This window comes from Penicillium canescens, assembly GCF_028828765.1.
Source record: "Penicillium canescens strain IBT 15451 chromosome Unknown utg000010l_segment0_segment0, whole genome shotgun sequence".
In the NCBI taxonomy this organism is placed as follows: domain Eukaryota; kingdom Fungi; phylum Ascomycota; class Eurotiomycetes; order Eurotiales; family Aspergillaceae; genus Penicillium; species Penicillium canescens.
In genome coordinates this window covers 1,214,160-1,284,198 of record NW_026703972.1, presented here as the reverse complement: position 1 = coordinate 1,284,198, position 70,039 = coordinate 1,214,160, and the positions used below count along the sequence as shown (strand labels likewise).

At 49.2% G+C, this 70,039-nt stretch overlaps 10 protein-coding genes across 10 annotated transcripts in view; 7 read left to right on the top strand and 3 right to left on the bottom strand.

Annotated features, from left to right (window-relative positions):
• N7446_012282 (ATP-binding protein) overlaps positions 1-2,508 on the top strand; it is a gene marked incomplete at both ends in the record, with an annotated part of 2,735 nt that extends 227 nt beyond the window's left edge. The window contains 8 exons of the mRNA XM_058521024.1: positions 1-228; positions 318-421; positions 474-592; positions 643-1,474; positions 1,524-1,710; positions 1,763-1,835; positions 1,884-2,303; positions 2,359-2,508. The exon at positions 1-228 is cut by the window's left edge and continues 227 nt beyond it. Coding sequence (XP_058366390.1) covers positions 1-228; positions 318-421; positions 474-592; positions 643-1,474; positions 1,524-1,710; positions 1,763-1,835; positions 1,884-2,303; positions 2,359-2,508 — 2,113 coding nt within the window. The remainder of the gene's footprint in view (positions 229-317; positions 422-473; positions 593-642; positions 1,475-1,523; positions 1,711-1,762; positions 1,836-1,883; positions 2,304-2,358) is intronic.
• Positions 2,509-3,573: 1,065 nt separating this feature from the next.
• On the bottom strand, positions 3,574-4,441 carry N7446_012281 (uncharacterized protein; the record flags this gene model as incomplete). Its single annotated transcript, XM_058521023.1, has 2 exons — positions 3,574-4,176; positions 4,253-4,441. 2 exons carry the CDS (start codon positions 4,439-4,441, stop codon positions 3,574-3,576), a joined length of 792 nt encoding a protein of 263 aa, XP_058366389.1.
• Positions 4,442-5,328: 887 nt separating this feature from the next.
• N7446_012280 (uncharacterized protein) lies at positions 5,329-7,413 on the top strand (the record flags this gene model as incomplete). Its single annotated transcript, XM_058521022.1, is given in 4 exon segments — positions 5,329-5,607; positions 5,653-6,637; positions 6,693-7,380; positions 7,394-7,413. 4 exon segments carry the CDS (start codon positions 5,390-5,392, stop codon positions 7,411-7,413), a joined length of 1,911 nt encoding a protein of 636 aa, XP_058366388.1. The 5' UTR covers positions 5,329-5,389.
• A 2,955-nt stretch (positions 7,414-10,368) lies between these two features.
• On the top strand, positions 10,369-11,810 carry N7446_012279 (uncharacterized protein; the record flags this gene model as incomplete). The annotated part of the gene is made up of 2 exons (XM_058521021.1): positions 10,369-10,930; positions 10,987-11,810. The coding sequence occupies 2 exons, from the start codon at positions 10,369-10,371 to the stop codon at positions 11,808-11,810; spliced, it is 1,386 nt and encodes a 461-aa protein (XP_058366387.1).
• Positions 11,811-12,856: 1,046 nt separating this feature from the next.
• Positions 12,857-13,754, top strand: N7446_012278 (uncharacterized protein). The gene is made up of 3 exons (XM_058521020.1): positions 12,857-13,277; positions 13,340-13,468; positions 13,525-13,754. The coding sequence occupies exons 1-3, from the start codon at positions 12,983-12,985 to the stop codon at positions 13,596-13,598; spliced, it is 498 nt and encodes a 165-aa protein (XP_058366386.1). The 5' UTR covers positions 12,857-12,982; the 3' UTR covers positions 13,599-13,754.
• Positions 13,755-14,057: 303 nt separating this feature from the next.
• N7446_012277 (type II toxin-antitoxin system death-on-curing family toxin) lies at positions 14,058-14,516 on the bottom strand (the record flags this gene model as incomplete). The annotated part of the gene is made up of 1 exon (XM_058521019.1): positions 14,058-14,516. The coding sequence occupies one exon, from the start codon at positions 14,514-14,516 to the stop codon at positions 14,058-14,060; it is 459 nt and encodes a 152-aa protein (XP_058366385.1).
• Positions 14,517-40,133: 25,617 nt separating this feature from the next.
• On the top strand, positions 40,134-41,273 carry N7446_012276 (uncharacterized protein; the record flags this gene model as incomplete). The annotated part of the gene is made up of 5 exons (XM_058521018.1): positions 40,134-40,377; positions 40,442-40,754; positions 40,806-40,885; positions 40,943-41,094; positions 41,145-41,273. 5 exons carry the CDS (start codon positions 40,134-40,136, stop codon positions 41,271-41,273), a joined length of 918 nt encoding a protein of 305 aa, XP_058366384.1.
• Positions 41,274-41,312: 39 nt separating this feature from the next.
• On the bottom strand, positions 41,313-43,043 carry N7446_012275 (uncharacterized protein; the record flags this gene model as incomplete). Its single annotated transcript, XM_058521017.1, has 8 exons — positions 41,313-41,357; positions 41,419-41,493; positions 41,545-41,646; positions 41,711-41,899; positions 41,962-42,122; positions 42,181-42,239; positions 42,294-42,672; positions 42,728-43,043. The coding sequence occupies 8 exons, from the start codon at positions 43,041-43,043 to the stop codon at positions 41,313-41,315; spliced, it is 1,326 nt and encodes a 441-aa protein (XP_058366383.1).
• Positions 43,044-44,958: 1,915 nt separating this feature from the next.
• On the top strand, positions 44,959-47,007 carry N7446_012274 (cytochrome P450; the record flags this gene model as incomplete). Its single annotated transcript, XM_058521016.1, has 8 exons — positions 44,959-45,223; positions 45,277-45,340; positions 45,393-45,657; positions 45,712-45,859; positions 45,919-46,010; positions 46,093-46,533; positions 46,607-46,767; positions 46,842-47,007. 8 exons carry the CDS (start codon positions 44,959-44,961, stop codon positions 47,005-47,007), a joined length of 1,602 nt encoding a protein of 533 aa, XP_058366382.1.
• An 8,016-nt stretch (positions 47,008-55,023) lies between these two features.
• Positions 55,024-55,863, top strand: N7446_012273 (uncharacterized protein; the record flags this gene model as incomplete). Its single annotated transcript, XM_058521015.1, has 1 exon — positions 55,024-55,863. One exon carries the CDS (start codon positions 55,024-55,026, stop codon positions 55,861-55,863), a length of 840 nt encoding a protein of 279 aa, XP_058366381.1.
• Between the last annotated feature and the right edge of the window lie 14,176 nt (positions 55,864-70,039).

Genomic DNA, 70,039 nt, shown 5'->3' with positions numbered 1-70,039 from the left:
CCAGTCCCAACTCGGGCTCGACAATGTTCGACAGGCGCTGGACTGTGTTTCAGCTGAGCTTTCCGTTGTAAGTAAGATTGCTCAGTCTTCTTCTGCAAGCGATGAACGGGAGAGCGTTTCTGGGCCAGATGGGTTTGATCTCGAACATCCCATCTGTACAACACCAAAGGACTTCCAATCATTTGAGAAGTGGGTGTCTAAACCCCGATTTAAAACAGTCAAGGAAACGTATGTCGCCAGCTAAGCCCTCTGACCTAATCAACCCCTTCCTTTTGTCTCTTTTCCCTTTTAAGAAGAGAAATCTGACGCGGGTATAGCTGGGACAAAGAAGCATGTAAATACAAGATTGCCGAACCGATTGAGACCAGCGGTGGTCTGGAAGACTACGCTGAATATGCATTCGTTGTCCGTGAGCGTGTGGGTACGTAATATTTTTACCTAAACGATCGAAACAATACTAATGGTAGTATTAGAGCGGAGTTCCGAGGAGGTGACGCCATACATAGACGTCAAATCGAAAGGCCTACGCGACATCTTGCGCATGGTCCTGCACGGCATCAAGGCCATCAGCCTGATGGAGGACAAGCCATCGGTAATTGAGACAGAGTATTTATCTCCGAGAAGATCGCTGACATTGGTTAGATCGAGCAAAATATCCTTTTCCATTTCCTCCCAGAGCTCGGCAAGTATGCCGAAAATATGGACAACTCGGACTGTGAATTCCCACGTCAGCACCTCCGCTTGCTCATCGACCACCTCAAGCAAGCATATTCAGCCACCTCGCAGCGTCTCGAATCAATGCTGCAGTACGGTCATATTACATATGACCTTCTTTGGGCGCTTTTCAAGCCTGGTTGCCATGTTTATACCACATGCATTGGCACAAAAGAGCCGCGATGTGTCAGATTCGACGCGGGGGAAGAGATGACACAAAATGACGAGACGTGGTGGAATCTCGAGTGCCGATTCTTTGATTATGACGGAGTCAAGTTCGGCGAGACCGGAATGTTTCTGCGTCTGGCAAAGTTCCGGGGGTCAAAGCCGATCGAGAGCCTTGAGGCCTTCCCTCTCCGCTACCATCCAAGGCACGGGCAAGTCCGGAAAGATTTGGTCGAAAGAGGCGAAAAGTTTCGCGATTTGGCCGGCTCACACATTCGGCACTGTAGAGGCAACGCGTTCTTTATGAACAAGGGGAAGGCTATCAAAGTCAACGTCAACAGTCGAGTGGGAGTGGACGCCGCATTTTTTCATGAAATGCAGCCAAACTACTCCCGACCTTCACTCCGCGACCTAGCGGTCAAGGAAAAGGATGGAATTGCAGTTATTAACATAGGTGCGATGCTCAAGGAGGATCGCGAGCGGGAGAAGGAGAGAATGCAAGGAGACGGAGTGGATGCACAAAAACTGAGCGAGACCGATTTCTTGGTCGCCTGCCCAACAGTATGCTGTTTCAGCTTCAAGGAGAAGATTTTCTGTATGTAAGTCTACTGACAATGTTTGGCGTCCGACTAATGTGATTTCAGTGGAGTGCGCAGTCAGTGCTCTTGAAGACGTGGATTGGTCACCTGAGTCGTTCGACTGCTTGAAGATCCCTTTAGAGACCAAGACCATCCTCTTGTCATTGGCAAAAACCCGCCTAGGGATGATACCGATGGTACCGTTCGACGACGTAGTTGACGGAAAGGGCCAAGGATTCAACATTCTTCTGAAGTATGTCGGCGAAGCGTCTATACTATCAAGACTTCCAACTAACTCGTGCTAGTGGCCCACCGGGAGTCGGAAAGACTTTCACGGTTGAGGCAACCTCGGAGTATTTCAAGCTCCCCCTCTATTCGGTATGAACTATCCAGCTCGGCTGATTTTGGCGTCACTGATTTTTTCAGATATCCGCAGGCGAACTTGTTGTAGACCACGGAGATACCAACGCGCTCGAGCAGCAACTTGAAACAGTATTTAAGATCGCGAAACATTTTGATGCCGTCCTTCTCTTGGATGAGGCAGACGCTTTCATGGAGCAGCGTACCTCATACCACGATACCCACAATCGCCTTGTGACCATTTTCCTCCGAAAGCTGGAATATTATCAAGGAATTCTTTTCTTGACGTCCAATCGGGGTATCCAGTTTGATGACGCAATTCTAAGCCGGATCCATTTGACCATCGAGTATGAAAATTTGACGAGAGAGTTTCGCAGAGATCTTTGGTCAATCTTTTTGTCCAAGGCATGTACGATGCAAGGACCTGCCCTCGTTGAGGAGTACGAGCTCCGACGATTGGAGACTTTAACTCTAAATGGACGAGAGGTGGGGTTCCAGAGAGCTGCTGTGCACTTCTCCCTTGTTGACTAACATGATCTAGATCAAGAACATCGCAGCAATCGCACATGCTCTCGCTGAGGCTGACGTCAATCAGGTGACCTACAAATACTTGGAGTTAGCAGCCGATTCTAATAAGAAGTTTTCAAGGGAGTTTGGCAAAAAGAGACCTGTTGATGGAATGTATGTCTAGTACCTACCTGGGAAAGATCCGTGGATTATCTCGTTCCTCAAGGTTGTCGAGCAGTCGATCTCTCATTGCAATATGTTCGATTAGTACTGTACACGACAGTCCAATATATCGTTACTGAAGCTTCATAGTGGAATCAACGTTTTAATATGATTCATCACCTCACACAAAAGTCAAGTACGAGAGCCAGAATTGGACGATCAGTTTGTCATTGTCAACGCATATAGAAGCGGGGTTACTCTTGAGGCAATGTAGGTGAAGTGAAAAAGCGGGCATCAAGGATCGATAATAGGTCGAAGTTCTGGTTTATTCACGAGGATGCGGACTAGAAGTGCTTCATGCTTCATTATCATGCATACTTGAATTGCTAATCCAAAAAACTAAGCACATTGCTTCGCGTTACACAAAGACGTTTTGGATCTCCCATCTCTGGTTGACATAGTTGTCGTTGTACCGCTCGTGATCGCTGCAAAGTCGGTCGACATTTCAATATATACCAGTGAAAGTCGATGATCAATGCCCGGCCAAGTTCTTTATTCCAAAGAAAATTGTCACGCCGAAAATCTTCGTGAGTGATTCCTTTGTTGATTTGCGAATCTCCTGGTGGAGCCAAGGCGTCAAGTCCATCAATGCTATACTTCCCCCACCCTCCCACACGGCCAGCCCATCATGAGCATATGACGAATCTCTCCAGCTCCATAAAGAAAATATATTTCGGCCAAGTCGATCGTGCCCAGGAAAACAGGCACAGCAGACCCTTGGGTTTTCCGTTTGCAGCAGTTGTCTCTTTGCTCGTGGTCTTTGGAGCTGGTCAAAATTCGATTTCCTAGAGGGGTAAAAGTCGATGACTGTTGCCCGTTCGAGCTTTTCATTCCAAAGGACCTTCATATCTCGAAAGACTTTGTAAATGATTCCCAAGGGCCCTTGATTTCCTGATTCGATCTGTGAATTTCCAAGCGAAACCAAGGCGCCAGCTCCATCGACACTGTACTTTCTTCCCTATGGACATCACGAACAAATGATGTAATCTGAAGGTGCAGATGTAAATGACCATGAGCCTAGGGGCCGTCATGTGCATACAGCAGTTGAGCTGGATAGGAGCCTTTGTCTGCTTTTCTCTTCCCCAACGCGATGACCATGCCGCGTGTTGCCAGAGGTTGGTTCAAGTGCCCGAGGGCGCTTCAACCATTTCATGTCCTCCAAGTCAATGACAATCAAACGACCGCCCATGTCATCCCACAACATATTACGCCACTCACTGTCGCCATGGACCACCCCGTGTGAGCGGAGCACAGCCAGGGCCTTCTCGCACTCCTTGTGGAAGAAACTCGAGTTGTCATCGTTGACGTGCTGAAGCCTGCTTCCTGACCAGCTTAGGATCATCATCTGCTCCATTAGTTCGCCGTGGTACCAACATGAGACTCGTGGCGTAAATGCCCCAAGACAGACGGGGATGTGCTTTCCCTGCAGGCTCCTGAGATAACCATAATTGTCTGCCTCTGCTTGAATGAGATGCTGCTTGTCCGCCGTGGTAGCCTTGATTATCACAGTGTATCCGTGTAATAGAAGAGTGGCTTTGATGAGGTAACTGGTCCGACCACAGACGTGGAGTTGTTCAAACCCATGGTTTCGGTTTCGGGCAAGTTGACGGTGAAGCCGGCGTGCGAATTCCTGCGGTCACATCGAGTGTCTCTGGCTACCGTGGAGTTTCCAGTTGGGGCATTCTTTATCCAGAGTCTCGGTTCACCATGCCGCGGGTGCAGGCAATTGTGCAGAAGATTGTGTAGCCTGTCCGTCTTTCCGAGAGGTCTGTTTGTTGTCTCGACCGGCTCGTGTGCTTTTTCGCTTTCCTTAGTCGATTGACGGTTGTTACCTCGGTCGCGGCTCGACCGGCTGCGCGCCGCTGCTGCGATGGATGGCGAATTCGGTTCTTCATCACTGCCGCTGCCTTCGGTCGACGAATGCTTCCGAGTACGCTATCGTCTGCCTTGGGAGAACCAACCGTCACGGGGATGTTTACCGGCTTACTTATCTGGTGCCTCAGGCATAAACACCCTTGGCGGGCAGTTTGTGCTGGTTTTCAGTCACTGATTCCAAAATGCTCTGTATACGTTAACAAAGTCGTTTCGGGCTACCTAGACTGGCCTCATCAGTGGAACACCAGCTGAAATATACCCGCATACCTTATCCCTATTCACGGTGTATACGTCCTGGTATTTCCACAACGCCAAGTTCGCGCGGTCTAAAGCGTATTTTGAACGGAGATATGTCTTATCTGGAAGGCAAGCCCATCTTCAGCTTTCTCACGATCTGTCAACCTCAAAGATAATCGAGCATGTTTCAACGTTTTCCCGGTTCATTGATGACCTCATTTCACCGTTGACTACCGTTCACGCATGCTTGATTGAAACCACAGGAAGGTTTCTAAGGTCCAACGGGTTGCATACCTCATCTTTGGACATGCTGACTTCGGCATTGTGTCTGAACTCAACTCAACAGTTGGCACGCTAATATAAATGCGGAGCCACGGTGGCCCTTCATGGTTCACATGCCGGGTATTCAACGTTGAATGTCGAGTTTGCCGGATATGACCTAGCTAGTCAACCGTAAAGATCTTCAACATCACCGTTTGGTCATTCGTAAAGGTCTGGTAAGTCATGGATGCAAACCAGTTTATTGTCACATTTTTGATATATCAAGTTTAAACTTTCCCTCATGAAATTATTAATGAGGATGTCACTGTCTTTGCTCACCGCAATCAACGATTTCAGGGAGGATGTCTTAGAGGAAAGCTCGGGCGCCGTATAAATAACAGGCGTACGACCCAGAGACACAAAAAGCCAATAATTCATTCTGCTGCAGTGCTCCAAATGCGTACCTAACGATGAGTAATCACACCGATGAGGATCCCATGGATCAAGATAGTTGTACAAGCACGAGCGACGAAGCGAATCTGCAGCTGGATCGTGAATTACAACAAAGCAAAGGAGCCACTCACACAGCGACTGAGCCGTCACGGCAAACTATCCCAGTTGGGATTTCACCTGCCTATGTGAAAGGCTGGGACTCTGCAGATGCATTTCGCGAGCTGTACCAAAATTGGTATGTGACATTCTCTTCTATTGGATAAACACTGAGACAGAATAGGAAAGATGCTATTCTAGGAAGATTTCAGCTAAACCGATTGGATTTCAAGCCATTCTATGAAGACAAGAAAGACTATTTCTCCATCACAGTCCCGACTACCTCGAATGACAACGGCGATCGGCGAGCTCTGGGGTACATAAAATATGAGAAAAAGACCGGCCGAGTCACCTTGACCAATTCCTGCATGCAACTTCCCGTGGAGTCTCTCGTGATGGGGTTCACATCCAAGGACGAGCAAGACCAGCTGGCAGGCTCCCACGGTGACGGGCTCAAGCTGGCTGCGTTAATAATGAGTCGAGACGGATATAAAATGACCGTGGCTGCAAGCCACTGTAGGTGGAGTTTTGGTCTGCATGGGACGTCCCAGTCTCTCCGTTGTGTCATCACTCCTTCCAGAAAGATGAGTCCAGCCATTCAACGAGACCAAGCTGATGATATGGCAAAGTTGCGGTTCCAGGATGAAAGAGACATCACGGTAATGATTGGGGCTGGACGTGCCAATCAAAATCGACCGGTATCGTCTGAAACATTCTTCTGGTGGCTGCGAGTCACTCTCGATATTCGCGGGCTCTCCTATCCCCCCTCGATTGTAGAAACGCCCCGAGGAGACTTGCTTCTTGATTCGCAGTTCCACGGAAAGCTTTTCCTTCATGGGATCCTGCTACCAATGACTACTTCAGGGGTCAAGCGCTACAAGTTTGGTTACAACTTTGCTCTGGGTAAGTTCAGCCGTGATCGACAAGGAATGGTCGCCAAGTGTGAGGTGGCAGATCAGGTGCGGCAAATATGGCAGTGTGCCCTGCACATGCACGAGCATACTTTACTTCCAATTTATGTCAATCTCCTTCAGAACTTCCCCCAGGCGGGCGATATTGAACAAGCCGATAGACTTTTGGAACCGTCTACCACGGCCCGTATCTGGGAATACTTGCTTCATGTGACGAGAAGAAAGCGATTCTTTTATAGCGAGACATCAAGCGTCCAAGTCAGTTCACGGTGAGATGTTCAAGCTGGATATGCAATATACTAACCTCGAACAGAGTGTAGGCATGATACGAGAAACTACCGGGAAGAGGCCAACGAGAGTTCCAGAGGCCCTCTGGAACCTGCTGCGCTCAGGTACACCGATCCGGACCGTCAAGGAGGAGCAGATAGAGCTTTTCAAGGATGCTGAGATTTGTGCTACGCCCGAATCTGCCTTTGCAAAAACAACAGACTGGGCTTTGAAGGCTTGTCTGGCACTTTTGAAGGCGACCAAACATATCAAAGTAGTCTATGTCAAAGGACTGACAGGGAAGCTTGATGTGTTATACGACGCCGGACACGGTACGCTGAAAATTCTTCATCGATGGTTGGACTTTGATGCGACGCACCAGGAAGCATCGTGTCGGAAATGGTTTCCTGCTGCCATAACCGAAAAGAATGCGCCGTTTTTCTGCAGTCATGTCGTAGAGGAGCTCTTGTACCTGTCCATTTCTTCGATCTTCAAAGCATCCTCGACGCTGCGGATGACTGAGATGAAATACATGCGTCAGATCAGACGCCTGCTTCGAGTTCTGCCGCATAGCATCAAACTCAGACCCCAATCCGGAGGCCTTCTGGTCACCTGGGAAGACAATGAGGCAGAGTCGTTTCGAAAACTTGGTGGAGGTGGGCCAGAGTACCGAGTCGTCCTCCATGCAGAAGAGTGTTTCATCGCCAGATCGGAGCTTCTCCACTCGGACGCAGGTAAGTTCCCCAGTTTACCATCCCTGCGCGTAAAGGAAATCGAAAGCTGAAGTGCCAGACAGTACCGAGTGGGATGGAATCCGCGGCATGTGGGTGTCGTCAGCAATTTGTTGTCCAGGCGCGCCGATGGTGTGTCTTTGCCGCTTTGGATCATTCCACAAGGTATTATGCGATGATCTCTCTCAATGAACGGCTGGCGATCTATGGCCTTCCATCTGAGCTGGTGTCACCTCGTGACGCAAGCATGGGTGGGCCCGACCACATAGCATGCAATCTGGATCGATCTCCTTTCGTTGGTCGCCAACACGAAGACAGGAATTTGGATTTGCAGACCAACCTAGTCCCACTTCGAGTTGATCCAGCTCCATATCAGGGAACAAGCAAACGGCAAAGAGTCTCTAAGTTTCAAAGGGATGAATGAATCCGTACTCGAAATTAATTGGAACACAACTCTGGGATACTAGCAGATGCTTCATTGAGCTTGGGGCCAAAGTATGAGGTCCAAGAGCTCGCACATAAGACGCAACGGCGGGACACGTCGAGGTCGGGAATAACAGGCAAAGGCTTCTATCCAGTTCGACCGCTGTCTACACATGACGGCCCTCACTTTCCAGGCCCAATGCGTTAGTTGACTGGTTGCGCTGAACTGCTGTTCCAGCTAAGCCCTACATAATATAATAGAGTCGAGAAAACACGTTTCATATTCTACATTAATATGCGAGTTCACTAACAATTGGTTGATTTGTTGGTTGGGATTATCCTCCCCTATACCCAATCATTGGAGAGGTATGAACGCTACCGTGGCTGTATATCACCGTGTGCATATAAGGTAGTGTTATCAACATAGGATGAGATATTATGTCGAAATTGTCTGCTATTATTTCGATGTGAGTCCATATCCATCCCAACGTACCCCTGGTTCCACAGGCCAATGCCAGCCCAATGTATTAATCTGTTCGGCATGAACTTTTTCTATCCCTCAATATAGGAAGCACGTACTGCGGCTACGGATATTGCGGAGATGAAAACAAGAACCAACAATCGTGCCATTTCACGCCAGGGTTTCAAATGATTGTCCCGAAGGCTTGTAGTATGTGGGCTTTGAGGGTAATATTCTGGCTGTGCGGCGGTTTGAATGGGGTTTTCCGATTCCAAAAAGGGAATTTCTCCGGTGCTCGCGTTCCCGTCGCAAACTGAATATTTCTCTGTCTATATCCTTAATGATTCTGCGAGATCGGTCCATCGAAGCGACCAAAATGGCTCCTTCGCGCATCCACCGCGCCAAGCGAGCTTCCTCGGCCTCTCGCCGTCGATATTTGGTCTCAATCCCGTCGCAAAATCCGCACTTTGTACTCTTTGTTTCAGACTTGTTGACTAGTTTAATGCCGCATGTCTCACCGGTACGATACTCATAGGTGCACTGGTGAGCAAAGCTAGTCCAGCTCCAGTCTCCGCATGAGTATCGTTTTTGATTGTAGAAACACATGTCTAACAGATTTGCTAAGGCCTCTTCGGTCGTAAGGTTCGGTCAAAAGGCACTTGCTCTTCGATGTTCGGAACGATATTCTCCAACCTCAGAAATGGGTATGCAAATTGTTTTATCTGATCAATTCTCAGCTAACGCACTTCATGAAGTAGGATTGAATCGGAAGGGTAAGGTCCTTGGAGTGGGATAGACTACCTGGGTTTCCAATTTTATATCGCTCATAACAACGCAAGTCAATTCTAGGAACGCTGATGGTCCAAAAGGAGACGCCAGCAATCAATTTTGTTTTGACGATCCCTTCTCTGCTCAATCCATTTAACCTGCCCCTATGCAGTACACAAATGCGCAAGATCACGCCCTTAGACAACCACTAGGGCCTATTTAACATTGCAGCAAGTGATGTAGGTCTCGAAAAATCATATACATCTCTAGGGTGCCAAGATAATTCCAGTCAGTCTCTGGGCACGCGGGCCCTTGATGGTTTAGCGTATCGGGGATATCGGAATTTGTCCCGGCTACGCACTAACGACCAGGTATCTTTCTCATGGTACAACCAACCAATGGAAAGCCCCAAAAATTCGCCTTTACTTCCTGCCGGTATGGCGCATCGAGTAGTGCGGATGGTACGAGCTTCTCAATGGCTTTGGCTAGTTTCCACAAATCCTGAAATTGTTGTACGAATATGGCCGTGCTGCGGCAGATTCGACCATGTCGATCACCGTCAGCGCCTAAAGATTGGCCGGGCCTCTCTAACTTTGGCCCCCACGTTGGAGCCATGGATCGTCGATCATACTACGGAAATTTGAAAGTAAAGAGCTCCCTGCCCGTTGCCTTGAGCAGCTCCCTATCCTCGTAGAAAGTATTCCCAAAATGGCTCACATTCTTGGTTTCCCACCTAGATACTTTTGAGTAGTCAAGCTACTCGGCCATACCCATGGCATGCTTCCATCTGCGCGGTGTTGCCTTTAACGTCCCCAACTCAATGAAGGCAAATGGGGCCGAAAAAAAGCCACTGAATCTCAGGGGTAAACATCAAGGGGGTTCCACCGTACACGGATCAAGGCCCGGCCAATCTGGATCAACGTCAATACCCATGCCCTATCGCCATTCGCACTTCTGTTATTCTTGACTCCTTCGGGTCTCTGAGGCAAAGAAGATTGCCGATACTTCCGATGCGGATAGCCGCGTCACATTTCCCGAGCCGGAAGTCTCGTATCAAACTAGCTTCAATGTGCTTGCATTAGTGGAAGAGCTAACCAAGCCTCTTGCGCGCTAATCAAATCCATCACTAACGGCGCTCCCTACAACCAACAAACACCACATATCATTGGCTTTGCTCCCTCGCAAGCGAACGGTCGTTCCAACCCGGTCTAGGACAAATCAAGATGACAATGAAGATTTGCCCTCATCCTCCACGAGGTCAATCTGGACATCTGTTCAACAATATTTATCGGGCGTCTTGAACCTTTTGATGCCAAACGTAGGATTCTGACCGTCGAAACATGGAAGAAAGCCCCGACGCCCCGGAACCTCCTCTATCGGTTCAAGACCAGCGTGGTTCCGAATTGGACTTGTTTGTCCGTCATAACCCTGGTCAATTGCAAAAAATTCCTGATTTACGCGCCAAAATCGAGTCAATTCTTACGTCCGTGGACTCATACTCTACCGCTATCGATGAAGGAAAGGTTATCGAGAGGCACCTGAACTTACCTCTACTCGGCAGCAGATTGGAAGACATCGTTAGCGGCTCCTTCAGCAGCCCTTGCCCGCGTATCGTTGAGACAAATGGTCCAATGAATGACTACGGAGTTACTCCGGGCTGGGTAGATCTCATTCGGGACGCAAGACCTGGCCAGTTCGAACCCCATGGCAATGAGATGTTTCATTACCGTACGCAAGGACTGACAATAGAAATGAACAAACATGACCGGGAAGCAGTTTGCTCTCCTGTTTTTCGGAAGATATTCTGCTCGGGGCTCCTCCCTGAGGATCTGAAAGCAGAGCAGGAGACTATTACTGCCCTGCTAGGCGACATGTCTGAGCTGGGTAAAGATATGATACAAGGTGAGATGCCACAGCTATCGTGAAAAATTATGTACCAAGCGGCTAAATCCCATTAGCATTTGCGAAGATCCAACACGTCGTGAAACAACTCAAAGATTATAGCAGCAATCTCTCGGCTTCGACCGGAATCGCACCGTCCTCCCCTGAGCCTGTTAGCCAGGGGCCGATCATGTCTTCACGGCTTTCATCTCTCGGATCTTCAGTTGGGAATTCGGGGGGTGAAGAGAATTGCACCTTGCCAATTGATGGACCACAAACTCCCCCACCTGATACCCGACTAGTGCAAACTCAGCAAGTCACGCCGCACCGGGCCCCTGCTGCATCTGAAAGAGTAACCATTTGCACAAAGACTGAGGGGGAAGGCGTGCTTCATTCACAGCCTCGCCACCGCTGGATCGGGGCAGAAAAAACAGCATATGCGGACTTTATGCGTGGCCGATGTCATATGTCCTGGCCAAGGATAGCAGACGATTACTGGAAGACCACCGGGAATCGGGTTAGTGTCAATTCTCTAAGGCAGCAGGCTAAGCGAATGGGGATCCAAGTAGAGTGTGGAAAGCCGGAAAGGCCTTCGAAGTCGAGCCGGTCGAGCCGATCGAGCCCCTTGGTGCTGAAGGTCAACTTCCCTCCGCACTCAGGGAAGTCGGCCAAGAATGATCAACAACCAAATTCCATCGGAATTATGCAAGATGGAGACCATGGGGTGGGCGACAGACTAGAAGCCTCCAAAACGCATGGGCATAACACTGAGCCCAAATACTCCACGCCGAATTCACCTTACTCACCGCAAGATATACCCATGTCCAACGATAAGCGCAACCTTCAAACTCAAGGCTCCGGCCAGGATTCTGCCGGCCAGCTGAACTGGATGTTAAACTGACTTTGCAAATCCGTATTTTCCGCATGGTGTCTACTTGGCTATCTTTGTGTAAAATAAGTTGAATTTTTCGGGCCAACATTGGAGCACTTTCCGTCCTTTTGACAATATAGCTCCAGATGGTCCAATAGGTTGCTATTTGCTTCATAAGTTTTTATAAACTTTAACTCCAGATAAAACCCCTGTCTGAAGGGAAATCCAAGGTCCCGCGATTCCGACTTGTTGGAAATCGAAAGTATACATGAACACGCGTAACCGCTTTGGTTCCTACTGGCGGCTGTGGTCTTTCACTCGGGGTCTAGCTGTCTTAGGTTAGCTGCATTTCTGCCTACCAGAATATCCTGTGAGAATTGCTTCCAATTTTGAGCACAATGACCAACCGCTTGGCTGATAGGTAATGCTGTAGTAACTATATGGAAGTATAAATAGTGTTTCGCGTCTAAGTGCGGTTGGCATACAACAAACGCAACGGAATTTGTGAGAAGTAAACCCCAGATATATATAATAATTGGTATGATTTGAAAATTCAAACATGAACATAGCGAACATGGCAATCTACGACCCAAACAAGCCATTCGCGCTCGCAGCCTTCTCTTAATATGTCATAAGATCAATACCTGCATTCTCACACGTGAAAGCGCGTCTCTTGCACGGTTGAAGCCCGCGTTGCGATGGGCGCAAAGTGATATTTCCCAAAAGGGGGTTCAACTTAGGACCCACTCAACAGCACCCACTGGCCGAAGCGCTAGCGTTCACCTCTGTCGCGGTAGCGGACTATGCTGTCTATGCTATCACCATATTAACGTTGTCTGCCTCCATGAATGAAGTCCATCGATCAATCCATCCATTCCTGTAATAGTCGGGGGAAACAGCACGCAATGGACACTTAAGTTCACCGCCCTTCTGGGTGGTCGGCTGTTGCCTCTGGTTACTTATCAATTCTCCTATTGGCCTGACTGGGATCCCGAACGCAACTGATCCGCTGATATATTTTTCCGCCCCGAATCAAGAGTTCCTTCGAAGATGGGTATTTAAGATTACTGGTCCCACTCGTATCTGTCACAGATCTCTTATATGCTTGTGTATTCTACATTCTATACAACCCATGATACGTCTTAAACGCGAAGGTATTCCTTGCCACTTCACTGATTTGTGTTTTTGATTAGTCCAATCCCATGTTTCGCAGTGCCCTTCGGCCCCTCTCTTTTCTGCACTGCACTAGAAGGGCTTTTACCGCGCGATATTTTCATCGGGTCACGACAGATTTCGTTACCCATGATGCGAGAGGAAACCTGGTTAGCAGCAAGGTGCCTATTATTATTGGCAACCCTGGAGAAGCTTATGTTTTGATTGAGCAAGTGGTTGGTAGTGCACTCCGTGCTGCCAGTCCCTATATATCAGCCTCTGCAGCTAGTGCTGAGGAAAGGTGTAAACTTACGTTTTTCCATGACTCGCAATACTTTGGGTTTGGTAAGTTATCAGTGTGCGAGAGTTTTCTACCGCCAATGCTAACACTTTGTTTTCATTGCTAGGATCGTCGAGTTATCCCCGGCTCTATGTCCCAAACCAAATTCCCCGCCAAACAGAGTCAGATTCAAGCCCCGCAACTTTGTTCCTGGGTGGAAAGATGCACGAGATAGCTCTAGATGGAACACCTGATGGTACAATCCAGCCACAAATCTTTCACGCCTTACGCATACTGATCCATAATGCCTAGCAAATTTTGCGGAGAATGCAAGCGCGACTGGACGGAACCTGGACAGCGTACTCTACCAGCTGAGGGATATGTGATGCCAACCTTGTTTCCTTGCAGCCATGTCGGGAATCGTTCGATACAAGACCGTGGAGACGGCTTGGCAGTTTACGACTAGAACACGGGAGAATATTTATTAGCAAAGGAGAAATCCCGATGTTGTCGAGACTACGGGATGCTTTGGTAGATACTCGAAATTCACTATTCAATGTAATAATTTCTAAATTGTTTGCAAAGTATGCATGAGTCAATTGATGCACAATTTGATTTATTCAGTTATCAATGCTAAACTAACAGATTTGAATCTTGAGGGTCTCCTTCCCTTCCCCAAAACAGGGGCGAATGGAATGCAAAGACACCGAAACAATGCGCAAGACGACACTAAATTGTGACTATGAGTCCCACCTGGAGCTCGCGAACAAAAGAATTGGATGCTGTGATCAGAACACCACCCACACGCCATTCAAACGTCCATGATGTTGACGGACAGTATCAGACTAGTACACGAGAGCCGAGCTTCTATACTCCATGACTTCTGCAGTAACAGGACCAAGAGGCGCTGCCACAGACTTGTAATAAATTCCCAATTGTTGAGCGGTCCACTGCTTGGTAACGACGGCGACGTGAGCATTTGCTAGCGCCTTGTTGTGTAGATCCTCCGCGAATGGTACCTTCTGAAGATAGAAGCCGTTGATTTTCAAGAACATATCGGCGGCCAGTAAGGCGGTGCGTTTGTTCCCGTCTTGAAAGGCATGGTTTAACATTATTTTCTCAGCAAGGTTCGCAGCAAGCTGGAAAACATCTTCCTCCTTTGCGTAGTGTTTCATGTTCATCGGCGAATGGATTGCAGACTCTAGCATGTTTGGTTGGGCTGGAACAGCATTGGGGACGACGAATCTCGCATGAAGTCGCTGAACTTGGGAGACTGTTAGAAATCGAAGCGTCTTTGTAGCCATTTGAAAGAAAACAGATATGGCAAGAAAAGGAGTTGTATGATGAAATCCAATTTGTAATTTTCAATAAGCAACCCTCTGTTGAACTCTCAGGAAGATCAAAAGGAAAAGTACAGTAAGGGAGCAATATATTCGACTGGCTCCTGACTTCAAGGAAAGTAAGAACGAGTATTTATAATACTTTCAGTTGCTCTGCTACACAAGGCTGTTGGGTTTGCAGCAACAGGCAACTCGTCCAGGCGCCTCCCGGGCGCTAACATTGCACTCCGTATTGGTTCGCTAACACTGCTCGATGTAGCGAGGTCCCTGCATTAGAATGTCGTAGTCCAGTGGAGAGCCGTACTGGGGCGAAAGCTGATCTCAGGAATCCGTGTGCACGGCCACGCTTGCGGATGCGCACGAGCGCAAATGGGAGAAATAACGCAGTGATCGATAACGTGGCTTGCAGATGTTGAAACTAAAGCTGGGAAGGACCAGCGGCTACACACAAGCCACACAAACACCTCATTTGGCGTGGAGGCCCATGTATCTAGCGAAGTCACAAGTATCGCAAATAACAATTTAACGCTTAGAGAGCTTATTGGTCTTAATCTGAAACATCTATCGCACTCATGCACGCTTTTTGATCCACTTTAAGGGGACGGCCATTTGGCCCTAGAAGTTCTTTTGCTCCTAGAGCCATTGGTGCGGTTTCTGGGAGCAAAGAAGCTGCTTCTAGGAGCCACATAGCCCCCAGGAAACCCGACATAGCTTCTGGGGTCTAGTACCGTCACTTCGAGGAATAAAAGCCACGTTCCTGTTGACAACTTGTTGATTCCTGGAGGCGTAGGTGTGCCTTCTGGGAGTGGTCCAATGACGCAAATTTGTGAGCAGGGTTGGTGAAGGGTGTTTTGTGAGAGCTTTCCGCGGTCTCGGAAGGCAGGTTATTGACTCCAGGACCCTAAAGTAAGCTCCCAGGGGCTCCACAGCTCCCAGATCTGGTCAATGTATTCCCAGAGCCAGTTTCGTTTGCAGTCAGGAACGTAGTGAAGATCCCAGGGCTAGATCTCATTTTCCTAGAAATAGAAATAGCCCCAGGATCTCAAGAGTATTTCCTAGGGTAAAAATGGCTCCGAGAAATGCTTCTGAGATTCCCAGGGTTCACATACTGATTCCCAGAGTAAGTTAACAAGCACACGAGTTTGTCAGTCTCACGCCAGCACGCTAGTTGCGATTTTCTGCCAATAATCTCCGCCTTTTGTGACACGGCTCCCCTGAGATGAATCGGTGTGTTCTCTGGTCACGCCGTTAGGTATGATGAAAGAAGAAACTGAATCTACTAGCACATTTAGCGCTATGTTATTGTCAAATTAAGTGAAGCAGCCAGTATCTTTTGGCTAAGGTCAAGTGGTGCCCAGCACTTGCAAAAATGAACTGTCGCCTTGTACTCTGGATTTTTACAATCAGGATCTCATTTCTTGCTAAGCTTGTTCCAAAAATCTATATCAATGCTACAACCACAGTTGCTGATCACGATGCCGAGTGTCGGTCACGTGCACTCACGTGTGATTCACTCGCTTTTCGCATTTTCCGTCAAACTCGGCTGTAACCTGTGATCACCTACGCTGAGTGGAATTGAGTCGTGCCGATCGGCGAAGCGGTGCAGCGGTGGAAGGTTGTCGCGGTAGATGAGTTCCTGCTAGTCTGGCTGAGCGACGGGGCCCACCAGTGGGAGATGGATCGCTTGCCGTGTGGACGGAATATGTCTCGGCATCCGACGAGGGGATTCGTAAGGGGCGAATGATGGCATCTAGGGCTCCTTCGTTTCGGCTGCGGTCATCAGTATCTTGGTCGTCTCAGAAATAAGGTCATCCACACTTACCACACACAGCATGACGTGCCAAACCCTGTATCTCGCTTTTCCAACCATTCTTCGGCGCATGACAGATGACAGAGCGATGTGCACTGACCGCAGTGCAAGATCACGCTCTCGTCCGCATGGTCTTCATCCTCTGTCTGGCAGAACACACAGTAGATGCTGTCGACGTGGATGCTGTCTACCGCTTGGCTCGGCCTGAGACTCTGCAGCGTCAAGTCTTGGACACCCGCCCGGGTATTAGTTGCCGATGAGAGGATGGCTGGTCGGGTCGGCGAAACGCGCCATGGAACATTGTTCGTCCGCAGCGTTGCAGAAGTCACAAATGGATAGAATGGCCGCACTGGCTCGGGGTTGGTTGAAAGCCGCACCGGCGGGTTTTGTCTGAGCCTGTGAGGAGGTGACGGGCCAGTGTTGTCTGATGCATGGCGTCGCCTGGAGGCTGACGATATCTGACGCTGGCCTGGATGTACAACAACTGATGGAGAGGCCATTCTGGAGCCATGTGGTACTCGCGCCTGGTTGCGGACGGCGGCTTCATACCACTGCTGGCCAACTTGGTCGGCCTGCCGTTGCCGGTGCCATCTCGCGCAGAGGAAGTCTCTGGCGACATCACAGAGCTTCGACTGCAACGATGACAGGTCAAATGGCTCTCTGGCGAGAGAGGTCAACTTTTGATGGCCGATCTTGGTGTCTTCAACTTTGATCGAGTTTTTGCACGGCTCGCCTTTTTTCGTCGTCCCGCAACAAGAGCCAGGACCGCCATTGGGGCTGACCTCTATCTCACAAACAAGAAACGGATTCCAAGGCAGCATGATAGTTATTGAGGTGGTCGTCAAAGGCAGAAAATGCTTCGGATTGTGGTGGTGTTGGGCAATCACTGCGGCGTTCCTTCGCCAGCTTTATATGCCATCGCGTGGCTCCTTACCTACATGGCTGCGTGGCTGGCATGGAACACTTCCTTGAAACAGTCGGTACGTGGAAGAATGCATTCACACGCAGTATGCGCCGTATACAGCCGGTCAGTGGCCTGCATGAAGGGATATCATTCCTGACCACTGCTGCAATCAGCTGCACTGTTGACTATCCATCGCGGTGACCACGCATTAGCGAACAGACTGACTACTGCGGTGAGCAGCAAAGTCGACAAATGCTACGTTAGGTTCTGGGTTGCTTATGAATTTCGAAGTGCGTGATAGGTTGTGATTTGTTCTTATGGCGCTAGATGCAAGATGCGGGTACGTAGAGATAGATTCGGTTCCCAGGCCATCGACACACTACCAGGAACAGTTTTGGGGTTCCCAGGAGCTAGACTCCAGAGATCCTCCAACTCCGTCTTAACATTGTTGTCAAGGCTTTGATGCTGCCGTGTGATTGCTACGCACCTTTCAGCCAAGTGACAGACTAGACTCCTAGCTGACCACGGAATTTAGCTGAGGTGAGTATATAAAGGCCTCCTATATCCTACTTTCACAACTCTCACCTCATCCCCATCTACATTTCGTTAGCTCAATCCGCTGTCCCATCATGGTCTGTTCAATTCGTTTTTACGGAGTTTACCGATGAGCTAATACATTACAGCCAAACATCAGAGACCTGCCCAACGAGCTTTTGCTGTGGATTGTGTCGTTTTTGGACGGTAGTGCATTATTTGCCCTCGCAAAATCATGCAAAGACCTTGATTTTAGACTGCAGCCCAGCATCTGGAAATACAATATCAAATTTCAGAACAGCAATCTGTTGCACCTGGCCATCAAATACGACAACGTTGGTCTTGCGGAGGTTTTGCTCCGGCACAACGCCAACATCAATGCATTTTACCGAGGCAAAACTCCTTTAATGAGGGCGCTCAAATACTCTTCCGCTGCTGTGCGGGACCTCTTGCTCAGTCGTGGAGACCTACACATCAACATTCAAAATCAAGCGCGGGAGAGCGCCCTGTGGTATGCTATCCACTACGGAACCTTTTCCGCCGTCAAAAGCGTCTTAAATGAACCCAACGTCCAGGTGGACATCAAGCACACACACGGCCGAACGGCGCTCCACCTAGCAGCCTTCGCAGGCCGAATAGGGCTCGTGCATCTGCTACTTTCTAGAGGCAGCGACCCTGATCTACAGGATGATTCGGGCCACTCGCCATGGGACTGGGCATGTCGCTTCAATAGACCCGTGATGGAAACGATTTTTTCAAACGATCCGATGGCCAAGGTGTTTCTTGGTACCCAATCATCACAGGAGGCTGAGCTACCTCTTCACCATGCGGTATCCTATGGGTCGGTAGATGCTGTCAAGCGGCTTCTTGGACAAAAGGGTCTGAACTTGGACGCCCACGACCCAAATGGTGATACGCCCCTCCATCTCGCCGTCCATAGCAGACGCCTCGAAGTGGTCAATATGCTCCTGAGTTACCCTCGTGCCAATGTGGACTGCAAAGACAAAGAAGGCAATACGCCTCTATGGCTGTCAACGTACTTGTCATACGATGAGATAACCGAAAGGCTACTGGCCGAGATCGGCATCGATGTTAACTTCATCGGAGGCTACGGGAGGCGCGAGGGGCCTTCTACATCGCTTCATCACGCGGCAGCCAGATTGGACACTGCAGTTTTACGCCAGCTGCTTGCGGTGCCAGGAATAGATCTCAATCACTGTGTTGCAGGCCACTCTCCAATGTCTGCTGCCGCATCGCACGGAAGTGTGGACACGGTTGCTTGTCTACTGAGTATGGCGGGCATGGAGATTAATGGAATGGATTTAATAGATCCGCCTATTTGTCGAGCGGTTGCACATGGCCATCTCGATGTGGTACGACTTCTAGTGCAACAAGACGCACGTCTGAACATCAATGAAAGCACGATCGCAACTCACGACACTGCTCTCTGCATGGCTGCCCGTGGCGGTGACTTGGAGATGGTCCAGGCGCTGCTACGCCATGATCGAATTGATGTAAGCGTCAGAAATCGATATTCTGAGGATCCATTGATGTTGGCAGTCAAGGGTGGACATTTCCCGATTGTTGATGCGCTTGTGGTCAATCCCGGACTGAATTACTTCAGCCTGAAGAGATCGCTGGATCTAGCAAGGAACGGTTGCATCCTGAGGGCCATTCAAAGCAGAATGGAAGACGTCAATACTCCACAAAGATTGTTGAAGCGGTCTCCAAGGGGAAGGTTGGGTGGTCTGTTAGGGCTGGCGACGTCTACCCCAAGTAGCTCTTTCGATGCAATGCGAGACGGCCGATTCATTCGACCCTTCCTCCGCTAGCTATACTGCCCACATTGTCACTGGATCCGTATTTTGTCTATAATATATTGAACTAATAGAAGTGACCTAGAACAGGCCGGACTATCCACTGACACACTCCGCAAAGGCTATCATATGTCTTCTTAATGTGAACAACTAAAAAGACATAAGCTGGCATGCGCTAATCCTCTTCATTGTGAAATTGTTGGTTATTTTCCACGTTGTAAAAGACATAAGACAAATATGAGCATGCAATGCTTCACTCTTCTCTTGCGTTGTCCAAGAACCCTGGTAGATTGAGTCTGGAAGGGTGATCCCAGTCATCGAGTACGCGAGTCAGTCGAACCCGAGATGATTTCAGTGCCTGCTCGAAAAAACGCAGCCGAGAGAGCTGCTTGTCGTGGCGCAGCTGAAGTCCATCCCTCTCTTTAGTCAGGTGTCTGCTAGCTTCCTTCAAGGTCTGATTGCTCTGCTCTAGCTTCTGGCCATCGATGTGTTTGGACACGCACGACTCCCATAGGCGTCGATAGAGTCCGACAATTCGACCTGCTGGAAAGACGAACTTGGGATTGTCGCGTTCGAGGTCTCTTAGCACCTTCAAAATAGGTTGAAAGGGCTCGGTCGCCAAGGTATGTCTTGTTTCTGCTTCCTGTTGCGAGGGAGAGAGCTGCGACGGTCAGCAAGAGCATTGGAAGCTGAGCCGCTTTACTTACCAGTGGAGGGACATGATCAGAAGCCTCCTGCGAATTCTCTTTTTCAGAACGATTGGCAATGCACTTGGCTGTTGTTATCCCTCCTTTTCCTGGTCTGGCGTGCTGTTAGGGGCTTCCGTCTTGATTGCAGGGGAAAGTCGAGTATCTGGGCAATAACATGCCCACTAATTCTTGGATGCTTTATAGACTAGGAGACACCGGTGGTAGGTACTCCGTCCCATTCTCACCATGAAAGTCAATCAGCGTAGTCAGCTTTCCAATCTCAGCACTTTGTTAGCAGTCCGTTTAATGATGGTGCTGGTGATCAGTCTCGTGGTGTTGATGGTTGGTGAATGTGCCTCATATTAGTGGCTTCCGGTGATGAACGGTCCAGGAGATATATATTCAATCACAACGCATTTCCCACAATCGTTTGAGTGCTCAGAAATCCCAAACGTAAATAGAGTAAAATCTAGAGGACAGAAAAAGGAAATCGAAAAAAGGATATCTATCTCAACCATGATCACCGGTTCAAAAGCTGACTCCTCGTCAACAAGGACGGCCAAGCTTCAACGGGTTGACGGGTTGAGTACGGTGCTCGCGCGACCGCGGCCTGACGCTTTCCGCAGCCTAGACGGACAGAACCACACACAGCTCAGACAATCAACACTCAAGCAAGGCCAGAAAATTTCCATGTTCCTTGGATGAAAAATGTGAGCGCTCTTGGTGAAATCAAAGAACAAACAGCTTCCATTGCCTCAGTATTAGGACCGTAGATTCAACAGTGAGCCAACGTTTCTTAACCGACTCACTTTGACTCATTCTCAACAAGACTCTAGCATTTTTTTTCTCGGTGGGCATCTAACATGACACCAAAAATTCGGCTGCAAATAGTTGCGGTAGAACGAAGGCATGAATTGCAACAGACCTCACTTAGGATAGCGTCGTGTCCTTGAACGTTTGCTCTACAATAGAGCACGTACGCGATGGGAGCCGAGAAACCTATAAATTCGCCCTCTCCCCCAGCAATTTGTTCTACAACACTGTCACTTGCTGCGCAAAGTCGAGCAGGCCTTCGGTTCGAGGCACCTGATAAGTTCTTCCCTTTCACCTACTGGATTTCCAATGTACTGACATCTATACTGTAATTACGTTGTGGACTGACAAGCTAGAAAGTGCTTGTGAGAATGAGATTCCCACCAGGTCCACTATGCCACCCATGCCAGCCGGTCGGGAAGCAGATCGGGGTTAGCTGGTCAAAGTATCTATGCGAACATCTGTCCACCATAGCAACCGACCACTGTCCCGTCCCTGAATATATCGATGCAAAATAAAGACTTCCATACAGGTATGTAAATTTCAACGCGCCCCTGTCCGAAACTAGACTTACTTCAGACAGGATGCGAAACAAGGATCTATGCATTCCGTCCAATGCACGCGCAAAGCCACGGAGCCCTTTTCCGTGTCTTCTTTCAGAACATGTGAGTTCTACATGTCTCGCCGGTCGACAAGCTAATGATGGACAGGAGACCGTTGACAGCGCCCTAATGTGAGTCCGAACCAGCGGCGCCGTCAGAGCTCCGGGCAAGGTCATGGCTTACACACCATTTCTAGCCCTGCCACATCAAACCATGCAGCATGTCCTATGTGAAATACTGCAAATCAAAGGCGCGCGCCAACAACAGGACGCATAAGCTCGAGAACCTTGTTCTCTATGGTAAGGTGAGTGGATGTCGCGGCTCTTGATGCGCCGGGTCCGATGATTTGTGCCAAGTCTGTGCCCCAGACACGAACACTACTGACATCTTCATGCCGTTGCAGGAGCAGCCCATCGCCAACCGCGCAAGGTCTCGTGGCGAGTTACCTATTCCCGCCGACTCAGATAAGACCAAGGAGCCGACGCGCGATGGATCGCGTCTTCCCCTTCTCACCGCCTTTTCACACGAGTGCCTCAGCCTCTCGCCGCCTATGGGAAGCGGTCTCCCTTTACGACTGTACAATTTCTTGTCATGGGCGGGTTCGTCACGCGCATTTGCCGTCTTGTGAACTTGCCCGTGCATCCAGCGCGGCTTCTCGAAGCGACAGCCGGAGAGTGCGACGAACATGGATACAACATGGCGTGTTGGTGACTGCATTGCAGAACAGAATTGGCAGTGATCTAGTTGGTAAGCTGGTATGATGACGATCCTAATTGACCATCTGTCTCAACCGTACACTCGGGGAATTCTTCATGAACAACGTAAAGCACGACACCTCGTCCAACTGGATCAACAATTGCTGACTCGGGTCTCACAACAGGAGGCTCCCTCATATTCCCACACTCGAATTCGAAGCGATCAACTGTCTTGTCTGCTCAACCTCTCCTGCACCAACACCATCGCATGCTCTGTTTTTTCCTCATGACCACCGGTGGCATCGACGAGTCTCTCCCTCGACCTTCTAGTCGATTTGGTTCATCAGATCACGCGTTGGTATGCTTACCTGATGCAGACCCAATGGAGCGGATAGCAGTGTCTGTCTCCCAGAATTTGGACCCTCTCATAGGATGCCTACTTGCGGCTTGGATCCCTGGCGTCCAGTGGGTGACCCTCGTTGTTCTCTAGTGGCGCTTAGCGTCTTTCGAGCCTAAAAAATCCGAAGACACCGGGAGGAGCCGATGCTTTGTCTTGCTAGAGCCGTATTTGCGTACACGGTGAGGTTGTTGGTCGAGTCTGCTTGCAAGGAGAATGTGAGGTGAAAGTCCCGTCATCTCTAGCCGAATCAGCTAACAACAGCCATGTCAGCCTCGAATCGAAGGACAAGACCGAGGATGGCCAATCGTTTGAGGAAGTTGCCAATAAGGAAAAGAGGGCGGAAACCAACTAGAAGCGACAAAAGGCCAAAAAAAAAACCGAAACGGGAACGAATCAGAAGCCAGAGCAGCGACAAGTCTGGCAGTCGAGATTTCGCGGCAAAACGTCGCGTGGCACACGAGGGGGCATGGCCGAAAGTAACCACTTCACTCGTTCCTCTTCCAGAGCACACTCGTTCCTCGTTTCAGGGCATGGGGTTCTGGTAGTCTCACGAACCGATCACCCAAAATAAAGGAAGGTTCCATTCCAAGTCATGTCACGTGCGGGGTGTTCCCCCTTCCTCTCACTTCGTTCGTTTTCAGGGCTAGGACCTAGCCCACTAGTAGGTCTTTGGGAAAGAAAGCATGTCTAGACGGTATCTGTGCATTTCTGCCCACCCTCACCGATAATCTGTTTTCGAAATTCTCTGTATACTAGTAAAGATATATGCCCTTGTCCCTTTATCTTAGCATTGTGAACCCCGCCGCCGTATTACCAAAGCTAGCAATTCGACTCCCTTTAATCACTTTGCTTTTTGTAAAGCAATAATATCACTCGGTTGAAACTATATTATCCCGTTCCATATAATCAATCTTGCTCTGAAATGATGGCGCTTGTAAGGCTTGTAAAAAACTGTCAGGAATTTCGGCACTGATCAAGGTCAGCATCATCTGGAATAAGGGTAGGACTTTAAGGCAGGTTACGAACGAAAAACCATTGAGAACATCAGCATCATATCTGTTCACGACTTGACCACCGTTCATCTCGATGAAGTCTGCTAGTCGGTCGACTTCCTCTGGACCGACATCATCTTTGAAGACAACCTAGTTCATGTATTAGGGAGAGTCAATGAGCATGAGGGAAAGAATCACTTGCGATGAACCTGCTCGTCATGACGCCTTGATAGTGAAGCGATATTCTTTGCGGAAATGTAATAGGCCTCTACAAAGTTGAATTATTCTGTATACTAAATTGCTTTCTAGTTCCGTGCATAGCTTTTATAGTCAATATGCACTACTTTGCGTAGATAAGACCCACATACGCCACAAATTGTAACCTACGCGCGACCCACGAGGCCCCTCTTTTAACACGACAGAGCAAAGATCGGCGGTCCTTAGGCAGCCACAGCCCCAATCGGTCTCAGATATCCAGAGATCTGAGAAGTCATTAGCCCGCCCTTATTCTTGTTGAAACACTGTCGGATGTAGAACTGACTTACATGGACGGGCCCAAAGCTCCAGTCAATTTCTTCATATGTTGCCTCATCAGGCTAAGTGAACTCATGATCTACTTTGACCTGCCGAACCTACCATTGGTTGCCGCCCGGTTCCGGAGAACAAAGCTTGATGGAAGCTTCTGATGTTAAAGTTAGAGTAGCGAGAACATTTGTCTTTTGTACGGGATCAGACATTGACACTGATTAATTGGGAGGCTTGCAGGTTTTCTGTTAAATTGAAGAAATTTTAATGTTTTTGCTTGGGATCAACCTTTGATGCTTATTATATTTTCCGTGACAGTGCTCTGGCTTCTACCTTCATTAACTAAAGAAGTTGATGCGGGGTTGGACGGGCTTTGGTATAATTCCGGGCTTTTTGATCCCAATCCTTCAATTCGATGAAGGTGATTTTGGGTAGTTGTTATTTCTGGTTAGGTTTTAGTAATGGCTTAAGTGGAAGATACTAAGGGAGATAGGGAGAAGATATTGACACATGAAGCGAAGTGGCAACTGAAAAATACATACAGTCAACTCTCGCTTATACCACAGCATACTATCCAAGCCAAACTACGTGGTATAATTGAGTTGTGTTTTGGTGAGAGGATGACATAATATTTGACAAGCTAACTCTAAGCCCTAATACCTATTTAGTCTTCCATCCCATCATCTGATCCAAAGTCACCTGACGTTTCTCATCAATCTGAATCCTGCCAAAGTCGCTGATTAAGCTCTCAATTTGTCTAATATGGTCCGAGGTACCCTTTTCTTTGCTACAAACCCATAGTAGGATATCCTGGAGGCTGTCCAATATAGCAGAATTAGACAGAAGCTCAGGTGGGGGCCCATCAATGTCAATATCCTGAATTTCTGAGGTTGTTGGGGCAATATATATATCTTGCTCATTGGTCTCATCTCGCCCTTCAGTCCCATCTTCTAACATGTCTTCGTCCGAAGGGTTCAAAAACTCGTCAAATGGCACAATATCTTTATCACCAAGCTTATCAATTGCTTGATTATATAGACTTTCAATCTCATCACTCAATCCGGGCTCGGAAAATAGTGCAGACTCAGGTGCGGACTCGGGCGCGGACTCAGGTATAGGTATAGACTTTGGACTAATCAAAGTACTTTGTTTAAAGCAATTGATAATCGTTTGGTCTGATACACTTGTTCTCCAAACTTGCGTTACCCAGGTAACAGTATAATAAATGCTCATTCTTTGTTTTGGGTCTATCCCACGATCAAGAAAAGCAATCATATAGCGCATCCATTTCTTCCGATAATGGTGCTTCAAGTTTTGGATAATACCTTGGTCCAAGGGTTGATAAATTGAAGTTGCGTTTGCTGGCAAAAAAACAACCGTAATCCGGGGTGGTGGTGGCGCTCGCTGGAGTCCAATAACATGTGGTGAAGCATTGTCTAAAAGGAGCAAAGCTTTCTTATCTAAGGGAATACGCCCATAGAAAGATCGCAACCAGTCCTCCATAATGTCATGACGCATCCATGCTGCCTTGTTGTGACGCCAAACACATCCCAGAGCTCGGAAATTAACCCCCCGGAGTGCGCGAGGGGTTTTTGCTGTGCCAATCAACCATAAAGGGACTCGATCGGAACCATCCGCATTTGATGCAACAACAATAGTGATTCGTGTTTTATCAAGCTTTTTGCCAGCAATTTTTCCCTTTGAAAGACCACCATTTGGCATACGTCGCCAAAATAGGCCAGTTTCATCCATATTGTAGATTTCGGACGGTTTGAATTGATTGCAAATCGATTTGGTGCTTTTGATCTGATCATGTACCGAGGATGGGACTGAGGCAGCTTCTCCGTGGAAAGTATGATATTGAAGAGAGTGGCGTTGTTTGAAGCGAGTTAACCAACCCTCAGAGAATTGAGGTTTGGTCCGATCTTTGTATTCCGGTATTTGTCTCCAAAGCTCAGCTGCTTTAGTTTGGATCAAAGGGCCATTTATTGGTATTCCATTGCCAATATGGTTATCTGCCCAGTCATATAGCTTTTGGTCCAATAATGGCCAACGAGAGGATGAAGATCGTTTGTTTGCCCCTGCAGGGCCCGTATCAAGATAATTGTATTTGGATGAAAGGATCCTTGATATGGTTGACCGGTCAATCACTTGTTTGAATTGGTCCTCAAACCACTTAGCACATGCAGTCTGCGTGGGCTTTGGGCTAGTATTAGACCAAAATGCCCGTAGTGCCTGTTTCTGCGCGTCTGATATACCCAATTTGGTACGCTTTGGTCCCATTCTGACGCGCTTGGGTGGGGTCGGGAGGGTAGGAGAGCTTGTAGATTGAGGCATTCTGATTGGTTGATTGCGCTGACTAAGCAGATTTGAGAGGAAGAAAGTGTGGTAAAACAAAATGTGTTATATTCTGTCAATTTATATGGAAAAAACTGGAATGAAGGGGCCATCCAAGCAAGGGATGTGTTATTATCAAGAATGTGCAATATCCCACCGTGGTATAAGCGAGAGTTGACTGTACACCTAAGTGAAAGGCATTGGTTTTTTAGGGGATCATATGGACTTCTGATTGGCTTACATACCTCTACACATCAAAGAGCATCCCGCCATTGGCAGGTCATTTTACAGGATCGTTAAGCTTATTCCTGCGGATCAAAAAAACATGGAAGCTTCCACCATTCTTCTCTGCACGGCCGTTTGAAGTATAAACCCGATTATATATCAAGCAGCAGCGTGACTCACTTGACGCCACGCAGGATCAGATCTCAAGGAACGATATTCAGCCGGTCTTGCATCAGACGCACTGTGAGCTGGTATCGGCGACCAATCGGCTCTGGAGCACGATTGATGCCCTTCAGAATCGTAGACCAGCATCCTGCCTTCCCGGCTCTGAAGTAATTTACGGAGCTTGGCCCGACCAGGACAGTCTTTATGGGAATTTGGGTCAGAATGCCCTACCCGGGTTCTCCGCATCGAGTAATTACCCACTTGTTACTCAGCAGGTGCCAGCTCCGACCAACCACTATGAATCGCTTGTGTGAACCGTGACAGACCTAGGGTTTGGTAAGGCTTTGGAAGTGGCGGAACTTTCATAGTCAATTTCATATAACCACTCGCAGCTATATAGCTTTAGCAACACCATCGCCATCCCAGAATAATAGCAAAATTGAAAGCAAATGTATGTTGAGATTCATGGCTTCTCCAGGCATCTCCAGGCATGTCTCCAGGCATGAAATGCCTGCTTTGCCAAACATGAATCTAGTGATCAGCATTGAACTTGCTATACAGAGGATAGTTCAGGAGAAATGCTCTCCATTAAATAGGATCTCTCTCTTATTGAAGAGAGATCAGACCTAAACAACCTCGTTGGCCTTGACGTACACGTTTCCCAGTAAATTCATCGTGTAATTTCAACAATGTATGTATTGATTTATCTTCCGCTCTAGTAGAACGGATTTTCACGTAAGTTCATAGTTAGATGATCAGACTTTCGCTGCGCCAATTGGAAGGAAGAGAGAATGTTCCATGGCCGCTGAATGTGGTTAGCAGCAGGGCGTGGTTCATGATCGTCTAATGGCAGTGACTTGAAATGATCGCCAGGCAGTGAACTCCCGAAGAACCTTAAACGCATGTTTTATCGTATCAGGTTGCGACTTCCAGCCAGCCAGGACAGGAAGTTCATCTCGTCACGATAGAATTTCTTTCGATGCTTTCTCTCCTGCCGCCCATCGCTGCGGTTATATATAGCACAACGCATAATGATACCTCTGCCAACAAGTGCTGACATCTGGCTCTAGAGTATAAACTGGATTTCGTATAATTCGATCTGAATCACCTCTGCGAACGAAGCGTTCGCGTAGTTGTATTACCCTCAGTAGCATCGTGAGTCAGCAGAGGTTCTGGGCGTTCGGTTTTTGTCATATGGTTGTATTCCTGCTCATCTTAGATACATCCTCCATTCCAGTTTCTCTAGATCACAGATACGGAGAAACTTGGGGCTGGTGATACGTACTTAGCGGCGGGCTCTGCTTGAGCTTGTCAGCCTTGTCAGAGTCCTCTAGGGTGAGGGTAGAGGTGAAACGCTAGCAGCGGACCTTTCCCTTTCCCAGTGCAAGTTAACAAGCTTTCTCGAAGCTCTTGTAGGGCTAGAACCTCGTGGAAAAATTAGCCATGGCTTAACGAATCGAACAATCTTGCTACCCGAGTTACGCCGCGTGACTGGGGGTGGGCCAGCAGATATTTGACGAAACGTCCGAGAACAAAAGTCAGTTTGCATCTCTGCCAGAGCCGCGAAACTCCATCTATGTACTTTGTGAAACCCACCCAGTTGCTTCGGGGCTCCAGGCTCGTGCCCCACGCAATGCAGCTACTGAAAGGCGCTAAACCAAATTTGCGCTAATGTGTGTCAAAATAGAGTTCGGGGAAGAGACTTTGTGATAACAGTGGTGAAACAAATTTCAATCCATTTCGTGCGACTCCCTCCTCTGGATTGGTACGATATTTTGGAGGGCAAATGCGCCTCCAATCCACTATATTAACCGAAGACTAACGCCCGCTAGATATAACCAAAAACCGAAGAAAGCAGCGTGGGTCTGTGTAGGTTCTGTCGGAAATTGCAAAATACAGATACTACCATACCCGTTCGAAAGTATCTTCCCACCCTTATATAAGTACGATATCTCCCAACCATCTGATCCTTTCTACAAAGTGGTAAAATTCGCTTTGATTAGGAGACAAAAGATTCCTATCTTCTGGTAACCCTAAGAGTCCAAAATATCCACAATGAGATTCACTCCTTCGGTTGCATTCTTGTCTTTTTTCTCGGCCGCCTTTGGCTATTGGGTATACCACCCTAACCCATTTGCATTGTGTATACACTCGAAGAACTACTGGCTAAGAAATTAATATGTAATAGAACTGTGTGGTTGACGACGAAAATTTTGGAGCTGGAAACTGCGTTGGCAATGGCGGTGATGTGGGATCATATGAATGCAACACGGTATGTGTCACGATATCTCTACACACGAAGGGGCAAAGTCTTCGTCGACAATTTCTTTTGAAACTTATAAGAAATGGAGACAAAAAAGCTAACTGCCGCCACAGGATTATCCTTGCCCAAGTCAAGGAAATGGATGTATTCCATTCTCGGGGAGCAACGACGCCCACTGTGGTGGTTATACACCAATAGCCAGCAGTAATGTCGGCCCTTACGAAACAGGAAGAGCCAATATGTTGCCTTAGCCAATTCCTTCGGGGACGGCAACTTTCCCTTCTGTCGAGCAGAGTGGAGATGGAAAATACACCAGAAAGAATTTGGTTTCTTTAGTGTCGTGACTTCTTTGTTTTTAGTATGAGATTTTCAACCACCTTACCCCACTTGCAGAAGCGCGTACGCTTCAACAAGTCCTCGCACGTTCCGCTCCTTTCATCTTTTCTTCAACTGAACTGAATTCAATTCATCTGCTCAATTGTATTGGTTCCCCTTCTTCAAATAGCCCCATTTAGCGCATACGAATGTCATACTGGTTTAAGCTTGCTTAACACCTACCTTTTCCCGTAACATTATTGTAGACAGTTCGCAGCCTAGCTAGATTGAATCAAGTCAGTTTCAGATGTTCACACCACATGCTATAAGGTAGACACGTCTTGCAGACCGTAGTCTGCTTTCTAGTCTCTGTCTCCTATTAATTCAGGGACAGCGGTCGTACCTTGTAACGGGCCAGGCCCCGTCCCACGTACTACGGCCTTAGTCGTACCATCTCTCCGACCTTACCCGTGGTCAGCGCCCTCGTTCATAGATAGCGAGTCACTCCTTCTCTGTGTTTGACAGATTTAGCCTCAAGATGGTCACGTGTCCATGTTTGTGTCTCTACTCTAGATACGAGTTGCTTTGGCCGTAAAGTGGTGCTCAAACAGGCGTCGTCCCATTGGAGTGCTGCCTCCCGAATCAAGCGAAAAATTATTCTCTCTAGGGGTACTTTGGTCTGAAATCATTCTTATATGGCCTTCAACACCGGAACTTAGATAAAACTTTCCTTTTTATATGCACACTTTCTGTCTCTGTCCGTATAACCAGCAATTAGATATCCATAGCGGTATCCAGATACAAACATGCACATTTTCTTCATCACCATTACGAAACAGGTCACGCCCCTGTAGATGGTTTCATTGGTGCTATGAACTTATCTCTTGACCCTGGGAGTTCTCTTGCTCCCGGAAGCCTCTGAGACGTTTCTGGGAGCAAAGAAACATCCTCTAGGAGCCACATAGCCCGCAGGAAACCCGATGTAGCTTCTGGGGTCTGGTATCCCCACCTCGGGGAATCAAAGCCGCGTTCCTGTTGACGATTTGCTTGATTCCTGGAGCGATGATTTGGCCTTCTAGGAGTGACCGAATGACGCAGGATTTTGCGCAGGTCCGGTGAAGGTGTTTTGTGAGGGCTTTCGGCGATCTCGGAAGGCAAGAGAGTGACTCTAGGACCCTAAAGTAAGCTCCCAGGGGCTCCACAGCTCCCAGGTCAAGCCAATGTATTCCCAGAGCGAGTTTCGTATTCAGTCAGGAACGTAAAGTGAAGATGCCGGGGGTAGACCTCGCTTTCTTAGAAATAGAACAGCCCCAGGATCTCAAGAGTATTTCCTAAGGGATAAACAGCTCCTAGAAATGCTTTTGAGGTTCCCAGGGCCAACATATTGGTTCTCAGAGTAAGTTAACAGGCACGAGAGTTTGTCAGTCTCTTGCCTGTGGCTTTTCTGCCAACAATCCCCGCCTTCACGCGACACGGCTCCACTGAGATGAATCCTCTGTTTCTTTGGTCACCGCCGTTAGGTATCATGAAAACAGAACTTTTATCTACCACTACAGTCTCGAGCTCAGACATTTTCGGAATCAGCGAAGCAGTCAATAGCTACTGGCTATGGTGTATTGGTGTCCAGCACTTACGAGATGAAACGGTCGCGTTGTACTTCGGAGTTTAACCATCGGTATTTCATTTCTTGCTAATTTGCTTCAAAATTGTATATCACGGCTATAACGGCTGTAACCTGTGATCACCTACGCTGAGCGGAATTGAGTCGTGCCGATCGGCGAAGCGGTGCAGCGGTGGAAGGTTGTCGCGGTAGATGAGTTCCTGCTAGTCTGGCTGAGCGACGGGGCCCACCAGTGGGAGATGGATCGCTTGCCGTGTGCACGGAATATGTCTCGGCATCCGACGAGGGGATTCGTAAGGGGCGAATGATGGCATCTAGGGCTCCTTCGTTTCGGCTGCGGTCATCAGTATCTTGGTCGTCTCAGAAATAAGGTCATCCACACTTACCACACACAGCATGACGTGCCAAACCCTGTATCTCGCTTTTCCAACCATTCTTCGGCGCATGACAGATGACAGAGCGATGTGCACTGACCGCAGTGCAAGATCACGCTCTCGTCCGCATGGTCTTCATCCTCAGTCTGGCAGAACACACAGTAGATGCTGTCGACGTGGATGCTGTCGACCGCTTGGCTCGGCCTGAGACTCTGCAGCGTCAAGTCTTGGACACCCGCCCGGATATTAGTTGCCGATGAGAGGATGGCTGGTCGGGTCGGCGAAACGCGCCATGGAACATTGTTCGTCCGCAGCGTTGCAGAAGTCACAAATGGATAGAATGGCTGCACTGGCTCGGGGTTGGTTGACAGGGGCACCGGTGGTGGTGATGACCGGGTGTTGTCTGATGCAGGGCGTCGCCTGGAGGCTGACGATGTCTGACGCTGGCCCCGATGTACAATGACTGACGGAGAAGCCATTCTGAAGCCATGTGGTACTCGCGCCTGGTTGCGGACGGCGGCTTCATACCACTGCTGGCCAACTTGGTCGGCCTGCCGTTGCCGGTGCCATCTCGCGCAGAGGAAGTCTCTGACGACATCACAGAGCTTGGACTGCAACGATGACAAGTCAAATGGCTCTCTGGCGAGAGTGGTCAACTTTTGATGGCCGACCTTGGTGTCTTCAACTTTGATCGAGTTTTTACACGGCTCGTCTTTTTTCGTCGTCCCGCAACAAGAGCCAGGACCGCCATTGGGGCTGACCTCTATCTCACAAACAAGAAACGGATTCCAAGGCAGCATGATAGTTATTGAGGTGGTCGTCAAAGGCAGAAAATGCTTCGGATTGTGGTGGTGTTGGGCAATCACTGCGGCGTTCCTTCGCCAGCTTTATATGCCATCGCGTGGCTCCTTACCTACATGGCTGCGTGGCTGGCATGGAACACTTCCTTGAAACAGTCGGTACGTGGAAGAATGCATTCACACGCAGTATGCGCCGTATACAGCCGGTCAGTGGCCTGCATGAAGGGATATCATTCCTGACCACTGCTGCAATCAGCTGCACATTTGACTATCCATCGCGGGGACCATACATTGGCGAACAGATTGGCTACTGCGGTAGGCAGCGAAGTCGACAAATGCTGCGTTAGATTCTGGGTTGCCTATGAATTTCGAAGTGCGTGATAGGTTGTGATTTGTTCTTATGGCGCTAGGTGCAAGATGTGGATACGTAGAGATAGATTCGGTTCCCAGGCCATCGACACACTACCAGGAACAGTTTTGGCGTTCCCAGGAGCTAGACTCCAGAGATTCTACAACTCCGCCTGAGCATTGTTGTTAACCTTTTGTGATTGCTACGCACCTCTCAGCGGACTGACAGACTACACTCATAGCTGACCATGGAATTTGGCTGAGGTGAGTATATAAAGGCCTCCCATATCCTACTTTCACAACTCTCACCTCACCCCCATCTACATTTCGTTAGCTCAATCCGCTGTCCTACCATGGTCTGTTCAATTCGTTCTTACGGAGTTTACCCATGAGCTAATACATTACAGCCAAACATCAGAGACCTGCCCAACGAGCTTTTGCTGTTGATTGTGTCGTATTTGGACGGTAGTGCATTATTTGCCCTCGCAAAATCATGCAAAGACTTTGATTTTAAACTGCAGCCCAGCATCTGGAAATACAACGTCAAATTTCAGAACAGCAATCTGTTGCACTTGGCCGTCAAATACGACAACGTTGGTCTTGCAGAGGCTTTGCTCCAGCATAACGCCAACGTCAATGCATTTTACCGAGGCAAAACTCCTTTAATGAGGGCGCTCAAATACTCTTCCGCTGCTGTGCGGGACCTCTTGCTCAGTCGTGGAAACCTAGACATCAACATTCAAAATCAAGCGCGGGAGAGCGCGCTGTGGTATGCCATCCACTACGGAACCTTTTCCGCCGTCAAAAGTGTCTTAAATCAACACAACGTCCAGGTGGACATCAAGCACAAACACGGCCGAACGGCGCTCCACCTAGCAGTCTTCGCAGGCCGAATAGGGCTCGTGCATCTGCTACTTTCTAGAGGCAGCGACCCTGATCTACAGGATGATTCGGGCCACTCGCCATGGGACTGGGCATGTCGCTTCAATAGACCCATGATGGAAATGATTTTTTCAAACGATCCGATGGCCGAGGTGTTTCTTGGTACCCAATCATCACAGGAGGCTGAGCTACCTCTTCACCATGCAGTATCCTATGGGTCGGTAGATGTTGTCAAACGGCTTCTCGGACAAAAGGGCCTGAATTTGGACATCCAGAACCGGAATGGCTATACGCCGCTCCATCTCGCCATTCAAAGCGATCGCCTAGAAATGGTCAATTTGCTCCTAAGTCACCCCCGTGCCAACGTGAACTGCAAAGACAAAAATTGCAATACGCCACTTTGGCTGTCGACCTACTCGTCATGCGACGAGATAACCGAAAGGCTGTTGGCCGAGAAAGACATCAGCGTCAATTTTGTTGGAGGCCCGCCGGAGATTTGAGACGCTGTCTACATCTCTCCACCACGCCGCGACCAGGTTGGATACCGTGCTCCTACGACGGCTGCTTGCGGTGCCAGGGATCAGTCTGAATCTCCGTGTTGGAGGCCACTCTCCAATCTCCGTGGCCGCATATCACGGACGCGTGAACACGGTTGCTTGTCTGTTAAGTATGGATGGCGTGGAGATCAATGGAAGGGATGTAATAGATCCGCCCATTTGTCGAGCCGTTGCACATGGCCATCTCGATGTGGTACGACTTTTAGTGCAACAAGACGCACGTCTGAACATCAATGAAAGCACGATCGCAACTCACGACACTTGTCTCTGCATGGCTGCCCGTAGCGGTGACCTGGAGATGGTACAGGCACTGCTACGCTATGATCGGATTGATGTGAACCTCAGGAATCAATGTTCTGAGGATCCATTGATGTTGGCGGTCAAGGGCGGGCATTCCTCGATTGTTGATGCACTTGTGGTCAATCCCAGACTGAAATACTTCAGTTTGACAAAATCCCTTGATCTAACAAGGAACGATTGCATCCAGAGGGCCATTCGAAGCAGAATGGAAGACGCCAACACTCCACAAAGATTGTTGAAGCGGTCTCCGGGAGAAGGTTTGGTGGTCTGTACGAGCTGGCGACATCTACTTCGGGTAGCTTTCTGATGCAATGCGAGACGGCCGAGTTAATCGACACTTTCTCCGTTAGCTACACTGCCAACATTGTCACTGGATCCGTAGTTCCTTGTTCATAACATATTGGGTTAGTAAACGTGGGATTGTCGCAGAACATGCGGGAGTATTCGCAGACACATTTTACGAAGACTATACTATGCCCTTCACTATGCCCTTCTTACTGTCATCACTCGGAAAGATATAAGCTTCTTTACATGCAGTAATTCTCTTTCACTTGCGAAATCGTTGTATACTTTAAGCAGATGTGTGCTAGCCTCCTTCAATATCTGATTGCTCTGCTCTAGGTTCTAGCCATCGATGGGTTTAGACACGCACGACTCCCATAGGCGTCGATTGAGTCCGACAATTCGACCTGCTGGAAAGGCGAAATTGGGATCGTCGCGTTCGAGATCTGCTAGCACCTTAAAATAGGTTGAAAGATCAATCACCAAGGTATGTCTTGTTTCTGCTTCCTGTTGCGAGGGAGAGAGCTGCGACGGTCAGCAAGAGCATTGGAAGCTGGCCGCTTTACTTACCAGTGGAGGGACATGATCAGAAGCCTCCTGCGAATTCTCTTTTTCAGAAACTATTGGCAATGCACTGGGCTGTTGTTCTCCTTCTTTTTCCTGGTCTGGCTTGCTGTTAGGGGCATCCACTTGACCGTAGGGGGAAGTCGAGTATCTGGGCAATAGCATGTCCATCAATTCTTGGAGGCTTTTAGACTAGTAGACATAGGTGGCTAGGTACTCAGTCTCATTTTCACCATGGAAGTCAATTAGCGTAGTCAGCTTTTCAATCTCAGCACTCTGTTAGCAGTCCGTTTAATGATGGTGCTGGTGATCGATCTCGTGGTGTTGATGGTTGATGAATGTGCCTCATATTAGTGGCTACTGGTGATGAACCGTCCAGGAGATATATATTCAAACACAACGCTTTTTCCACATTCGTTTGAGAGCTCAGAAAACCCAAAAGTAAATAGAGTAAAATCTAGAGGACCGAATAAGAAAATCGAAAAAACAAGGTTTCTATCTCAACCATGATCACAAGTTCAAAAGTTGACTCCCGTCAACAAGGACGGCCAAGCTTCAACGGGTTGACGGGTTGAGTACCCGCGCCCAGCGCGACCGCGGCCTGACGCTTTCTACAGCCTAGACGGACAGAACCACACACAGCTCAGACAACCAACACTCAAGCGAGGCCAGAAGATTTCCATCTTCCTTAGATGAAAATGTGAGCGCTCTTGTAAGATCAAAGAATGAACAGCTTCCGTTGCCTCAATATTAAGACCGTAGATTCAACAGTGACCCAACGTTTAACCGACTGACTCTCTTTGACTCATTTTCAACATGACTTTAGCATGTTTTCCCGATGAGCATCTAAGATCGCACCACGAATTTCGCTGCTAATAGTTGCGGTAGAATGAAGGCATGGGTTGCAACAGGCCTCACTTAGGATAGACATCGTGTTCAATGTTTGCTCTCTGGTAGAGCCCGCGTGCTACAGGAGCCGAGAACCTATAAATACGTCCTCTTCCCCCAGCAATTTGTTCTCCATTACCATCACTTGGCTATGCAAAGTCGAGCAGGTCTTCGATTCCTGATAAGTTCTTCCCTTTGACCTACTGGAATTTCACTGTATTGACATCTACAGTTACATCGTGGACCGACAAGCTAGAAAGTGCTTGTGAGACGCGACGACCACCAGGTCCACTATGTCACTCATGCCAGCCGATCAAAGAAGCAGATTTGGGTTAGCTAGTCAAAGTACCTATGCGAACATCTGTCCACCATAGCAGCCGACCACTGTCCGCTCCTGAATATACCGATGCAGAAGAGCGGTCGAGGTAAGTCTGTCTCCGCGCGACCCTATCCGAGACTAGACTGACTTCAAAGACGGTGCGAAACAAAGATCCATGCATTCCATCCAATATACACCAGCCACGGTGCCCTTTCCCGTGTCGTCTTTCAGAACATGTGAGTCAAGCATTGCTTCGCCGATCGACAAGCTAACGATGGACAGGAAACCGTTGACAGCGCACCAGACTGAGTCTGAACCAGCTCTCCGTCAGTGCTCCGCGCAGGGTCATGGCTTACACGCCATTTCTGGCCCTATCACTTCAAACCATGCAACATGTCCTATGTGAAATACTGCAAACTAAGGCCGCGGGCAAACAGCAGGATGCATAAGCCCCAGACGTTCGTTGTGCACGACGAGGTGAGTGCAATATCACGCCTCCTGCTGCGCCGGGTCCGATGATTTGTGCCAACTCTGTGCCGGAAACACAAACACCACTGACATCTCTATGCCATTGCAGGAGCAGCCAGCCCATCGCCAACCGCGACAATTCTTGTGGCGAGTAACCTATTCCCGCCGAGTCAGATAAGACCCAGGGCCCGACGCGCCATCGCGTCTTCCCCTTCCTCACCGCCTTCACACCATGAACAGCGGAGTGCCTCAACCTCTCGCTGTCTGCACGAAGCTGTCTCCTAATACAACTGTACAATTTTTTGTCACACGTGAGTTCGTCATGCGCCTTTGCCGTGTTGTGAACTTGTCGGTTCATCCAGCGCGGCTTCTCGAAGCGACAGCCGGAGAGTGTGACGAACCTGGATACAACATGGCATATTGGTGACTGCATCGCAGAACTGATTTGGCAGTGATCTAGTTGGTAAGCAGGTATGATCACGAATCTTGTTGATTATCTGTCTGAAGCATACACTCGGATTCTTCATGAACGGCGTAAAGTACAACACCTTGTCCAACTGAATCAACACTTGCTGACTCGGGTCTCACCACAGGAAGACGCCGTCAGATTCCCATCACCCGAATGCAAAGCGAGCAAATCTCTTATCTGCTCGACGTCCCCTACACCAATACCATCTATGCTTTGTTTCTTCCACATGACTACTGGTGGCGTCGACGAGTCGCTACCTCGACCTTCTCCCATTCGATTTGGTTCATCAGATCATGCGTTGGTATGCCTACCTGATGCAGACCCAATGAAGCGCATAGCAGTGTCTGTCTCCCGGCACTTGAACCCTCTCATAGAATGGCCTACTTGCGGCTTGGATCCCTGGCGTCCAGTGGGTGACCCTCCTTGTTCTCTAATGGCGCTTAGCGTCTTTCGAGCCTGAAACCCCTAAGAAACCGGGAGAAGCCAATGCTTTGTCTAGCTAGAGCCATATTTTCGTACTGGCGAGGTTGTTAGTCGGGACTGCTTGCATGGAGAAGGTGAGGCAAAAGTCCCGTCATTTCTACCCGAATCAACTAACAATAGCCAGTCAGCTTCAAATCGATGGACAAGACCGAGGATGGCCAAACGATTGAGAGGACCCATGACCCAAGAACCACGCCTGATAGAGTCCCCTTGATTCCTCTTCCTCTCCTTGTTGCTCAGCTTATCGACATATTCGAGCGAGCGGGAACCACTCGGACATACACGAAGCTGCATGCTATCAGGATTGTTTGTCTTCTCCCCGTTAGACAGAAGCTTGGTGATTTGATTCCTAAGCCTGTGTTTTTCTATCCAAGCCCGAGCACTATGTGCAAAGCCCATATACGTTGAAGGTCACTGCAGCTGCAGTCAAGCCATCCAGTATCCTTCGTCCATTGAGGACGTCGTCTAACATATCGCAATTGGCGGCGAAAGCGCTCTTGCCAGCATATCACCGACTTCTCTAGCTCCCGAGTTCACTGTCCTTTGAGCATTGATGATGTTTCCGCAAACGATCGCGTCCGGACGATATCTGGCATATCACTGTTCGAGCAACTTACCGTGAAGCTGGGTTTGATGTCTGTAACAGCACCACTAGAGCCATTGGGTTGTAGGACCTCTTGGACTCTCCGTACAGCCTATACTTTATTTTCTACCCGTAATAATCCCTTATGCCATATTTGCTTGAGGACGAATTTCAGCGGACGCCCTAGGGCCGGATGTGGATTAGAGCACCCCTGTGCGAATACCACCCGGTCCTGAGCGGCGATCGTGTGTCTTCACCAGTTCTGGTTCTACATGGCTAGTTGGGCTCCGATCGCACTTAAACTATATCAGCAGCAGAGCATGCTGTATCGCATGACTCAGAAATAAGTCCACAAATAGTAATGCCCGTCGCTTTAATCGCCGGACTGGACTTCTTCGAGAGATTGGTTGGACTATGAATCGTAGTTACTGACGGGATATTCTTCACAAAGATGCGACGGCTCTTACATGGAGAAGGAGCGGATCACATATTCCCGAGCGAAAGCTCCCAATGACATGTTGACCTCGAGCGAAAGCAACTCTCACTCTAGAATGTAGGCGTTTTATCATAAGGTACGTTCGAGCGACACGCAATATTCATGCGGAGAAACAGCTCTGACTATACAAGGAATAGAGCCTATCGTACCATAATGTTTGCCCGCGATTCGTGTTTTCGAGCGAGACCTCATCACATGGCTCTACACTCCGTAGTTCTGTTGAGCGTACAGTATATTGCGTGATCATAGTTGAGCAACTTGTGAAGTAGATCATCTCAATGAGTTGGAGGCTGTACGTCAAGTCGTGACCAAGGGATCAAAATTGCCTTGCGGAATCAAAAAGATGCAATTGAAGTTTCTAGGTGCCATGGCCCATGGGCAAGAAACCGCGCTGCCTCCATAGGAAGATCATCTCCTTGTGCCGAAGGCCTATTTTCGGTTCGGTCTAACTGCCGTCTATCAGGCCAAAGCTCGTAAGAAGTATGAATCAACCTTCCGTTGCCATTCGCTGGCCATAGAATAAACTCATTCGCTGTTGAGCAACCCGAGGCTTTTCAATCTCGCTAACCCTGCAATATGACAGCACAATGCGTCAACCACGTCGCCTCTATTTCCTGGGTCTGGTGACAACATTATTGCAGAGATTAACTTAATTTGGTCTCAAGGCTGCTGTGCCCAAGGTGGGTTCCGACAGCTTTCTGGACACAAAAAGCCGACCACGCTTGGACATGAGGATACGCCACGCCATCCAGCAAGTGGGTTCAGTCATCGACCCGATTACATTCGGAGAAACCCTGTAAAAACCCCGGATTTCAAGCGAAGTCTGCAAGATGGGGCTTGCCCCATCTCGGATTACAGCTCATTCGTTCCGTGTCTGCAAGTTACTAGTCGACCCAAGAGGAAGTCTGATATGTTATAAAGACCATTGATCGTCCTTTATCTATCATCATTTGTCTGCGCCTTGAAAAGGCAATTTTGTTGAACTCATACGCATCTTTCTTCTTTCCGCGTCTCAATCTCAGGCAAGGTTGTTCCTACAGAACTGTAATCTCATTCCCAAGATGCCGCTTGGCATTCTAGACGATGGCAAGCTGGAGCATGTCCCCGGGACAGCTCCATTAAACGATCTCCAAGGCTCCACAAATTACCCAGGCATTGATCCCAGTCTCCTCAAACATGACCCAACTGGCCAAATTGTACTTGTGCCTCAACCCTCCGACTCGTCAAAAAACCCATACAACTGGCCTCGGAAAAAGAAAGAGCTGTTCACAATTACCTATGGCTGGGGTTGTGGTCGTGTTGGATGTAGGACACAGGGACCATTTACTTTGTTTACTATGCATTCAAAACTAATACTTCCACTATGTAGCCGTTAAGCCCCTTCTGGAATTTGCATTTGTTCCTCTTGCTAAGGAATTTGATGTCCCATTGACAACATTCGTATCTGGTAACCAGGGCGGAACGATCACCGCTATCGCAATCGGCAGTCTTTTGTTCAAATCGCTCGCCGTCAAATATGGCAAGCGACCAGTCTACCCCAGTACTACAGTCGGCCTTATGGTTTCGTGTTTCTGGGCTGCTGAGGCGAAGAGCTTGCCGTCTCTTGTTGCAGCTCGGGTTGTTTGTGGTTTATTCATGGCATCAATGGAGGCATTGATTCCGGCTTCAATTGCAGACATCTGGTAAGGGTACACCGAATATGATCTGGCGCGTGGTACCTAATGGCTTGTTAGGTTTGTGCACGGACGAGGCTTCCGAACAGCCATCTTTAACCTAGGTGTTCTGGGTGAAATCAATCTTGCTATTCCGATTGGTGAGGGATCTCATGGTGCAATATTGCTTCTACGTTGACTGATATGGAACCGAAAAGCTGGAGGTGTTATCGAGGACGGCTCATATCGCATTTCTCTACATCCCATGGGCGGTGCTTTCGGGCTGGCGTTTATCATGATCTTTTTCTGGATGACGGAGTCTGCATATGCAGGAAGAAATGCTTTGGATATTGACACTGGCAATGAGACTGTAAGTTCCCAATTTTCAGGCATTGCATCTCATTTTTTTGGGAGTTTGAGGTTACAATTGAGGGCAAGGAGAACATTGAACAACTTGAGCACGCATCCGGAACCGACCTTACCACGCAAGAATCGGAGGCCGAGGCATCCCCTGGTCTAGAGAGCTTCTGCCCTATAACGGCTACTTAAACCCAATTTCATTTTGGAATACCCTTGTCATCAAATTCTCTAAGAGGTAGTAGCACAGTTCACATCCAATAAGCTGTCATCGACCTGTAAGAAGGAGATTGTCAACAAGCTTTTATGGGCAGTTATAGATTAATGGAAAACATACATTTATGCAAGTAAACTCGTCATCCCCATTAGGGCTAGTAACATCGATCTTGGTTGCCTTGATATCCGAGCAAACCTGTAGGAAGTCAGATACTGGAATATATATCTGGGGATTGAAGATGCTCACATTCTGGCTCGAGCAGACAATAGTTCCTACTTTAGGGTCATATTTACCCGAGGTCTCGCCATTGAAGTTAGTGAAAAGGATATCTTCGATGATGAGGCTGCTCTATATGGAGTAGTCATTCGTCAGTTACTACAGCGTAGAAAGGCATGATGTAGGAAATACTTACGGGGAACTCATTGCAAAGAGTGAGGTTCTTCTGGCCATAGCATTGAGTCACCTCAATCGCATAGTCCACGTTATCGATGATCATTCCGTCGTAGGTAATGTTCCTTACAATGCCTGATCCACCGCCGCCTTGGAGATCTGCTGAGAGCGCAGACGCAGTTCCAGGCCAGACTTTGATGCGAGCACCATCCTACGCAAGGAAATCAGACATATTACTCTTTCGCTGATGGCGGTCTCGGGGTTTGAACTTACGGATGCATTGAACATGGAAATGTTGTAGACGAGCACATTCTGCACAATATCAATCTCGCCTTCGTATTGACCGAGAGATCCGACGGAAATGCCGTGAGAACCGTTGCAATGAAGGTTCTGAACTAGGATCTCGGTACTGTTGGGCTTGAAGGAGACGCAGTCTTCGAAATGGTTAGTTAGTCTAAGTTGGCTATGAATAGTGCGAAAGGCTCAACATACCATCTCCATTGTTAATAAAAGAGTTCTGAATGACAATATTCGACGAGCGGTAAAGATCCCTAATGACAGCCATTAATAAAACCCCAGGGATTAGAATTTCCAACTTGACATACCATCCATCTGTATTCTTAGCCACATTCTTACTGCTGCTAAATCCCGTGATATCAATTCCATTAAACAGCAAATCAGTGGAATTGGCCACGAAGTGGTACCACTGTGGGGAATAGCGAAGCTTGAGAGGACCAATGGTGCCACCCTTCAATCCGATGATACCCATCAGAATGGGACGCAGGATGAGAGCATCCTTTGCATACAGATCATACCATACCTGACCGTTTCCATCGAGGGTACCATCACCATACATATTGACATCCTCGCCGCCGAGTTGGAAGAAGGTCGTGGCATTCTGGTAGATCTGCTTGAAAGCATTTGCTTGCCAGTAATCCGTGTCATTGGTGAACTGAACATGGCCCTGGATTTCTATCTGGCTTTCTATCAGTCGAGGCTCATCAAATATAAGCCTTGAGGGTCCGTGTGTAGTACGTACCCAGATCAACATGCTTGAGGAACGTCATGTCAAGCGCTTTCCCAATGGTATAAGTCTTGTCGGCGTCAAAAATAACCTTTCCGCCATTGTTGCATTTCTTCAATGCGGCAAGAACATTGGTTGAGTCGTCCTTTCCATGTCCATGGTTGGCTACATGACAGGTCTTATTTCTGGCATTGCTAGCGGGGAGAGGCTTGAATGGGTGATTTGGGTGGCATGCATCAGTTCGAGAGTGACCATGGTCCTTTGCATCTACTATTGAACCGAGAGAGCTGAGCACGCCAATGGCCTGTACCAAGGCATTTGTGACCTTCATATTGATGAAATGAAAGTCAGGTATAGTATGGGATAGATAAGCGTATCAATTGCGTACCAGGAGCTACCAGGGGGTTGGTCCCCAAGGCATATTAATACTACCTCAACCACCAAAATATTTTCTGGCGTCCTCTGCCCTAGCTCGACGGGGTAACGCTAAACAACCCCCCTTTGCGGGGTTGTGGTGGGGTAAATTCATATCGGATGCTTTCGTCCGGGTAAACAAGCCAGCGAGTTGATTATATGTGGGGAAAATGGAGATTGAAGCTAGCATGTGTGTCACTTAGCGTCTCTTTAAGGTATGGAATTATGGGACTGTGCATTGCGTGAATGCGGCGACTATGCAGATCCGATAGGAGGAACATTTGACGCCATTTCCCCTATCGGGAGGAAAATCCCGGCGCATTTTGCGTTGTGTCTTGGGGTTCTCACTCTTCCGTGTCTCACCCTCCCATGTCTCACTCCCTCCTCTGGATTGGTACTGTTGTATTTCAAAGGAAGATTGATTCTTCTATTATTCAGTGGGAAACTTGAGACTATATATACAACGAGAAGAACAAGTTGATTTCCAATCAACTTGTTTCTTCGTATACATATCTCGGGATTAATTCCGATGGTTCGGCTTGATTCCTGATCTGCACCAGCCTCATATCACAACAGGTACGATATTTTAGAGGGCAAATGCGCCTCCAATCCACTACACTAACCGAAGACTAACGCCCGCTAGATATAACCAAAGCCGAAGAAAGCAACGTGGGTCTGTGTAGGTTCTGTCGGAAATTGTAGAATAGGTATAATTCAACGGTTCCACCTATATACAGTGACGCAGCAAAGGTTTTAACACCCCTATAGAACCACTCCTATACCGCCTTTCATTATGGCCTACACCGCTTAACCAAAACACGCTAATATAGTCTCTCATATAGCGTGTAAGTCTCGCGTTTTCAGCGTCTTTTCGCCTCCTTTTACAGTATGGATGGATGGATGATTTCATTTACGCTGACCCCTCGCGAGTTGATTTCCCAACTAGACTAAAATACGAATCCGCACTCAGCCTAGTGGGTTATGGTTTAGAATCCAACTAAAAGAAAAAAAGAGTTGGATTCTAAACCATAACCCACTAGGCTGAGTGCGGATTCGTATTTTAGTCTAGTTGGGAAATCAACTCTTTTGGCGATATACAGGATACAACAACTATATATATCCTTGTATGTACATGTGTAATGTCCCACTTCCTGAAAACGAACTTGGAGCTTCGTCAAGGCCTATCATGGCCCAGGTGCCGTTCAAGTTATTAGGCTGCCCTCATGGCGCGCGACTTTTGAATCTTTGTGACGCCTCAGCGAAGTCTAGTACGGCTTTGACCGTCCTAGCCCGCGACACGATGTCTGGCTTACCTCTCTTACCTTCGGTTGAGCCTCCCAGCAGACTCGACACGTCGTTGAACGCGTCCCCAGCTTCACGTCTTAGCTCCCATCGGATTTCCCTCAAATTTGGGCAGTACACCAGCACGTGGGTGACTGTTTATTGCGCACCGCACACGCACCGATCATCGTCGCGGAAGCCGAAGGTCTTGGCATACTGGATGTACAGTGGATTTCGAAACAGTTTACCCCCCAGGAACGCACGTTCACTCTCCCAGAGACCCACTTTGGCGCCTTGTCCGGATCGCCCGGGTTCCAGATTCTCCCGCAGCCAATGATATGGCGTCAGCCCTCGGGGAAGGGGCTTCATCTAGCCAGAATCAGCTTAGCGCAGACTTAGTGGGGCGCTGGGAAAGAAAGCGTGCGTGTCTGGGGGGTAATCTGTTTTCGAAATCCTCTGTATATTAATGCTATCTTTTCCCCTTATTATTCATTGTTCTTTGGTTATACTCTTTCAGCGCTTGAGATCCAGGAGCTTTAAATTTCCTCACCATGGTGTTGAAAAGCGCCAACTTGGGGGATCTCAATGGCCTTTGGGCCTCCTTATCGCCAATTTCATCTCAACTCACCTCACCTATGGCTGTGCTGGTTCTAGTGCTATTACTGACGAAGTATCTCCGACGCCTATTCTTTCACCCACTCAGCAAGTTCCCGGGCCCCCCAATCGCCGCCGCATCGCACCTGTGGGAGTTCTGGCAGGACATGGTCTGTAACGGGACATTTCTGCAAGCGATACCCAAGCTACACAAAGTTTACAGTAAGGGAAAAAGCAGTATTTCCAGCCTGAACCTGGCTAACTGATATATTAAGACTCCCCCGTTATTCGGATCTCCCCGAATCATCTTCACATCAATGATCCTGAATTCTACCACAAGTGTGTCATATTCTAATGTTTCTGACCAATCAGCCGGCTCACGAACTACTAGGGTGTTTAAAGTGAGCACAGACTTCTACAAGGCGCCATACTTCTACGAGGCCTTCGGCTTCGCGACGTCGCTGGCCACTATCACGGATCCGCACCGACACAAGCCTCTGCGCACTGTGATTGCTCCCATGTTCACCGGATCCTCGGTGGATGGGATGGCAGAGCAAGTCTATGAGATGGTTCACAAGGCTACTGGTATAATGGCTGTTCAGTCGCAGCAGGGCGCCCAGAGATTGAACGTCATGCACTTTCTTCGATGTATTACCGTAAGTCGCGCCAGGGGTAACCATAATTTATCGAAAGCGCATACAATAGGATAGGCTAACATTGAAGCTATGGCATATGTTCTGCAGACGGACATCAGTTGTGACCTGATTTTCGGCCAAAGCCTAAATTTGGTTGAGTCTGGGTATTATTCGGACAAGTTCCTGAGCAACCTAGACATGTTCGTGGAAAATGTCTGGATTAGTAAGGAAATTCCTACCGTGCCGCTCCCAACTAGATGCTCATCTGTTTGCTTGCTGCAGTGGTTCACGCTCCCTGGATAGCCCAGTTTGCTTTGTTGCTCCCCAATAGCCTGACAAATAAGATCGTTCCGGGCTATGCATACTTTCGAGAGGTTCGGATCTCGCTCGCTTTTATTACCCGGTAGGATACTATTTCGGAATAGAGAGATGCTGACCCCTTGGTTTAAAATATAGCAATGCATCGCCTGGATCGAACGCGTCCGACAACGGCGCGCGCAGGGGATAACAACGATGACGAATGGCCGCCCCACACTATTTGACGTGCTCCTCGCTGAAAATCCGGACAAGAATTACAAAGTTCCTGCAAATAGTGAACTGATCGACCAAGCGTTTCTGTTCGCGATTGCGGGCACCGATACCACGAGCATGGCCACGACCTTTGCCATTTTCCACATCCTATCCAACCCGGAGGTACTGCATACTCTGCGTGAGGAGCTACGCAGCGCTTCTGCCATCATAAAGGATGAGTTCAGCTACCGAGATGTCCGCAAACTGCCCTATCTGTCTGCCGTGATCAAGGAGTCTCTGCGAATGTCGAGTCCGTTTCCGGGACGCTTGCCCCGAGTAGTCCCTCCCCAAGGCACTGAGATCAACAAGAAATTTATTCCCGGAGGTGTATGCTTTCCCCTTCCAGCCCCATTCATCACTTAATGAAGCATTCGCTTATGATAGCTTGTTCGGTTTGTAGACTATCGTCTCTATCAGCTCCCGCTGTATCCTGGACAACGGCGGTCTCTTCCCTGAGCCAGAGAAGTTCTTGCCCGAACGCTGGATGGGCGAGAATTCCCGCAGTATGGACCGATGGATGATTGCATTTGGCAAAGGCAGTCGGAGCTGCCTGGGCATGAAGTATGTGCGATCCCAGAGAAAGTCAATCCTTATTCCCTGCTGTGAGCTTTCCTTCCCTAACTCGAAGAACATAGCCTTGCCTACCTCAAAATGTACACTATGATCTCCGTCATCTTCAGTCGGTTCGACCTGCGCTTGGTCTCCCCGACCGGTCCCAAACTCCATTATCTCGACCACGCCCTGATCGAGATGAAGTCTTCCGTGGAAGTCGAGGTTCTGGCCGATAATTGGGTGAAATAAGTGACAGTCACATGCAGAAAGGCCACTAGGTCATCTTTGTGGGCTTGGAAGCCAGTTTGGATAAGGAAGCAGATATGCGTGGGGTGCGGGTCCTGACGAATCCTCGTCGCTCCGCTGCCACTTTTGCTGCCATCGATCGGGGAGTAGAGGCCGCAACCCAAATAATCTGGTGCGTAACGCATAGCATGCGAACGAAGAAATTGGGTACTATATACATCGATATGGTTTCGATCACTACCATAATATTTATCGAGCCAGGAATCTGTTTTGTGCAAAGGAAACCCGAAATTAGTTAGGGCAGCATTAGATTGACCCTCAGGTTGAGCGTTTGGACAATCGGCGGCCCGAATAGGCTGACTGCAGTAATCATGTTTCCAATGCATAATTTGGTAAAAACGCATTAATTCTTGGCAACGCGTATCGTCCGACCGGCTTAGGACGTATCGGACGTGTCCTTATATAGAGAATATGCGATTGTTCTTTGCTTTTTCATGCTTTTTTATGGAAAATTTACCAGGGAGAAAAACAACTCTTTCTTGGCAAAAACGTTTTCTTGAAATATCTAGCCAATCAGAGGTCTCACGGCCTCTTGAATTAGTTCATCGTAATCGTAACCTCAAGCGCTACGGCCTGATACCCTTTTCATAGGGGAGATGGCAGCGATGGTGGGGACGGGTGCGAACGCACAGATTTTGCCCCCTGACAGGAGAGGAACGCCAAAAACCACGGCCCTCGCGGATCCGCCCCTATCCATGGACGACATCGCGGAAGGGGCCCGCAGGGTGCTCAACCACATCGAAAACAATGGCACGGAGGACCGGTACGTCACTGGATATATTCGTGCCGTCCGCCAGTACGCACTAAACGCCCAACGGGGAGACGGTCAGGGGATGGCCAAGGTGCTTGAGGCGCTGACTAAGATCAACGCCGGCACCGAACGCCTGAACCAGCGAATTAATACCATTGAAAAGACAACGAACACATTATCGACGGCACTATCTACCCCCGCGGCGAACTCTGCAGCAGCGTGGCGCAACTTCCGGGCCAAAGAATGGCAGCGCGACTTGGCTACGGCTGCGGCTCCTATCACCAGGAGCGGCGGCACATCGTCTCCAGGAGTACCGGAAATGGAACTTCGCGAGGACCGAGAGGTCATCGTCAAGGTCGGAATGAACCGCGAGCAAATCCGTGGATTGACACCAAAAGATTTGGTCGAGAGGGCTGAACGACAGAGGGTAGCAAATGCCTGTCAGAAGAATTCAGGGGTACTGGCCGGACAGGCTTTCTTTGTCGCTGCTCGAAAATTGCCGTCGGGGGATGTGGCAATGATCGCCAACAGTGCGGCAGGGGCAGAGGTCCTCCGCAAACATGCTGCGTGGCTGAGAGCCTTTGGACCAGGCTCGGTGGTCCAAGAACCGTCATGGGGAGTGGTGGCGTACCATATTCCCGTGAGGTCCATGAAGGTTACTCCGGAGACGATGGCTGACGTTGCGGCTGAGCTGCTCAGGCAGAACAACTGGGGCGAAGGCGCTAAGATTCAGTATCTAGGATGGATGACCCGTCCGGGTGAGAGGGCGGAGGGCTCCATCCTGATCGAGTTCACCAGCCCAGTCGTGGCTAATCGCGCGATCATCTCGGGAGTCGTGTGGGGGAAGCAAATTCACAATGCATCACGATTCTGTCGTGAGGGGCGGATAAAGCTATGCAGAAAATGCCAAAAGCCGGGGCATATCCAGTCACACTGTTCCAACTTCTTCAAATGCGGTCACTGCGCCAACGGACACCCGACCTGGGAGTGTCCGTCGACGAAGGGGCAAGCGATACCAGTCAAGTGCGCCAATTGTGGTGAAGGGCATCGCCCTACAAGTCGGGAATGTCCGGTGAAGGTTGCAGCGATGAACGAAGCCAAGCAAGCGCTGGCCAACTGCCCTGCATATCACCGCGTTCCTCTGCACCTCCGAGTGACGGCAAGCACCGGCAAAGAAGCAACTTCGACCAGGGCAGACCCCATGGCCACGAATGGACTCGAAGCGTCGATACACGCTCCAGAGGAGCAACGGGGGGAAGAGCCCCGGCGGAACCCCCAGGATGCTGTAATCGACGTGGAGGCTGCAGCAATAGAAGTAGAAACATCACCAGAGGAAAACACTGAGCCTATTCAGCCTACTCAGCTCAAAAGAGGTCCTGGTCGCCCAAAAGGCTCAAGAACGAGGCCAAAGAATCCGAAACCAGCAATGATACCACTAGCATGCCAAGGGTCAACAAGGCTCCAAGCGGCCTCGAAAAGGCGCCGCACAGGCGAGCCGGACGACACCATGGACGAGCAACCAGACGACAATGAATGGCTCAGCATTCAACCCACTCCGGCCGATCTCCCTCAACCTGACACTCCGCAGGATAGCCGGGAACACCGACTTACCCAATTCATTAACGAGGTCACCTCTGTCAACATGGCCGGTAACACGTCCGAGCCTGATGACGAGGACGAACTGGACCCGGAGAGCCCCGAATACCGCAAATTGGTGGTTCTGAAATACAAGCAGCGACAAGCGATACCAATCGGATCTTCTCCGCCGATTTTTACGACGGATGCACCAACAATCGAAGACCCAAATGATGAAGTATGGCACGAGGCCAGCGAACGAAGCGATGACGAACAAACTCATCAATGAAATCGTTTGAGATTCTTCAATACAACGTACACAAATCGTGGCCAGTGATGGCAACGTTCCTCAGAGACAGAAATGTCCTCGCGGCGGACGTCGTCGCGGTGCAGGAGCCATGGAAGAACGAAATGCAACACACAACACACCAACCAGCGACGGCAACATTCCAGCTAATTTACCCACCAAAAGCAGCTGCCGACGGAACAACCCAAGGCCAGGACAATCAAGTCCAAGCCTCGGATCTCTCCCAACCGGGCGTATGCCTGTTTGTGTCTAAAAGGCTTGACCCGAGCACTTGGTCGTGTCAACTCGTCTCACAGGACTACCAGTTACTGAAACTTAGAAAGGCTCATCAGGGCAGAGACTGGACAGATCTCTTCATACACAACATATACAATAGGCCGGGCAGCAATACTCTTAGACATCTGAGAAATGAGCTGTCAAAACGACCTCATGGAGAACACATCATCCTTGGAGATATGAACGCGCATCACCCGAGATGGGGAGGAACAGGGACCAGGGCCGATCAGGAGGCCGAGCAACTCCTAGAAATTGCCAATGAATGGGGACTCGAGTTGACGACCCAACAAGGCAGACCTACCTGGTCTCGAAACGATCAGTCGTCGGTGATTGACCTCACCTTCATCACATTCAACCTGGTCAACAGGCTTATCAATTGCGAGAGGGCGGATGACATCGAGCACGCATCCGACCATTTCCCGATCAGGACTGTGCTTGATATTATTACACCCATTGCTGTACAACAGAAGAGAAGAAACTGGAACGCAACTGATGACCAGAAACTCATCCAGAAGATCGAAGGAGGTCTACAGGCAGGAGGCCTATACCAGGCAGATCCGCAGAGGATAGAAGCCAAATGCCTGGAGCTAATGGGTGTAATCCAGTCAGCAATCGAGGAATCAACCCCATGGGCAAAACCATCCGCGTGGTCGAACCCCGACTTTGACGACGAGTGTAAAGTTGCGGTCAAAGAAGTTCGTCGCCTCCGTCGCAGACATACGAGAACTCAAGACCCCTACGACTGGATGTGCTACTCGGAAGCACGCAACAAGAAAACGCGACTCGTCAAGAAAACATTGTCAAGAGCGCACCGGCGCCGAGTCCAGCAAGTCGTTGAAGATGGCCCACAGGGTATGTGGCGATTGGCTAAATGGGCAAGAAACCGAGACGGGGCATATGAGAAGGGTATCACCCCTTCGCTGAAAATACAGGATCCCCAAATGCCTGGAACTCTCGCAGAAACAGTTGAGCAAAAGGCAGAGGCATTCCGGACTGCCTTCTTCCCAAAACCACCGCCGGCCGATCTATCCGACACAGACTCATTCCTGTACCCACAGCAAATCGAGTTTCCAGCAGTCACCGCTCAAGAGATACAGGAGGCGGTGCGAGGAGCGAAAGCAGGGAAAGCACCCGGAGAAGACGGTATACCAAACTCTCTCTGGCACAAGCTTATCAAGATACCGGTGGTTCTAGCAACAGTGGTCCAGTTATTCAACGCATGCATAAACACGGGATACAACCCGTCACATTTCCAGCGCTCAATCACGGTGGTGCTCCGGAAGCAAGGCAAAAGTGACTACCAGCTCGCAAAATCCTACAGACCCGTGGCGTTGCTGAACACGCTCGGAAAGTTTCTGGAGGCAGTTGTCGCGCGACGGATCAGCTACGCAGCAGAAACCAACGGTTTACTCCCACGAACCCATCTAGGCGGACGAAAGGGTATATCCACCGATCATGCTATCCACATTATCATCGACCGAATCAAAACTGCATGGGGAAAGGGCAAGCCAGTGGTATCTCTGCTGATGCTGGACGTGTCCGGAGCGTACGACAATGTCTCCCATGAACGTCTACTACACAACCTCAAGAAACGACGTCTGGGACACTTCGTTCCCTGGGTGAGGGCCTTCTTGACCAACCGAAGCACACGGATCCGCATGCCCGAGGGCACATCTGATCGAATCCCGACACCTACAGGCATCCCTCAAGGATCACCGATCTCACCCATTCTATATCTCATCTACAACGCAGACCTCGTTGAGAACTGCGGTAACGGTGTGACTAGCAACGGGTGGGTCGACGATGTTTGCTTCATGACAAAGGGAGACAGCGAACGCGAAACCATCAAGAAACTCAGAGCGGCATGCCGCAAAGCCGACCAATGGGCCGAGAAACATGCATCAGTTTTTGACCCGAAGAAGTATGCACTCGTGCATTTTGTAAACACCAGGGAAGTCGACCCACAACACACATCGCTTTCTCTACGAGGACACACGGTGACAGCGACGAGGACGGCTGAGCGGTACCTAGGCTATTGGCTGGATCCGGGTCTGGAATTCCACCATCACCGCGAGAAAGCGGTGGCCAAGGCCGGTGTCTCTCTCCACGCACTACGAAGCCTGGCAGGATCAACGTGGGGAGCCTCACTCTATGCAATGCGAAAGATCTACCAAGCGGTGATAATCCCGCAGATGCTCTTTGGGGTTTCCGCGTGGTATCAACCTATGCTCATCAGTAAATACAAGGCACGCACAATCAGTAAGCCGTTCGCAGCATTACAAAAACAGGCAGCATGCCTCATTAGCGGAGCTTTCAAAACTACGGCAGCAGAGGCACTGAATGCAGAGCTCCACCTACCTCCTATCTCTGTTCACATGAATCGACTGGTGAAGGAAACGGCACTTCGACTACGAACAGGACCGGAATTTGCGATCCCGCCCACGATGTTACGACGCCGACCGGCGGACGAGAGAGACTGGGCTGGATGGACACCAATGGAGGCGCAGGCCTGGAAGACGGACGGATGCCTCACGACTCTCCCGGGAACTTTCGCGAGGAACTGGGAGAATCGAAAGGCATTCGTCCAGGCACCATGGCAAGCGCCGCCGGAGGTAATCATCGAGGAAAGAGAGGTTGCGGTCAACCACCACAACCAGATCCTGACCAAAGACCCAAGAAAAAGACCCTTGATACTGTACACCGACGGGAGCGGGATTGATGGAAGGATCGGAGCGGCAGCGGTCGTGGACCTTGAGGATCAACATGCTCATAGCCAGATGGGAGATGATAATACGTCCACCGTATATGCGGCAGAGCTTCGAGCCATTGAGATGGCACTTGAAATGGTTCTGGAAAGCACAGAGCCATGGGCTAAGCAGGCGAAGAACGGGGTAGTCATTTTTGTAGACAGCCAAGCAGCGCTGAAGGCGCTGAGGCGACCGCGGATGCCGTCAGGACAGGTCTATCTAGCAGGATGCCTCAACCTGATCCTACAACTTGCGGGCAGAAGTATTCGGACAGAACTCAGATGGATTCCTGCGCACCAAGGAGTCATTGGCAACGAGATCGTGGACCAACACGCAAAAGAAGCGGCGCAGGAACCGGACGGGCTGCATAACCCTCTCAACCGAGACATACGTCTCGCAGCCGCAGCGAGACGACGAATTCGCAGAGAAGCGAAGCTGGAGTGGGACAGAACGTGGGCCAAGGAAACGACCAGTCGTCCGACGAAACGCTTGATTGAAGCACCAACAAAGAAGACGCTGGAATACTGGACGGGCTTGCGCAAAGCGACGACATCGATTCTGATGCAGCTTAGAACTGGGCGAATTGGCCTAGGGGCTTACCTGAATCGTATCAACCGACGCGAAACAGCGCGGTGTGATTGCGATCTTGGCAGCCAAACAGTAACACACGTCCTACTGGAATGCCCCTTGCACCAGGACGAGCGAGACTGGATGAGAAGCGCTCTCTCATACCAGGGAGTCGCTCTCCACCGGGACGAACTCCTCACACGACCGGAGGCCCGCACAGTTGTGGCCGAATTCATGGTCAAGACCGGCCTCCTAGGCCAATTTCAGACAGTCGACCCTACGGCTCTGGGCGAGGAAGGGGACGACAAAGGAGCGGAGACAATGATCCCTTAGACAGTGTGACGGAAGAAGAAGGATGGCGCCCATTAGGAGTGCAGTGCCAGGTCCACTGTACTCCCTTGATCCAAGCGAGCGCGCAAGCGGCAGCCGACAAGACTGGACAGTTGGAGAGAAGAGGGCGTGGGAATGGTGTGTTGAAGCGGGGCCCTGGTCCTACCCGCGACCAGGGGTAAATGACGTTCATTTTGGCTTTGTGTTTATCATGTTTGCATCCGTGCATTTCTTTTGTTTAGTCTACGTCTTTCGATTCGAGGGCGATTGATCAGAAATTCGCAAGGCGAGTTCCCTGACGGTCGCCCAGTGGGCTGGCGACCACCTTCCAGCTGTCGGCAGGCCTGACAGCACTCCCGCATAGCAGCATATATATAGAGCGAGCTACATCGGGCAAATGAATACATCATCATCATCATCATCATAAGCAACCTATAATCAAATTGAAGGCTTCCGACTGCAATGCGGTGAATCCAATTTGTCTGGGTTTGGTTTATCGCACACTTGGCTTGGCTGCTAGTTATGGAGTCGTTTACCGGATTGAGAATTTCCCCCCTGCATCCTTCAACTCCTTCCTTACGAGGACTCCGTGTCCATGTATCATGGAGCCGATATTTTCATGAATTTTGAACAAAATAGACACAAGAATTTTAATTTCAAGGCCTCCTGTCAAGACTGACTACGTTGTTTGAATCGCGCCCACATGTCGCCTGTTCACATTCCTCGTCATTATATTGAGAACTAACACTTTTGGGGGGCCTCACAAAAAGCGTGGCAGCTCCTAGGATCAGTTCGGCCGATTCCAACATAAATTACATTAACTATGTCGTAAATGGGAACAGGAGTCGCAACTTCGGAACTAGGTTGCGAGCAGGTCTCGCCAACCCATGGGTGTTGGAAGCCTTGGAAGGGCGGCGCCAGCCTGGCCGATAGGCTGTAGCCCTCCTGAGCCAGGAAGTGAGAGTGTACGTCTAGCCCGAAACCTCGAAATTGTCTTAACCAATACACGTCCGGCAATTGTTTACTAGCCCCACCGCCAAGGCCTTAGCGCGACTCACTCGCGTCACATCCAATGGAATAGCTCTTACGGGGCCAAAGAACAACATCAAGCGTGTATTGGTCAAGGCAACTACAAGATTGCGGGCTAGACGCCGTAATATAAGTAGCACGTACGCTCCTTTGTATATCCTAGCAAAATTTCCTGCATATCATCTATCAACTGAAAGAACTGATGTTCATATCGGCTTGGCGCATGCAAACATCCCTCAAAAGCTACACCGCATGCTCTCTGCAAGCTGGCCACAATTGCCCCACCGCATCCAGACATGAAGCCAAAGGCATGGGTATACAGATTTCCAATACCCCAAAGATATCGTAACGTCATCGGGTCTATCTTTGAGTTGGTTATGACGGAGAGCGAGTATTACGAGCTAGCTGACCCCTTGTTGAGTGGACTCACCGCCACGGAAATCTCTTTAATAGCGCACCTGCTCGGAGTCACAGAACAATTCCTCTACGCCAGCAGATATCTGAATCCGCTCAGGGAGCAGGACCCTTTCATGGTCTACTTTGAGCCACTGATCAAGAAGGGACTGCAAGTCTTAATTCTTGGTAGCGATATTCTGGATTTAATGGAGAGAATCCAACGTCCGGCGACGTACTGGGGCAGTCGAATTGCGGAGGTAGAGACCAATGGCGGACTCATACATACGCCTGAAATTTGGATCGTGGCAATACGGCCCAACCAGCCCACGTACGAAGCGCCAACAGAGCTCGCGGCATCTGAAGAGCCATTTGACGCCTTAGTCCAGCCTGTGGAGAGCAAATACATGTACAGAGACCCCGATACGAGCATGCCGGTGATGTGGTTAAAGGGTACGGGCGTATACTTGAGACATCGACATCCTCAAATGGAGACTCAACGGTCGAAATACATGTGTACCGTGGAATCTTCCTCTTTTGCGATCGATTGGGATGATCTTTACCAAGACATACGGCCCGGCTCTACCCTACCCTACATCGACGCTTCAGGAGAACCCCACACGATCAAATTTTCAGAGCATGATACGGCGATGGAATTCAAGTCGGATACCCATAATGAAGATCGCTCGGTTGTTTTGTGGAAGAGAATGTACAGTCCGGAGGCGAACGCGGTATTCAATGGCAGGGTGCTAGACAGAAATGGGAGGAATATTTTGGGAGAGGTTGAGTTTGCTTTCAAGTTCCCTTTTCAGAGTAACATATAACTGGGGATGACATCGTAAGTTACAATCGAAAGTCAGGCATCGAATCCACTAAAGCCGAACTGCTTAAGTCAGTTCCTATGAATATGGTATTCAAGGTTTGAGAGTATCGTCATCATCAAAAAAGAGTGGTTATCATCCTCTCAAGGCAGAAGGTGGCACTGAGGAGCCTAATTGTGGAAAGAGTAGGATGGGAAGCATGTATTTATGAATTTCTTCACCCACGACGTCACGTCCGGGTCAAATGTTCTTCCACGAGGTGCACTAATATGGTATATGCAGCGACCAATCCAACCCCAGAATACCTGATGCAAGTTTTCAAAAAGGCAGCAGACCCTGGGAGCTCAGGGTGATTCCAGGAGCTGGGTTACTCCCAAGACATCGAACACATTTTCCGGGGCTGTCGAACAACGACTTGCTCTGTGTAAACATCGATCAAACTTGGTGTTCGTAAAGACTTCAAAACGGTGACTATGGAAATACCATAGCCCCAGCAAATCGTACGTAGCTTGTAAGACTATCCACCATCACTATCACGAAACCGGTCACGCTCCTATTGACGATTCGATCAGTGCTAGGAGCTCAGCTCTTGACCCTGGGAGTTATCTTACTCCCAGAGGCTCCTGAAACATATCTGGGAGCAAAGAAGCAGCTTCTAGGAGCCACATATCCCCCAGGAAACCCGATGTAGCTTCTGGGGTCTGGTATCCCCACCTCGGGGAATCAAAGCCGCGTTCCTGTTGACGATTCTTTTGATTCCTGGGGCTATAATTTGGCCCTCTAGGAGTGACCGAATGACGTAGGATTTTGCGCAGGTCCGGTGAAGGTTTTTTGTGAGGGCTGTCGGCGATCTCGGAAGGCAAGATAGTGACTCTAGGACCCTAAAGTAAGCTCCCAGGGGCTCCACAGCTCCCAGATCTGGTCAATGTATTCCCAGAGCCAGTTCCGTATTCAGTCAGGAACGTAAGGCGAAGATCCCAGGGGTAGATCTCGTTTTCCTAGAATTAGAAACAGCCCCAGGATCTCAAGAGTATTTCCTAGGGGATAGACAGCTCCTAGAAATTCTTTTGAGGTTCCCAGGGCCAACATATTGGTTCCCAGAGTTAGTTAACAGGCACGAGAGTTTGTCAGTCTCTTGCCTGTGGCTTTTCTGCCAACAATCCCCGCCTTCACGCGACACGGCTCCACTGAGATGAATCCTTCTGTTTCTTTGGTCACCGCCGTTAGGTATCATGAAAACAGAACTTTTATCTACCACTATAGTTTCGAGCTCAGACATTTTCGGAATCATCGAAGCAGTCAATAGCTACTGGCTATGGTGTATTGGTGTCCAGCACTTACGAGATGAAACGGTCGCGTTGTACTTCGGAGTTTAACCATCGGTATTTCATTTCTTGCTAGTTTGCTTCAAAATTGTATATCACGGCTATAACGGCTGTAACCTGTGATCACCTACGCTGAGTGAAATTCAGTCGTGCCGACCGGCGAAGCGGTGCAGAAGTAGAAGGTTCTCGCGGTAGATGAGTTCCTGCTAGTCTGGCTGAGCAACGGGGCCCACCAGTGGGAGATGGATCGCTTGCCGTGTGGACGGAATGTGTCTCGGCATCCGACGAAGGGATTCGTAAGGGGCGAATGATGGCATCTAGGGCTCCTTCGTTTCGGCTGCGGTCATCAGTATCTTGGTCGTCTCAGAAATAAGGTCATCCACACTTACCACACACAGCATGACGTGCCAAACCCTGCATCTCGCTTTTCCAACCATTCTTCGGCGCATGACAGATGACAGAGCGATGTGCACTGACCGCAGTGCAAGATCACGCTCTCGTCCGCATGGTCTTCATCCTCGGTCTGGCAGAACACACAGTAGATGCTGTCGACGTGGATGCTGTCGACCGCTTGGCTCGGCCTGAGACTCTGCAGCGTCAAGTCTTGGACGCCCGCCCGGATATTAGTTGCCGATGAGAGGATGGCTGGTCGGGTCGGCGAAACGCGCCATGGAACATTGTTCGTCCGCAGCGTTGCAGAAGTCACAAATGGATTGAATGGCTGCACTGGCTCGTGGTTGGTTGACAGGGGCACCGATGGTGGTGATGACCGGGTGTTGTCTGATGCAGGGCGTCGCCTGGAGGCTGACGATGTCTGACGCTGGCCCCGATGTACAATGACTGACGGAGAAGCCATTCTGGAGCCATGTGGTACTCGCGCCTGGTTGCAGACGGCGGCTTCATACCACTGCTGGCCAACTTGGTCGGCCTGCCGTTGCCGGTGCCATCTCGCGCAGAGGAAGTCTCTGGCGACATCACAGAGCTTGGACTGCAACGTTGACAAGTCAAATGGCTCTCTGGCGAGAGTGGTCAACTTTTGATGGCCGATCTTGGTGTCTTCAACTTTGATCGAGTTTTTGCACGGCTCGCCTTTTTTCGTCGTCCCGCAACAAGAGCCAGGACCGCCATTGGGGCTGACCTCTATCTCACAAACAAGAAACGGATTCCAAGGCAGCATGGTAGTTATTGAGGTGGTCGTCAAAGGCAGAAAGTGCTTCGGATTGTGGTGGTGTTGGGCAATCACTGCGGCGTTCCCCCGCCAGCTTTATATGCCATCGCGTGGGCTCCTTACCTACATGGCTGCGTGGCTGGCATGGAACACTTCCTTGAAACAGTCGGTACGTGGAAGAATGCATTCACACGCAGTATGCGCCGTATACAGCCGATCAGTGGCCTGCATGAAGGGATATCATTCCAGACCACTGCTGCAATCAGCTGCACATTTGACTATCCATCGCGGGGACCATACATTGGCGAACAGATTGGCTACTGCGGTTGGCAGCGAAGTCGACAAATGCTGCGTTAGATTCTGGGTTGCCTATGAATTTCGAAGTGCGTGATAGGTTGTGATTTGTTCTTATGGCGCTAGGTGCAAGATGTGGATACGTAGAGATGGATTCGGTTCCCAGGCCATCGACACACTACCAGGAACAGTTACGGTGTTCCCAGGAGCTAGATCCCACAGATTCTCCAACTCCGCCTGAACATTGTCGTCAAGGCTTTGATGCTGCCATGTGATTGCTACGCACCTCTCAGCGGAGTGACAGACTACACTCCTAGCTGACCACGGAATTTAGCTGAGGTGAGTATATAAAGGCCTCCCATATCCAACTTTCACATCTCTCACCTCACCCCTATCTACATTTCGTTTGCTCCATCCGCTGTCCAATCATGGGTCTGTTCAATTCGTTCTTACGGAGTTTACCGATGAGCTAATACATTACAGCCAAACATCAGGGACCAGCCCAACGAGCTTTTGCTGTGGATTGTGTCGTATTTGGACGGTAGTGCATTATTTGCCCTCGCAAAATCATGCAAAGACCTTGATTTTAGACTGCAGCCCAGCATCTGGAAATACAATATCAAATTTCAGAACAGCAATCTGTTGCACCTGGCCGTCAAATACGACAACGTTGGTCTTGCGGAGGCTTTGCTCCGGCACAACGCGTACATCAATGCATTTTACCGAGGCAAAACTCCTTTAATGAGGGCGCTCAAATACTCTTCCGCTGCTGTGCGGGACCTCTTGCTCAGTCGTGGAGACCTAGGCGTCAACGTTCAAAATCAAGCGCGGGAGAGCGCCCTGTGGTATGCCATCCACTACGGAACCTTTTCCGCCGTCAAAAGTGTCTTAAATCAACTCAACGTCCAGGTGGACATCAAGCACAAACACGGCCGAACGGCGCTCCACCTAGCAGCCTTCGCAGGCCGAATAGGGCTCGTGCATCTGCTACTTTCTAGAGGCAGCGACCCTGATCTACAGGATGATTCGGGCCACTCGCCATGGGACTGGGCATGTCGCTTCAATAGACCCGTGATGGAAATGATTTTTTCAAACGATCCGATGGCCAAGGTGTTTCTTGGTACCAAATCGTCACAAGAGGCTGAGCTACCTCTTCACCAAGCAGTATCCTATGGCTCCTTAGATGCTGTCAAGCGGCTTCTCGGACAAAAGGGTCTGAACTTGGACGCCCACGACCCGAATAGTGATACACCATGTTCGAGAATTTTCAGTATTGTTGGGAAATCCGCCGCTTATCGCTACTTACTCATTTCCTAATCGTTTGTTCTTACAGTAGCTAAGAAGAACGAGGGGCTTCTCAATGATATAACCGCTCCTCATCCGCAGCAAACACACCTCGGGCACTTTTCTTCTGGTTCAGTCCGTGAAGAAAACAATCCAACACACCGTGTATCTGTATTCTTTCCCTCGCGATGATATCTTCGTACCTGCTCTATAGTAGTTGTGTGGCGAGGTGCATCTTGGCCTATTCCTGGAGAAAATCGTGTCGGAAGCTGAGATGTGGTCAGATACCGCTTGTATGTATCGAATCGTATCGTTTATTATCGTCGTACCAATTGCTGCATCTCTTGCGTCGCCAGTTTTCGTGAGAGCGTTGAGGATTGGGCTGCTCTCTTTTTCCCTTCCAGTGGGGGTAGATCTTGGTTTGCTGCCTTCATGCAGCTTTCAGGCGATTTAGAGTTTCTTGAATAGCAAGAAAGGTAAGCAACAGAGGTAGGCATAGTCATAGCTACAGAGTCAGACCGGGACCGGTCAACGGACGGTTGCGAAACCTGGTTTGCGTTGCCGCGATCTCCGTGGATGAATTGGACGACGACCTGACGGAAGTTTTCATCCGATTCTTTGCCTCCATGAAACAGGTTTCTTGGCCGATGGATTCCTCGAGAAAGGGGATCTAGAAGGATGATACCAGCTTCCCATATATGTCCGTTTTGAGCTTCTGTGTCTGGGGTATGGGGCCTGTCTGATATCCGTGGCAGCTTTGTAATCCATGATTGCTTGGTTCCCCCAATGGATATTGTAATGGCAAGATCTTGTAGGGGAAAGAAACTTGAGAGAATCGACCACACGGACAATTATGACCTTTAAATGTTGTGGGCTGAAGCGGTCATGTCGGCATTTGAATGCATATTCACAATTATCTTTTCGCGAGTCAGCCTTATCGGCACCGGCTCCTAGGAGCACTGTGGATGTCAATATTGCCCCAAACGCGGTATAAGGACAAGAGATCTCAGCAGATTAGCAATATCTTCAGAGTGGTTGTGTTTTTCCACGACGCCATTAGCCTACATCGCTTCTCACTTGGAACGTTATGTCAGGTACCATCTCCTGCTATCCTGGAGCCTGATCATCCTCTCGCATATTTGCTTTAATTTCTGCTGGGTATTTATGACAGGGAGCTGAGAAGTTCCACCATCGCTTCATTTCCATATCGAGCTGCCCATAATAGTGGTGTCCGATGATTATTGTCCATCGAGTCCACCTCCACATCATCTCGCTCAACCAATAGCTTCACCACCGCTTCACGTTCATACTCAGTTGCGAAAGACAGTGACCCGGCCGCATAAGACAGTGGTGTCCGGCCGTACTTATCCCTCGAGTCTGCCTCCACATCATCTCGCTCAAGCAATAGCTTCACCACCGCTTCATGTCCACCCCAAGCTGCGTACGATAGCGGTGTCCGACCCCCATTATCCTTCGAGTCCGCCTCCACATCATCTCGCCATAGTAGTAGTTTCACCACCGCTTCATATCCATTCAAAGCAGCACACGACAGTGGTGTCCGGCCGCAGTTATCCTTCGAGTCCGCCTCCACATCATCTCGCTCAACCAGTAGCTTCACCACTTCTTCATTTCCACACTCAGCTGCCCATAATAGTGGTGTCCGATGATTATTGTCCATCAAGTCCACCTCCACATCATCTCGCTCAATCAGTAGCTTCACCACCGCTCCACTTTCATACTCAGTTGCGAAAGACAGTGACCCGGCCGCATAAGACAGCGGTGTCCGACCGTACTTATTCTTCGAGTCTGCCTCCACATCCTCTCGCTCAACCAGTAGCTTCGCCACCACTTCATGTCCACCCCCAGCTGCAAATGATAGTGGTGTCCGGCCATCATTATCCTTCGAGTCCGCTTCCACTTCGTCTCGCTCGAGAAGCAGCTTCACCACCTTTTCACGTCCACCCCAAGCTGCGTACGATAGCGCTGTTCGACCCTCGTTGTCCTTCGAGTCCGCGTCAATATCATCTCGCTCCAGAAGCAGCTTCACCACTGCTTCATTTCCATACCGAGCTGCCCATAATAGTAGTGTCCGATCATTATTGTCCATCGAGTCCGCTTCCACATCATTTCGCTTAACCAGTAGCTTCACCACCGCTTCATGTCCACCTCCAGCTGCAAATGATAGTGGTGTCCGGCCATCATTATCCTTCGAGTCCGCCTCCACATCGTCTCGCTCTAGAAGCAGCTTCACCACCGCTTCACGTCCATCCCAAGCTGCGTACGATAGCGCTGTTCGACCCTCGTTGTCCTTCGAGTCCGCGTCAATATCATCTCGCTCCAGAAGCAGCTTCACCACTGCTTCATTTCCATACCGAGCTGCCCATAATAGTAATGTCCGGCCATTATTATCCTTCGAGTCCGCCTCCACATCATCTCGTTCAACCAGTAGCTTCACCAATTCTTTATGTCCAAACAGAGCCGCGTACCACAGCGGTGTCAAACCACCATTATCCTTCGAGTCCGTCTCCACATCGTCTCGCTCCAGAAGCAGCTTCACCACCGCTTCGTATCCATTCAAAGCAGCACACGACAGCGGCGTCCGACCGTACTTATCCTTCGAGTCCGCCTCCACATCGTCTCGCTCCAGTAGCAGCTTCACCACTTCCCTATGTCCACACTCAGCTGCGTGAAAAAGTGGCGTTTCACCATTCTTGTTCTTCGAGTTCGCCTCCACATCGTCTCGCTCCAGAAGCAGCTTCACCACCGCTTCACGTCCATACAGTGCTGCGAGAGACAGTGGCGTCTGACCATTCTTGTCCTTCGAGTCCGCCTCCACATCGTCTCGCTCCAGAAGCAGCTTTACCATCACTTCACGTCCATACAGAGCTGCGAGAGACAGTGGCGTTTGACCGTTCTTGTTCTTCGGGTCCACTTGAGTGCTACTTTTCGCTAATAGCAGCTCTTTCAGCCTGCCCTCAGCTTCTTCTGCGAGAAGGTGCAAGATTGTATTTCCTTCTTCATCCTGAACAGAAGTGTGTCGGAACGTCAAGACTCGGGCGAGGTCAGGAACGGCGCGTAAGAGTGATAATTGATCACGAGGGTTGAGATTCTCCGCCGTGAGGAGAATGATCTCTCTCGGGAGATAAGCACTATCTTTTGACATTCTCATCGTCTAGCGCGTGAGAGATGCGAAAAGATAATAAAACCCCACAGCAGTCTGGTCTTCTTCTTGCCACGCTTAGAGACGTCGTTACTCTTGATCGCTGTTTGGGGAAAAATGTGGTTGCTAGCAGAGGTTCGGGCATTCCGTTTTGTTCTATTGCTGCTCATCCCAGATATCTTCTCCATTCCACTTTCTCGGGATCATAAATACGGAGAAACTTGGAGGTGATAACGTACTTAGGGGCGGGCTCTGCTTGAACTTGTCAGCCTCTCAGAGTCCTCCAAAGCAAAGCGAAAGTGGAGGTGAAACGTCAGCAGCGGACCTTGCCTTTTCCTAGTGCAAAGTTGACAAGCTTTGTCGAAGCCTTTTTAGGGCTTGAACTTCGTGAAAAGATCAGCCGTGACTCAACGAATCGAACAATCTCGCTGCCTGAGTTACGCCGCGTGCCTGGTGGTGGGCCGGCAGGCATTGGACGGAATGGCCGAGGACGAAAAGTTCAATTTGCTTCACTCTAGAGCCGCATACATCCAACTATGTGCTTTGTGACACCCATCCAGTTACTTCGGCGTTGCGGGCCAGTGGCCCATCGTATTGCACCCTTACACCCACTGAACGGTGCTAAACCCGAAAATAGACTAGCATGTGTCATAATAGAGTTCGGGGAATAGTCTCTAGTGTCTTCGCCCCTCATCCGTCCGATTCGCCCCACAAATAAAGTTATCGGCCCGATACATAATATTTCCGTGGTACGAGGAGCGCAAAGCATAAACGCTGACCGTAACCAGTTGAGCTAGGGAGGAAGTACATGAAAGGACCGGGTTGGAAAGGCCCAGTGATTTCATTCGGTGCCCAACCATTTCAGGTCTCCCGTTAAATCTGCTCAGGGATTTTCAATTCCATTAATGCTAGATCACCTCCATTTGTCCAACTTGAAAAATCGCCCGATATGAAGCATGAGCGAATTTGGAATTTACCACAATCCATAATTGGACGTGCGAACTCGGTGGGATACTAGAGTTCAGGCATTAGTCCCAAAGCAGGTCAAACAAGCGAGATGGGGTGAATCCCAGCGCAATGGTGGCTTGCCCCGCTGTTGGAGGCATTTTTGTAATGGGACACTTTGGCGCTGGTAGCCTTTTAAAACCCACCGCCAGTCGTCGCCCGCAATTGTTTTGCTTTTCTGCAACTTCCTGTTTCCAATGAATACAAAGCTGGTACAACTGTCTCAAAGACGAAACATCACTGTTACATTTTGTTGATTCCTTCAGCTCCAGTGAAACATTTCTTAATATTATGACCCACTCGTCTCGTACTCGTAATTTCCCGAGGACTACTTCGTTGTCAACGTAGCTCGCCTACGGTTTCCGCAAAGAGCATAAGACTCCGGGATGCTCAAGCTGATTAGAGATAGTAGTTAGTGGTGCGCAAGCGGAGCATGTAAACCCTCTCGCTCACCCAATTCAGGCTTGTCAAAATGAAAAATGTCGTCACTTAACTCAGGTGGAATAAAATCATCAGTCCAGTTTGCTGTCATACGGCGGTTAATGTCAATGTCTTGATAGGCCTTATCGTGTTGAACTGATGAAAAGCAGCGAGCACCTTAAGCTTTCCTATGTGGAAGCCTAGATTCCGTGACGCAGAGTGAATTCATCTGGAGAAACTAGAAAGTGAGAGAAATGTAAGAGCTAGAACACCGGTTCTTGATGCAGAATGAAATAGAAAAAGACCACCGGGAATAAACAAAGCTTTCGATCCTAACCAAACCTTGATTCACGCCAGGGGAAAGCAATATTTATTGGCTTGGAAAGTGTAGCAGAGCGAGCCAAAGAAGACAGGTCTACAGGCCCCTTCAAATGACTATTGCTTCTGTGGCACCGAATCCTCGCGGGAGCACTGCTTGTGCGCCAAACCACCAGCGGTCTTATGTTGACCATGCATGCAACCATTGCTTAGTTCACGGCTAGTGAATTTCCTGCAGCTGCTCTCTCACTCATATTAAAAGCAGCCACCATCCAGTCTTTCTTTTCCCATCAACTTCCGCCATGCCTACACCTCACCATCCTTACTAAACCGCCTCAGAAAACGCTGGCTCTCAGTCCGTGTCTAGCACACAATCTTCCAGACCTCAGATATACCCTCAATCATCAGCCAACTTCACCGATCTCCCTCTGAAAAGCTACGAATTCCCCGATATAGTAGACCTCCTGGCTGGTCAGGGCCAACAGTGTACAATGAGCCTTCCGTTCAGGTTACCGATGCAATGCTGATCCTCCACAAATAAGCTAGAGAATTGGACAATTCCCATCTTTATCGAGTCAAAGCCTTCAGCATATCCACCCTTAGACCTACGGGACTTCGGTGACCGCGGAATTATCAACGTTTCTTTTCCCATCAGCATGCATTACCAAGACTACGATCCCCAGGTGCGATTATATCCTCCCTACCACGGAAACGAATCGACCGATGATATAAAAGATGTGACCCTACAGGGTTCCAAGCTGAAATCTCGACGGAAACGCACACCATGCAACAAGGCGACAAAGACTGGTATGAAACTACCGACGAAGATGCTCTGGGCCCGTGCTGACCACCACAGGGAATGCTGTGAGGGCCTGTACTTCCTGCAGTTCTAGAATATCTGGAGAATACCCTTGCCTGCGATGCTCTCGAGCAGGTACAAATTGCGGGCATTCGACCCCATGGACCAATCAAAGGGGGGTCACAATCTCAGCTTTAGCAACGATTTGCAAAACCAGCACGTCCAGTCATGCCTATCCCTCCAATCCGATAACGGTGAAACTATTGCAGCGAGCTTTGTGAGGCCTGAGCCAAGCCCCACAAATGCCGATGAGATCAATAAAAGACAATGCCGTGAAGATTCGCAGGCATACAGCGAGTGCCCGCATGTCCTATACCCAGAAGACAGGTCAGGATTAGAGACCGGGGGAATATCACCCACCACAGCGGTTCTCAGTATCCCACTAACATATTTCTGCTTGAAGACTCCAGAATGAATATGTTCCTGTTATCTCGACATCGGAATACCAGTCGTCAGCTCCACCCTCGGTCTCTGATCGCGGAGAACACAGAAGCGCCAGAACGCTACCCACAGATTACACCAAACTACCGGAGCCCCAACACCACACCCCCACCGAAGCGACTAAGCAAACGCACGAACAACCCTCCAGCACCCCCAACACGACGAACGAGGGATCCCTCTGCCTCGTGGACGAGTCTCATATTAAGGACAAAATATTCTGTCGGATTATCGATGCAAGCCCGGCCTATGATGGACCTCGGGCAGACTTGAAAGGGTTTCCTTTCTATATGAAGTGGCAAGGATTCAGCTTCGTTGAGGGAACGTGGAAGTAGGTGACTTGATTACCCTGAGTGAAACCATGCTTATAAACAGATGGTATCCCGAACGCAGTGCCCTTGTGGAACTGACAAAGCAAAAGCTTTATCGGAAATCCGGAGTGATTCACGAATTGCTGGAACAGTCATGCGTGGCCACGTGCTTAAGTGAAAACCCGACCGTTGGGTGGCTAAGGGTAATTTTCCAGAATAAGTATGTTTTCAATCCGTTGCCAGAGATACTCCAAACTAATAATGGTACCAGCAATAACTGCGTGTGAGTCTGCATTCTATGGATTTTTTTCCGTCTATTAACATGGCGAAGAGCATTCTCGATAACAGGCGCAATAACTGGTCTTGATGAAAAGCCGGTTACACATCAAGTCAAGTTCTCGCAATTCATTCCAGATATCCTTTCGAAGTTCGATCCAATATTGCGTACTACTTTGGCTGTGGTAAATCATACCGACGGCCTCGCAATTTCTGGTGCAAATGCTGCGGAGCATACGGAAATCAAAAACAGGGGAAATGGTATGTAGCCCGGGATCTGTCAAAAGCAATACTGATAATACATCTTCAGAGCTAGTCAGCAACGCTAAGGGGAAGGATACCATCATAGCAGAGCAGGCAATGCTGGCGCTCTTTCGCCGAGTGCGCTCGCGAACGTCACTCTCACCCCCTCGAACACTGAAAGAACTTTACCAAGCTGGCTTCAACAGCCTCAGGGCAAGAATGTGTCGAGACCTTCTTTATAAGTGGGCTGCTATCATGAGAAACGCTAAATGGTCAGCATATGTGGAGAGACCAAGCTGGTGGCCGGAAAGCGTCAGATACGCGAGTGCTGGCAAGTTGCATGGCCCTGGTATGTGCGTGTGGAAGCTGATGTTTACACTCACTAACATCTCAAAGAGATAAAAGGAGTTCTCTTTTACATATTCTACGGAGAACACGGTCATGTTCGCTTTAGGGATTTTTGCACTTCCTGGAGAAAAATCGAAATAACCAAGGAAGACAAAGAAACCCTATCATGGATTTTCTGTATTCGGAGAGTCTTTAAGGACGATAGAAAGCTACGTGTGTACCCATCATGTCTGGATCCTTAATGAGCAACATCTGACAAGATAAAGTGTTGCCCGAAAATACAACAGGCTCTCAATATGCGCATTGAACATTCCAACAAGACAAGAAGGTCACAATGACAAGGGAAGAATTGGACAACAGCAAAATAATTGGATAGCAAAACTGGTAAGAACTACATTGTTATGCTTTATCTCAAATTAGCCTTCCGTTGGTGCCAACATACACTGACAAAGGTGTATGTCAGGAGTGAGATGCAACGGCACTGCAGCCGTAGCGCTGGATGACAGCCTAGAGATTACAGAATCATGACATGTTCAGGTCTAGCCGATAGGCCAATGGTCCGTATACGCCGCCGAGCTGATCGGGATCTTATGTGCCATCGACATTATCAACAAACATGACCGAATTCTCATAAAAATAGCCGAAATCAAAACCTCATGTGATCAAGGGCTCCAGTGTGTCAGATACAAACAGAAGAAACCAAGATTGAGGCGTGAAATATGGATGCAATCAGGGAGCATAGGTGCATCAACGTATGCCCCGACACAGTATAGGGCTTGGGTGAACGTTGAGTCACGACTTGAATAGACCCATGAGAGTAGAACCACCCTCCGATGCCGTTAACCAAAGCCATAAAGATATAAGGGGCTGTCAGTCGAGATATATCATAAAAGACAGCGTTGTAGAGCGAGACGCTGCATAAAACCAAGACTCCAAACCCTCCAATCACCAGCACTCGTTCTCTCTTCTCTCTTGGCCAGGTTATCAAATAAGTGGCACAGACCACCCCGCCCAGTGTGACTCCCAGGAAAATGGAATTGTTGTTCCCGCTATCATAGCCAAGGCCTTTCCATGGGAGACACATCTTCATTCCATTACAGTATGCTCAGTCTCACTCTCATAGTGAAAATCAATCACACAGTCGGCTTTTGAATTTCAGTGCTCTGTTAGTAGCTCATTCAATGGTGGTGTTGATGGCTGGTGAATGTGCCTCATATTAGTGGCTTCTGGTGATGAACGGTTTGGGAGATATATATTCAATCACAACGCATTTTCCACATTCGTTTGAGAGCTCAGAAAATTCCAAAAGTAAATAGAGTAAAATCTAAGGACTGAAAAAGAAAATCGAAAAAACAAGGTATCCATCTCAACCATGATCACAAGTTCAAAAGTTGACTCCCGTCAACAAGGACGGCCAAGCTTCAACGGGTTGACGGGTCAAGTACGTACCCGCGCCTGCGCGACCGTGGCCTGACGCTTTCCGCAGCCTAAACGGAGAGAACCACACACAGCTCAGACTATCAACACTCGAGCAAGGCCAGAAAATTTCCATGATTTTTAGATGAAAAGGTAGCGCTCTTGGTAGAATCAAAGAATGAACAGCCTCCATTGCCTCAATATTAAGACCGTAGATTCAACAGTGAGCCTACGTTTCTTAACCGACTCATTTGACTCATTCTCTACTTGACTCTAGCATGTTTTCACGGTGAGCATCTAAAATCGCACCGGAATTTCGCTGCGAATAGTTGCGGTAGAACGAGGCATGGATTGCAACAGGCCTCACTTAGGATAGGCATCGTGTCCAACGTTTGCTCTCTAGCAGAGCACGTACGCGACAGGAGCCGAGAAGCCTATAAATACGTCCTCTCCCCTCAGCAATTCGTTCCACAATACTTCACTTGCTGTGCAAAGTCGAGCATGCCCTCGGTTTGAAGCACCTGATGAGTTCTTCCCTTCAATTCTACTGGAAGTTTCACTATGCTGACATCTATGGATACATCGCGGGCCGACAAGGTAGAAAGGGCTTGTGAGAAAGTGATTCCCGCCAGATCCACTATGCCACCTATGCCAGCCAATCAAAGAAGCAGATTTTTGAGTTAGCTGGTCAAAGTATGCATAGCAGCTGACCACTGTCCCGCCCCTGAATATCGATGCAAAAGAGCGATTTCCATACAGGTATGTAGATTTCAGCGCGACCCTTTCCGAAACTGGACTGACTTCAAAGACGATGCGAAAGAAAGATCCGTGCGTTCCGTCCAATGCGCGCAAAGCCACGGAATCCTTTCCGGTGTCTTCTTTCAGAACAGGTAAGTCACTCATTGTCTCGCCGACCAAATAGCTAATGGTGGACAGGAAACCGTTGACAGCGCACCAAAGTGAGCCCGAACCAGCACTCCGTCAGTACTCCACGCAGAGTCATGGCTTACACACCATTTCTGGCCCTGCCACTTCAAATCAGGTAGCATGTCCTGAAATTCTGCAAACCAGGGCTGCGGGTCAACGACGGGACGCATAAGCTCCAGACGTTCGTTGTGCACGATGAGGTGAGTGCAATATCGCACCTCCTGCTGCGCCGGGTCCGATAATCTGTGCCAAGTCTGTGTCCCAAACACAAAAACCACTGACATCTTCTTGCCGTTGTAGGAGCAGCCCATCACCAACCTCGAAAACTGCTGTGGCGAGTAACCTATTCCCGCCGAGTCAGATAGGTCCAAGGGGCGGACGCCCACC

Bases quoted from the DNA above. Each gene is read 5' to 3' on its own strand.
- N7446_012278 (XM_058521020.1), top strand. From the start codon at position 12,983: ATGTTTCGCAGTGCCCTTCGGCCCCTCTCTTTTCTGCACTGCACTAGA. The intron at 13,278-13,339 runs GTAAGTTATCAG...TTTCATTGCTAG, and splicing joins CTCGCAATACTTTGGGTTTG to GATCGTCGAGTTATCCCCGG. The intron at 13,469-13,524 runs GTACAATCCAGC...CATAATGCCTAG, and splicing joins TCTAGATGGAACACCTGATG to CAAATTTTGCGGAGAATGCA.